General features: G+C 39.2%; 1 protein-coding gene across 1 annotated transcript; it reads right to left on the reverse strand.

Moving 5' to 3' along the window:
* Window positions 1-3,070: 3,070 nt before the first annotated feature.
* Window positions 3,071-38,541, reverse strand: TRHR (thyrotropin releasing hormone receptor). The gene is made up of 2 exons (XM_090282757.1): window positions 37,753-38,541; window positions 3,071-3,481 (listed from the first exon to the last, which is right to left on the reverse strand). The coding sequence occupies exons 1-2, from the start codon at window positions 38,539-38,541 to the stop codon at window positions 3,071-3,073; spliced, it is 1,200 nt and encodes a 399-aa protein (XP_090138883.1).
* Between the last annotated feature and the right edge of the window lie 33,548 nt (window positions 38,542-72,089).

Raw genomic sequence — 72,089 nt, forward strand, 5'->3', positions numbered from 1 at the left:
TTCTTTCCTGCATTTAGAAATAATTGCGTAGAGTGAAGCTCTAGAAATATACTCACAATACTGAAGGTAAAGTCTTAGGAGGAAATTTATATTTGCTTGTTTTATTCATGATCTGTGACCTTTACCTAATTATCTCAAGTGCAAGATCTAACTAAAGACAGTGAGTAACTAATGAAATCGGAATAAAACAACTCAAGGAATTATATTAAGAGAAGCCCTTAATAATGTTACTTCACTCCAGCAGCAATTTTTAATCTAGTTCTTAATTTTTCATTTGATGTTATATTAAGTTTTGATTCTTTATGGAATTTCTTAACCATTTAGTAAAGTGTGAGAAAGAATATCTTAAAAAGTTGTATCTCTTCTGTGTAATCCCAAGTATCTATGGGACATCGCACGAGAACATTTAATTTTGTTATGGCATTTGCTTTGGAGTTGAAACACTGTGAACTGTGTTCTTTTGTATTTCCCATGTGGTCTAAAATGAACAGATTATTATCAAATAATGTTTTAAAAAATTAAAATGGAAATACTGAGCTCAGATATTAAATTTCCAAAAGTGGGGAGGTATACTGCATTCTGTGTATAACATGTAAGACAAATTATAATTTTTTTCAACATATGATAGTACCACTCTGCAAAGTATGTGTGTATATATATGTATATATAAATGTATACATATGTATATATGTGTATATCTGTGTATATATATACAGATACACACACACACACACACACACACACATATATAAAATTATTATTTAGGCCTTCAGGCCACAAGCATTTTGATCAACAGGCTGGCTTAAAAAAAGAGACATATTTTCTCTATCCAATATCTATACAATTTAGGGAAAATGCATTGATCCCTGATCTTTGGTCTTATTATAAGAGACATTACAGCTGTAGTGAGATTATGATGAAGATTATGTTGGCTAAGGACCTATTAGCATGCCTGAGACATTATTAGAAGTTCAATGATATAAGTTCCTTCCCCTAATGAAAAGTATCTAATATACGCCAATCCACCTTTGTTAGGCAATTTATTTACATGTGTGTCTGTGTTTGTATGCACCTGCCCTTGTGCTTATGTGGTTTGGAGTTGGTGATCCCTCTGTGTGCTTCCAAGATTAACACCTAATCCAGGATGCAAGTCAGTTAAAATAGATTTCTTGGTGTCATGCAGACAGACTTTAGGGTATTTATATAAATATTTGCTTGCATTTTTTTTACTGACTCAGGAACAGGATAAGAATGTCTATGAGGCCAATTTTTACAAAAGCATATTTCAAAATGAGGTTCCAGATGGCAAAGCCTCCATGAAACAGCATTGTAAAACTGGAGTTTGCAAGACAGAATGGTGTATGTACTCTTCATTAAAAAAGTGGGGTGGAGTAATTATCATTAGTGATTAGATTCCAGAAAAAATGCCCAAAGAGGGATACAGGCTGGAGAGGAAAATTTCCAGCCTATGGAACACTTACAAGTACCTTGTACTTTTGGACACAGTCATTAAAAATCAGCTGTTACTGAGCCATCACCAAGAACAATTTATATAGTGGGAGATGCTGGTTGGCTAAATCTCAGTAGGTGAGTCATTTGAAAGGAATTAAAGTAAGACCAGATACTGTGTTCTGGGCAAATTCACATGCATACCTTTCTAATGATCACTGGAATAAAATAGCAGGTCTAAGTCATAACTATAAAGCTATATTGATTGAGCTGAAATCAGTTTCATCTCTACTGAAAATAAAGCCAACAACATTTTGCATTGTCTTGATTTAGACTCTGGAAACAAGATATCACTAGCATTTGAAAAATGATAAAGCACCTACAAAGAACAAGCAGGCAGAAAGATAGACAACTGTAGACAAGTTAAAACATGTAGTCTGCATACAATGCTCAGAGGGGAATCTTCATCTTGGAGTGTAATGGTTAGACTTGGACTGGCTTAGAATAACAAGTAAGCTTTTGAGAAGGTTCTGACTTTTAAGCTAGATTCAGTCAGAAGGATTTATTCACTTGACATGGCTCAGTAGTTTCTACACATGAAGGCTTGCACAAAAAGGATTTTCTTTCTTAAAAGTTCCAGAGAAAAATGAAACCTTATTTTAAATATTTGGTCTTGTCTTGACTATACTTTTTAATATTAATTATGTGTTAGTTTTTATCTTCACAGTTATTTAATCTGGATAATTCTTGTGTCTCACCCATCATTCAGGAAGCTTGAAGAGTTGATAAGAACTGGATTTACCTAAAAATTAAATCTATATTTCCCCATAATTTGTAAATTTTTTACATTCAAGTTGAAATGATGACTGTCTACTTCATAAGAAATAAAAATCATCTCAAAATTTTATAAGCATTATGACATTTGTTTTTGCACTTGTTTTAGTATAGTGAACATATTTGTCTAAAATCTCATTTTTACATAATAAGTAAAATAGTTTTTTCTATTTTTTCCTGTAGTCTCAGATTTGCATGACATAGCATTGTACTTTGTTGAAATGCTACATGCAAATGTTTAGACACTTTGCACATTACAAGATTACCAAAGACAGGGTGGGGCAAAAGTAAGTTTACAATTGTGAGTACAGGATACAGAGTTTATTTGTGTATTATTATGTATTCATTATTGTATTATTTTCCATATGAACAACTGCAAGCCTACTTCTGACCCACCCTATATATAAATAATTTGTGGGGCAGTGGAGAAATCACATTTGATAGAGTTATAAGTAATGTAAATTGATCTCTAGATTGTATCTAAGCTTCATAGCCACCCCCCAAAAAAATAAAATAAAATTTTCAAATTAATTCGAAAGAGCAACACCCTCAATTTTCACCCTTTGACTATTTCACACATCTGCTTCATAGTTTGTGATATTAGTTTTGTGATTCTAGAAGGAAAACATAAATCATTTTGTGGGTTTAACTATCTTGGGCCAGGATTTGTTAGAGTACTGGAGAAGACTTTCTCAGCCACCTTCACATATGAGTATTGGCCTTTTCTTCTCTTGGCTTTATAACTGCACAGACTTCCTTTGTGGTCCATTTTCTTCTAACTCATGAATCAGCTTTGACTAAAGGTTGTTTCAGAAGCCAAGCAGGTATCATCAAAAGACATTTTCGTGGCAGACAAGTAGGTGTCAGTGACCATCATACCATCATGCTCCTCTGTGCTGAAGTGATCTGACTCCTTAATGACGCTGTAATTCAGGGCCACACTGTAGTTAGCAGGTTTCTCTGTTGGCTTCTGTTTACAGTTGCAGAGTTTTCTGAAGGCGGCTCGAAATTTCTGGGACATGAGGTTGTAGATCACTGGGTTGATAGCACTGTTGAGATAGATGCAAATTCTGCAAAACAGTAAGAACCAATTTTCTTGGAAAGGACTGGAGAGAAATGAATTAACAACCACAAGAGTCCGGTAGGGCATCCATAAAAGGGCAAACAGAATTACAACCACTGCCAACATCTTGGTGACCTGTGGAGACAGAAAGAAAGAGAAAAGCAGTGCAAACACAAATGAAAACAAAGCAAAGCAAAAGAACAAAAACAATACAACCTCCCGCCCCCCAACCTTCAGTCCCTGAGATGTAGTCTGTGACAAAGACTTAAGTGTAGGCAGGTTATTTGGGAGATAGCCTCAGGCAGCCAGATCAAGGGTATGGAGGAAAGTGTCACAGAGGAAGAAAAGCTAAAATAAGGCATGTATTATTGAGACAATCCCCATTAGGAACACCTGCAGATCAAATAGTGCACTTCAGGGTTATCTGTCCAGAGGAGGAGAGGCAGAGGCATTTATCCACAGGTTGCCCCCCCACTTTGTTGAGGGGTACCCTTAAGGGCTTTAATGACCCTGAACTTCCAGGATTCTCCTGCCTGGACACTGCTGGAGGATTTAAAAAGTACCTTGAGGCAGAGAAGAGGCTAGACAATCAAGGGACAGTGGATACCTGAAGTGGGACATTCTCTCCAAGCAGGAACCGTTGCCTGAAGCTGTGACTGCCATCAGTCCTGCTAAGAAGATGTGACAGGGGGGGCCAAAATGCATGTCTGTGACAAACATTAGGAGACTTAGGGTCTAATCTCATCTTCACATACCTTATTTAATATCCCAAGAAATGGTCTTAACCTTCATTATGGCTCCTCTAGAATCGAGCCAATATTGCTCCCCGATATCAAATGAGGTAACATAACAGCTTGAAAAGGATAAAGTAGCTTAAGCAAAAAAACCAATGGTAATTGAATGTCTATGTGCCAGACACTATACTATACAAGGTGCTTTACATATGTGATCACATTTAAAAATCTTAAAACCCTCCAAAATAGCTCTTACATCATCTGTTGTTCAAATTAGAAAATGGAGGTAGAGATGCTGGTAAGTACTGTGGAGGGAGGTGTAAATTCTTAGAGTCGGATTGGAATCCACGTTGCCAGGAATCCAAAGCTGCACAGCTTCCCTTTGGGGCGATGGGAGCTGGAGGCCAGAGAAAACAAACTCTGGAATTTAATGTGGTCCTAAGTACAAGCAATGCACAGGATCTAGGACAGTAGGTAGGATGAGGTTTAATATCCAAGATTGCCCAGGGACAAGATTACTGACAGGCATAATTTAGCAGATTCTTCTCTCATTCACCTCCGTGCTCAGTGAAAGGCTGGGAATTGGCCTGTATTCAGAGTTAAATCATCTGGCTTTGATTACATAAGTGGTTTTAAGACCTTAATAAAGTCATTCATCTGCACTTCCATTCCTACGTCTAGAAATATGTCTGATCATATTGTTTCATTTACTTCATAGAGATTTGGAGAAAATGAAATAATGGACGTGGAAAGGGCTTTGAAACTTTAAAGCACTATGGAAATTATTATTACCCTTTGGCTAATGACAACATAAAGAGACCATAGTGTTTCAAACATAGGAATGGTATATTAAAACTGTAGCAGCGATTATCTTTAGGTGGAAGAGAATAACTGATTTTCTTCAAGAGCACACTTTACACACTTAAAAATAAGGTTTCAGTTATCTTTAGTTTCCCACAAAGTTTGAGAAATTCCAGCTTCCTCAGCCCATACTTTCTAGATGCTCTGAACTTGAAACATTTCCAACAACATAGAAGGACCTGATCCTTGCTCCCTCATTCCTCTTACCCTCTCAGCTGTTCCATGGAAGCCCCCACCAGCAGCCTCTATTTTGTTCTGACATTGAGGGAGATCCTGTTTTTAGAGAAGGCTTTTTAAAGTTCTTTAATGTAGAAATAAAGATTCCACATCTAGACACCTTTTCTATCATTGGTCGGCGGCGGCGGCGGCGGCGGCGGCAGCCGTCCGTCTCGAGAGACGATGGTGTAGCTTCTTAAGAGTCTATCTGCACCGCCGAGAATGGCTGTGCAGTCCAACTCGGGAGTTGACACGGTATCTGTCTCCTCCCGTGTTGAATCGACATCTTGCGATGTCGCTGGAGTGTCCTCTCCAGTGAAGCTGAAGCTACAGAGCCTGGGCAGGGTGATATGGAGGGTCTGCTGTTGCCCATGCAGCAGACCCCCCCTCTCTTCGCAGCTGAAGGGTCCAAGGGAAAGAAGGAGTCAATACAGCTTGGCTTCAGGTGCGCCGCAGGAGTTGCCGGTGTTGACTACAACGTCAAACCGCCTTAGGGACTCCGGTTCCGGATTTTCTGTCGGGGTTTACTCCCTTAGCCTTTCCCCTGAAGAGGTATGCCGCAAGGCAGCGGAGGTTTTTTGGAATCAGAGTTTTCCTTCTCTGATGTGCCCTGACTGGAAGATCGAACCAGCGACACTTAGCTCGCAGGCCGACGCTCAATCCACTGAGCCAAACCAGCCAGGGTCTATCATTGGTAGTGACTATAAATTTAGCTCCCAACCTTATACTTAATCCTGGTTGTAGAATCCATGTTAGTCTCCAGTGTGAGAATACCTTCCCCCACCCCACCTCCCTGCAGAGAACTCCTGGTCCTCCAGTCATGGGGCTCTATCTTACCCTTAACCATATCTTTTCCACCTGGGCCAGGAGCTCCCAGGAGTCTTGAATTGCAGAGGTAACATTAGTCTCTGGCTGCTATGCCTCCATCCTTGGCTTTCCAAATATCAATTGCTGTAAGGTTTCTCATCTATGGGTACACATCACCTTCATCTCTTTTTGAATGACTTCTACTACTTTCTTGCAATGGCACCTATGAGCTATCCACCTGCTCTCCAGTTACTGTGTTTCCTCTACTTCCAAGGCTGTCTTATTGCTTTCTAGATACCCTGCCCTCCTCTTCTAGCTCACTCACTGTTCCCTGAGGTCTCTTCTGACTCAGTGCATGTAAGATAGTAACACTTCCTACTTTGTTCCCTGGGGGGTTGAGAAGTTGTTCAGTGGGAAGTTAAGCTTTTCACATTGGTAACACCAGGTGAGGCATTCCAGGGAGTCTGACTTCTTTTAGAGATAAGGAGGATCTATTCAGGCAAGAGGTTAATTGAAGCCTGATTTTTCCTAAGTAGGTTTAAGATTATGAGTAATTGATTCGAGGAAATCCAGACTTAATTTAGTGATTAAAAATTCTGAGCTTTGGAAGGAGCTATTGTAATTACTATCTTTATTACCATCAGAGAAGGAAAACTCTGACTCCAAAAAACCTCCGCTGCCTTGCGGCATACCTCTTCAGGGGAAAGGCTAAGGGAGTAAACCCCGACAGAAAATCCGGAGCCGGAGTCCCTAAGGCGGTTTGACGTTGTAGTCAACACCGGCAACTCCTGCGGCGCACCTGAAGCCAAGCTGTATTGACTCCGTCTTTCCCTTGGACCCTTCAGCTGCGAAGAGAGGGGGGGTCTGCTGCATGGGCAACAGCAGACCCTCCATATCACCCTGCCCAGGCTCTGTAGCTTCAGCTTCACTGGAGAGGACACTCCAGCATCATCGCAAGATGTCGATTCAACAAGGGAGGAGACAGATACCGTGTCACTCCCGAGTCGGACTGCACAGCCATTCTCGGCGGTGCAGATAGACTCTTAAGAAGCTACACCATCGTCTCTCGAGACGGACGGCTGCCAAAATCTTTATTACCTCTATTCCTATCATCATCACCTCTAACATCCCTGCCTTTGTTTCCTGCCTAGTACTCCAAGTTGTCTGGCATCAGTTTACTGCTTTGCATTGCCAACATCCTCCCACTCCTTGCCAAGGACTCAGCATCCTACACTGGAATCCCTGGTTTGATTTCCAATTAGACTGTTGCCACCACATTTGAGTCCTTCATGATGGCTCATCACGAAGATATGTAAACAGTATCATATTTAATGCTTATAATAACTCAATGTGTAAGCTAGTATTAGTTCTTCTTTGCATATCAGGAAACTGGAGTTTAGAGAGTATATGTGATTTGTCTAAAGACACCTGGGTAGCAGTAACAGAGCAATAATTCAGCCTAAGTCTACTTAAGCCAAAGCCCTCTTTCCTTTATATTCTGCTCTCTCTGTGAAAGTCTTTTGCATTTCAATGATGAGATTTTTTTATTGTGTTACCCCTATCATAGTTGCTGTCATGGGAACATTTAACTTCTTCTAAGTATAAATCCAACAAACTTATTCCTGCTAAATTTCCGAACTTAAAGGTTGAATTTCGTCTATATTTATATCTGTTTCTACAATGGTCAGGTGAAACACTGAATCTACATTTACTATCTATCTGTCTGTTTTCACTTAATGTCAGCAAGGGAGCAACTTTCATTGTCTCAAAGGAAAACAACCTTTTTCAAGATTAGAATCTCTGCCATGAGCTCGCACAGCCCCCACGCATACTTAGACATCACTCCCCAAATTTCTGATTGTGATGAACAGTATTTGTTCATCTCTCCAATAGACAGTGAGCTTATTTAGGGTGGGGGAAGGTTATTTATTTCTCTATCTTCAGGGACTTAGTACAGTAGGTGATATAGGATGGTCTTCAATAAATGTTGAATAAATTCAAGCATTGAAAGAATTATTTTAAGATGTGTACCCATAATCATTTTCTGGGTTTCAGTTCTCCAACATAATATTAGAAGATTTTTGCAAATACTGTATTTTTAATATTAAAATTCTTTATAAATGAGATGGCTTAATTAGTAAAATGAGTGCTTAATACATTTCAGCTCTTTATTTGAAACATATTTTTAAAAATTTAAGGAGGTATGCAATGAAACAAATACAATGATTTTCTAAGTTTGACCCAGAGGAAATTATGAATTCAATGGGATGATAGACAATATACTTAACCCCACTCATCATTATCTGTGGTTAATTTCAAATATCTTTGATTAAATTTAATCACTTTCTAAGATGTTCACAAGTATATCTAGTGCAGCCATAGCTTGGATTTTAGCACCTCTTACTCAGTATGGGAGCAAACACCCAGAAAGGAAATGTCCCGGAGATTGTCTTTCATATTCAATTAATTTCATGGCAGTTGCTAAAGTTTTATTGCTGTTGTTATTCTTTATCTGAAATAAAGTAAAAAATGTTAATTTGAAAATATCTTGAGCCATTAGTTTTAAGCATTGTGATTTTTGTGGAGACAATGCATGGGATATGCAATTATATAAAAAACTGTCTTCTTTATACAAGTCTCTGCCCCAGGATGGACGTTTCCTTTGGAAACAGCATGCCATAATGATCAAGGAAAAATGATCTTACAATACATTTTTGATTGGGAAAGAATTCATCCATTCAACCTAAGAGATTCATTTGCAGTCGTACTGTGTACCTGTCCAAACCCTGGCTCTTGCAGATTTGATGGTGATGATGCAGAATCATTGCCAGTGGCTTCTTTCTGGAGGGCAGTTATAATGCAATGTAATAAATGCTAAGACAGAGGATATTTTCTTCTATGAGAGTACCTGATCTGGACCTGGGGTTGAGGAGTGGACAGTGAAGACTTTCTGGTTTCAGTGACACCTAAGCCAAAATCGGAAGGTAGAGAGAGGCGGGAGGAATAGTCCTGCAGAGATTGTGTGTGTGATGATAGGGAGACATAAGATAGCAGGGTGTATCATGGGGACCAGAAGTGATGTAGCCTGCAAGTTCCAGTTGCAGACCATGTAAATAAGTGGAGCTTCCTTTTTCTTTAGGAAGCCTGTAGAAACCATTACACCATTACAAAAGCCATTTTTTCCCTTCTTTTTAAAATCCTCACCCAAGGATATGTTCATTGCTTTTAGAGAGAGAAGAGAGGTGGGGGGAGGAGAGAAAGACGGAGAGAGAGGAAAAAGAGACACAAAGAGAGAAATAGGCAGCAAGACAGGGAGATAGATATATAGAGAGAGACTCATCTGACAGAGAAACCTCGATCAGCTGCCTCCTGCAGATGCCCCAACCAAGGGTGAAATCTGCAACCCAGGCATGTGCCCTGACTGGGAACTGAACCTGCAACGTTTAGATGTATGTGGTACAGAAACAGGGAGGTCCGAAAACAAACCCCAGAGTTTGCCGCTGGGAGAGAGGGAAAAGGAAGCAGCTTTCAGGATGCCCTTGCATGCCTGGAGCTAGTGGCTGGAAACATTGTTGCAAAGATCTGCTTTACTTCCAAGGCTCTCGTCTGGGAGGGATCTTGGACTGTGGGCTGGTACGGAAGAAGCAGACAGAGCCTACGTAGGGTTCTGTGAATGGTCAGAACTGTTTGCAACACCCGCTGAGCGAGAGGATGCAGTGAGGGGGAGAGAGGAGGCAGGGAGGAAGAGAGAAGCAGCTGCGGACATTTTGGGCTGGCTCTGGCTCTAGGAGGCTCTGGCCCTCACTCTCTGGCTCTCGCTCTGGTGGGCTCCCTCCACGTGGCTTGGAGGGGCAAGGGTCTCCAGGCTTCTTTAAGAAGAGGCTCTTGCCAGGCTGCTTGGAGAAGGAGAGGAGATCCATGCGGTTTGCAGGAAGAAGGCAGTTTACAAGGAGGCTGAGAATCCAGGTGGTCCTGCATTGAGAGCTGGAGGGCACCACAGCACAGAAAGGACCTCCCCAATCAGAACTGAGTGATTGGCAGCTACTGGTAAAGCTGAACTGTGTCTAGGAAGTAGGGAAACGGTGTTTCTGACTTTCCTAAGACTGGCCAGGTCTGGGAGGGGGAGGCAGGACTATGTATAAATAAACAATTCTTTTTTTTTTCACCAAACTCTGGTATTAAGAGTTATAATTCTGGCGGCGGGCAGTCGGGCCCCTAACTAAACAGCCCATGGGTTCTGTTTCAATCGGAGCAGCCCAGGGGTTCTGCTACATATGGGACGACACTCCAATCAACTGAGCCACTCAGCCAGGGAAAAAGACATCACTTTTTTTATGTTGAGGTGATGTGTTGCTCTATAAGGTGCTTGGCTTTCCACTGCCAGGGGAGAAGGAGGGGTGCTGCTACCAAAGAAGATAGAGCTGCAGGGCAGAGTGTTTTCTGAAAAATGTCAGCTCCTTGGAGTGCCTTGTCCACCAGGAAGTAGCCATTTTTGTAGAGCATATTGAAAGCCAGACAAGAAGGTGTAAAAATCAGTTGATTAAAATGTAGTGTTTAAAGAGAGAGATTGCCAGCAGAGATGGTTAAGGGGAAGAGCACAGTGGGAACGGGAAGGTCCAGGAGCTGAAGCAGCTTCTGCCCTTGGCCACCATGGTGAAGGGTTATCTTTTTCTGTGAGGATCAGGTTGAAATTTTTAAATCAAGCTAGACTATATATTAATATATATATTCAAGAATATTAAACATTTAATCTTTGAACAATTCTGAGAGATAATTGTTACTATAATACCTAGTAAAAAGTATAATTGATTTTACATGTATATTTATATATATAAAAACGGTTTGTTGTATTTAATTATGTGGAATAGTGTCATATAGTTCTCCTAAGACAGTGATTCTCAACCTTCCTAAAGCCACGACCCTTTAATACAATTCCTCATGTTGTGGTGACCTCCGACCATAAAATTATTTTTGTTGCTACTTCATAATTGTAATTTTGCTACTGTTATAAATCGTAATGTAAATATCTGTTATGCAGGATGTATTTTCATTGTCACAAATTGAACGTAATTAAAGCATTGTGATTAATCACAAAAACAATATGTAATTATATATGTGTTTTCCAATGGTCTTAGGAGACCCCTGTGAAAGGGTCGTTCAACCCCCAAACGGGGTCGTGACCCACAGGTTGAGAACCACTGTCCTAAGAGTTTAGATTCTGTCCTTCACAACTCATCCTTTTGTCATCTTTATCACCTTTATCAACTTTAGATAAAGACCCTGGTTAAAGACATTTTTGCTCTCTATTTTAAATGTGAACTGGATAGATTTCTAACTGATTGTCAAAGCTGAGATTATGGTACCTTGAGTGGGCACAGGCTCAGCACTGCATAGGTGGGCTACACGTGAAAAACCAGAGGCTAACTGGTTTCTCCTTTCCGTTCTGCCAGAAACCTCATATTACTACTATGACTTTTACTACAAGTTCTAAACCTATTAACTAATCTTTGCATAGTGCTTTAAAAAAAATAAGTGTTACATTTATAAAAAAGTTGTAAAAGTAGTATAGAGTTTCCATATGCTTTACCCCAAAGGCCCCCTATTATTAACACCTTGCATTGAATAGTGCATTTGTCACGGTTAATGAACAGTACTGATAACAGTACTGATAATTTTATATGGAGTTAGCTCTATACTTTATTAAGATTTCATGAGTTTTTCCCTGATGTCCTTTTCTGTTCCAGGACGCCATCCTGGATACCACATTATATTTAGTCATCGTGTCTCTTTAGTTTCCTTTGGATTATAATAACTTTTTAAGAAGCTTTTCTTATTTTTGATGGCTTTGCTAACATTGATGTATATCGGCTAGGTATTTTGTAGTGAATTTCTCATTTTGAGTATGGCTGGTGTTTTTTGTGGTTAAGAATAAAGTTATGACTTTTTGGGAGGAAAGCCACAGAGGTGAAGTGCCATTCTCAAAACAGCATACGAAGGATACATGCTATCACCTTGATTAATGACTGATGATGTTAACTGTGTATATTGCTTTATTGACATATAGTTTACATATAATTAAATTCACCCACTTAAAAGGTACAATTTAAGAGTTTTTAGTGTATTCAGTTATACAGCCCTCACCACAATCTAATTCTAGGACATTTTCTTTATTTAGAATAGAAACCCCATACCCATTAGCAGTTACTTCTTACCTCTCCCCAGTTTTTCCCAGCCTCAGGCAACCACTAGTATACTTTTTCCTATTCTAAATAACTTATATGAATGGAGCCACACAGTCTTTTGTGTATGACTGGCTTCATTCATTTAGAATAATGTTTTTAAGCTTCATCCATGTTGTGACATGTATCAGTATTTCATTTCTTTTGTGCTGAATAATAGTCCATTGATGTATTCAATATATGCCACATTTTATTTATCCCTTCAGTTGGTTGGTTTCCACTTTTTGCTTATAATGAATAACACTGTGAACATTTGTATACAAATTTTTACATGGATGCTTTTTATTTTTCTTTGGTATATACCCAAAAGTAGAATTGCTGGGCTCTGTATTGCTTTTTAAATTATAATGTATTCAAGAATATTAAACATTTAATCTTCAAAGCAATTCTGAGAGATAATTATTACTATATTACCTAGTAAAAAGTATAACTCATTTTACAGATATATTGGCACTGACGAAAGATACAGAGTAAGGACAAAACTAAAACAGTTGTGATGAATTCTTAGGCTGCTTTTGATATTTGGAGGAAAAGTACAAGACAGAAAAACACGAGTAAAAGGAAATGGCTATTTGGGGAGAAATTTATTATTTACTTATACTAATAAAAACTTTCATTTATCAGACAAGCCTATTTTGGAATGGGTTCAAGAGATGAGAGAGAAGTGGATAGTGATTATAAACATATCTTTTGAGAGTTTTGCTGGAAAAGGAAGTAGAGAAATAGAGGGGTTGCCAGAGGAAATAAAGAGTCAATCTACTTTTTTAATGTAGAAAATATTACAGTATCTTTATTTGATAGAGAGGGGACAAGTTATGATCCAGGAGGGAGAGAAAGGTGGCAATTGGTGGAACTACCTATGTTCTTGAGTAAGGAATAGTGTCCGGTGCACAAGGAGGGGTTGGCGTCTTCTCAAGTAGATGCACAAAATTATTTTTTGACATCTGTCCCCTTTTTCCTGGCCACATTTGACCTAAGAGATAGGGATAACACAGAAGAAAATGGCACCTTTCTTGAAAATGCCCTGAATCTTGAACGAAGTCCTGGGAGCAGTTAATTGTTTAATTTCTTAAAATTAACGAAGTACTTTCATCATCATTGAACCATTGGGTGTTCCTATCCCTGCGAAACCTTTAGGACAGGGGATATGATTCCCGTTTCATTGATGAGGAAATGGAAACTGAACTCAGAAAGGCAGAGCTAAAAGCTAGTTATTGAAATAAGGTCTTTTGACTCTAAGTCTAGGTTTCTTTCTAGATCGTTACAAAAATTAACATATATAGTGAGTTGAAGACTTATAATCATTATAAATATTTGGAAAGGATAATATTGTTGGCAAGAAATATTGGTAGCCTGGAATCATGTTTACCCGCCTTCCCCCAAATTGGAGTGTTACATTTAGAAGTACTAATTAAGGAAAAGAAGGTTGTCATAATCAAGCAGATGGGAATTTTTCACAACAGTCTATTTCCTAGGGAAAACACAACTAAGAAAATGAAACTGTAATAAAATGGAAAAAAAAAGGAAACTTTTATTCTGAGGGTTCAAAGCCCTTTCAATAGCCTTTCATTTAAGAGGATTGGGTTATATATAGTTTGTGGACATTTTGATTATCAGAGATTTGTTTAATAGTCTGACTAGGAGTCATCAGGAGTTGATTCATATTAAGTTTTCTGGGAGATTTAGTTGAAATTCCTGTACTGAGAAAAAAGTTCTGACTTTTTAATTCTATGCAGAAAAAAATTTTGTGCATGATCGTAGGTCTTGTACTTTCTTGGGAGATAAAGGCTGTGGCCCAGTCCTTCTGCGTGTGAATGAGTGACAAAGTGTCATGGAGACAGAGGAAAGAGCTGAAATTGGCATCCAGTTTCTTGGTTTCACAATCCATCTCTGACCCTGAGGAGACTGGGCAGGTCACATGGTCTTATGTCTGGACCTCATTTCCCAGAATCAGTAACTGTACAATCTAGATTCCTCTGAAAAGTGTCTCCAGAGCTAACATTGCTAGAAGATCTAACTTACGTGTTACTAATGGTAACACAATATTCAGACATATTTATAATCACTTTTACATAATTGAGTTTTGTTATTTGGGCATTACAAAGCCAGGCAAAGGGAAATAGTACCCAGAATGTTGTATGTAACCTTCGAGGTGCTGGTAAACCATAGGAATAGATTCATAGCTTAATCACACTGATTGTCAGGAATCATCTTAATTGCTGCATTCACAGTGGAGTGCTAAAGAAATTACTAGAATTCATTTAAATTTCCTGTAGCTAACTAAGAACATGATGCACTCTAGACCCAGGACCGGGGCTTCCTGACCTACTGTTATTTTCTCTTTTAAAGTTTGCTATAACTGAAATATTTCTAAAGAAATGGAGTTATAGAAATGTATAGGGGTATCACTTTTAGAAAGAAAGCAAATAATTAAATCTTTTTAAGGACTACTGTCAATTTAAACACTCTATGTAAGTTTTAAAAGGAATGATCAGACAAAAGTTATGTAATAAAGGGTAATGGGGCTGTGTTCAAACAGTTGGCTATCCTTTAGTAGCAAAATATCTAGATTTAAGGGCAAAATTAGTAAAAAAGCTTTCTTAGTACTAAAAAGGCAAAGCTATATAACAAGAGGTGGCAACCACACCAGTGAACTGGTGTTTGAAGAATATTCACCACTTTTGTAATCAATGATCTTCAAGACCATCATAGGAGGTTTCGTGAACTGTGAATAGGCTCTTCATTAATTTTGGATTGCACATTCTCTAGTACCAAAGCTCTGTTTTCGGCTTCACGCACAAAGTAAAACAACAAACTTTTATTGGATGTCTGCTTCACAGAAGATTGGGAGGAGTCCTTAGTACATATGCCTGCTGCGTAATAAGAGCTCAATGCATAACTGAATTATTGTTGGGTAAATATTTCTTTTCCACAAATATAAAACATAATTGTAGAAGTATGTATGGGTTTAGGACTCTTCAAATTGGCAAAATGTTCTAGTTCTTGTCCTCTGGCTGGAATGGTCCCATTTTTCAGCAGCGTATTTACATCTGGAAACAGTTCCTTGGTTACTGAATATAGAACAGTTAGCTTTAATATTCTGACGCCACTCTTTAAGGGAAACAATACGTTCTGCATTTGGAGTCTGCTGCATGGTAACAAAGTGGCCTGTTACTGGGAGTGCTGTGCTCTCAGATGGCCTTCAGCAATGGGATCAGTGACCCTTTGCATTTTGTTGCATTAAGTGAGCCAATGGAAGGATCAACTTGAATAGACAATCGTAGAAATCTGAATTTACCCAGCTTCTGCAATGACAGAGGCCTCTGGGATTTTCCTCTGGTAGGTTTTTCTGCTTTGCGTTGTCTTAGTGTCTGGACATCAATGTTTAAAAGGCAGTTATAATTAATGTGGGGTGCTTCATATCACAGAGTGACATCATTGGTGGGGCTTAAACATTGAATGATAGGGCTGGAAAAGGGCTTGGAATCAATTCAAAGTCAGATAAAGTATAATAAAAGTGAATAAAGTTGGAGTGATGATTCATGGTGGAGTGATCATGGACTGTCATACCCTGCATAGTGGATTAATTATAGATTTCTTGACAAGAAGCCACCCAGAGACACTAATGCATGGGTTTTTAACTCTATCTGTCAAGTACAATATTTAAATGTCCCTTTCAGAATAGCCATTCTGGCAAGAATTATGGAGAATTTTCTGGGCTCTGCTCTGATTAAAAAAAGTCCATGAAAACATTAGCAGAGATTCACAGGGGAGAAACTTTGGTCGTATTTGGTGATACTTGAAGAAGAAGTGGGTTACTAAGAAAACAATGGTGATACAATCTTTTTAAAGTGTAAATCTGTAAGTGTGGCGTAATCCAGTGAAATTGAGAAAAAACATTTTCTCCACAAATCTGAGGGTGTGGAGGAAGGGAGGCTTGTCAATCAGAGCTGTTTCCTGAGTGAGACATTTATGGGGACAGGACACTGGACTCTCTATCCCAGTGGGCTGCCTGTGCCCATAGGGTCACATGTCAGTACTCCTGTTGGTAAGACACAAGGGCACGAGGAGAGCCAGAGGCACAGGAGGGCATGCTTTGGTGCAGGACATGACGTGACCTTTCCTCTATGACACCTCCAGTTCTCCAGTAAAATTACTAACATCCATCACCAAACACCAAGCAGGAAGGCATTTCTCGAGGAAAGTGGATGGAGCTCTGTACCCAAGTCTGATGTGGGATGAGCTTTCAAAGACTGTACTTCTTTAAAGAGCAAAGTTAGAAGCACAAACACACGAGGAGTGGAAAAAATAATGGAATATTGAGCTGTTCTGCTTAGTGGTTCAGGACTCACTTGAGAGAGACACTTCAAGGGGTTGCGAGCCTCGCTTTCTGAGAATCTCCAAGAGTCTGTGTTACATGGGGGCGGTGCAGTATTTCTTAACATGTTTCAATCCAGAATGAGGAAAATGAGATGAACATAGAAGGCATTTCAACCTAAACACAGAACTAGCAGATGAGAGAGGAGAAGGGCATTAAGGCCTATGAAATGCTTACCATGTGCCAGGCTCTGTATTTGGTACATTCTTCGTAAGTATCCTGCTTTACCTCCCTTTTACAGGGAATAATACCAATGCTGGGAAAAGCCATGTGCTAATAAATAAAAGCCACACTTTGAGAACGTGTATATTTGACTCCAGAGTCTCCTATTTACTATAATACCTGGAGTTTGGGGAAAAAAATATTTTTCTGAAGTTAATGGTTGGAACTGGCGAAGGCTCTGTGTGAGACTGAAGTAGGGAGAAGGAACAATTAATTTGTATTTCTATCCGAGGGTTGTTGCCTCAGCACCTAACAAAGATATTTCTATTCACGCTGTGATATGAAGTCCTGACGAAACATATGTTTTTAATGTGTCTGATTTCAAGGTTCTTCTGCTCAGAATGGAAAACAGCTGTGTGCTAGGTAACATTTGCAACTAGACTCGAAGATTAGATGCAAAACTTCCCCCCACACGAGCAACTATTACAGTGTAGAGGTGTCAGTATTGATTACTGTCTGATAATTGTGCATGATGAAAGGCTGGCTCCCCTCCCGTCGCTTGGATGTTTTCTTGTTCACGGGAGGTGGATATTTGGAAACACACAGGGAAGGGAAAAACTCAGCTGGCAGAATTGGGATTCAAAGTTATAATAACAGCTCAGTTTAGAAAATAAAATGTCATTCTGAATGCTTTCATGGGTCACGCTGGAACAATGCTACAGTTCACCTGCTGTGGGTTGCATGTGCTATTTAGCCTTTTCTAAAAGTTCTGTTTTTCAGGTAAACTATTGGTGAATGGCTGTGCATGTGGAGAAGCCTGCCTGGATATGTCTGCTTTGGTTTTCTTGCCTTTGTTCTCCAGGATAGGCTCACTTCTGCTGGTTATTTTTCTCATTGGAAGCAGGCCTTAGAAATCTGGAATGAAGCATTGTGGCTGGCTCTGAGCTGGGAACCTAGTTGCTACCTGTAATACTTCTATGAAGAGACAGATCCTTTCTGAGGGACATATTTCCCAATCCCATCTCCCTGCCGGTGTCTTTGTCCAGATAGCCCAGTGGGGGTGACATTTTAGACTGTGACACAGAGAAGCAATCCCTCAGCTGCTCACTCAGCAGGGCATAGAAAATCAATAAGAATATTTTAAAGTGTAAAGTGTGAATGATGGATGGAGAGGGAGGTGATCTCCAAGTAGACGTAAAGTTCTCAGGGCTGCCAAATTTTTAGTGGACATTTAGTTGTTTTACTTCCAATAGTTTTGGACAAAGTTCCACGGGACTGAGCGTACCTGGGAGGCAGCCAGCTCCTTCTTCACCTGAGTTTCTCCCAGGGGAAACTATCTGTACCATGCTTGTGCCCAGTTGGCATTAAAGAGCTCATTTTCTAGCTGTCCTGAAAGAACTCACAGAAAAAACCAAAATGGTGGAGGTTTATGTCTCTCCATCAGAACACCATACAGTCAACATTTTCATTGATTTTAGCGTTCCAATGGGCTAGACATGGGACTCAAAATCAGAAGACTTGGTTTGAAACCTCAGCTTTCCCACTCATTACCACTCAAAGCTTTCATCCTCGGGTCTACCGTTAATATATGAAAACATACATTTGAGGGCTAATTGCAAAGAGGATGTGAAGACACTATAATTTTTCTAATATAAAGAACTATCGTATTTCTTAGCTGGCCTTAAAATCTGCACCCCTGGTAAGGGGTGATAGCTTTATTATTCTGTGTTAACCCAACAAATTGAATGAAGCTTCTTTGCATTTATCTGCTTTTTACAGGTTTGACTAGAAACCTGTTGGATTCTACAAGGTTGGATTCTACATGCTGGTCCTATGCTATGAGGCCCAAGCTTCCCACAGATTACTAAGTCATCAGGGTCTCTTTTTGATACTGTTGACCCGGACTCTTTGTAGTATTAGTGTAGTGGTAAAAGGATCAGGCTCTGGAGCTGGGTACAGCCGGATTCTAATTATAGTTCTGCCTCTTACTAGCTGTATGCCTTTGAACAAGACATCTCACCCTTCTAAGCCTCAGTATATTCATCTGTAAAATAGAAGTATAAGGAATAAATGAGGTGATTTATGTAAGGCACCAACATAGAGTACGATCCTCAATGAACAATATCTAACTTTACATTTAGAGTGGGGAGATATCTCATCTCTGGGAAAATGTGGAGGATTTAACCAAATGACAGAGAAGTCTTTGGTGATGGTGATAGTAAAAATAATAGCAATACTCTATTGAGCACTTAACAGATCTGAAGCATAGCCCCAGAGATGTTATTGAATTACTTAATCTTTTCAATATTTATAGAGTAGGTAGAGAGAAAGAGATCCAGAGAAGTAACTATCATAGAAGGAGTGGTGGGAACTAACCCCTCTCTCAGATCTCCCTGTTAATTTCATCTGTACTGATTGTCACACACTAAAAGGATTGTTGCTTCATTTTTTACCTGTTTATGGCCTCTCTTTCCTCTCTAGAATAATGGCTCCCTGGGGATCCCTGCCCCACCCTTCCTGCAAGGAGCAACATGCAAGTCTAGCACCTGGCAGGTGCAATAAAGATTCAGAAAAGGAAGGAAAGAAGGAAGAGAGGGAGACTGGGAGGGAGAGAGAAAGAGAAAGGGAGGAAGGATGGAATAATTAATTCACTATGCTGTTGTTTGGTACTTTCAGCCCTAATACAAATATCATTATTATTTTGGGTCTTGTTTCTTTTCTAATATGTGAGATATCGATGGCAGAAATAATGTGTATAGCCCCCCCCTTTTTTTTTGTTAGCCACTAAAACCAAGTTAGGCATTAAAAATGCTCGAAGATAAAAATTAAAATCAATGTGTAAAGATTCAGTCTCAAAAAGAGGTGTGATAGATCAGAATAGAATTCTGGTGAAGAAAATTTTCTGGCGAACTTTATTTTGCTATTCTTCCGTTATTATTTAGTCTGTCACTCTAGAAATAAAGAACTGCTGAATTTATTGTTATGAAGAACCTAGCAAATGTAAAGAGCTAAGGCGATATTAATTCAATATAATTTATGCTAAGTTCATGTTCATTTACTGGATATTGATTAACACTATGTTAATATATACCAAAGTAAGGTAGGATTTACCACCAAATGACACAAATCTCACTTTGACAGACATTCTTGTTCTGTCTTATCTGTCTCCCTTCATATTAATCATCTGTGGCTTCTCTGTCACTTATGAAGCTGTAGAAAAACTTTTTAGATGATCCTCAGCATCTTAAATTTGTATTTTAGAGCCTGTTAAAATCAAGGATTCTTTCATATTATGGGCAAAGCATTTTCTCTAGGGGATACAGAATCAAGATAAAATCAGCGGGTTCACTAGCTGCTCATTTAGGCTGCCAGTGATGAACTAGAACTTTCCTGTTTTTGGTCATTTTGTGAAATCCAAACATATTTATTTAATATGTATTTATCATTTATTTCTTGAGCACCTGTCATGTACTAGTGTCTGAATTAAGTATATATTATTTTCACAAATAAAGTTATAAATAGAAATTGTTCAGGGGTCAGCAAACCTAGCACGAAGGACTGGCTAGTAATTATATTAGCTTTTGTGAGCTAGCCCCGTTCACTTATCTGCTATCTATAGAGGCTTTCATGTTACAACGGCAGAGGAGCAGCTGGGACAGAAACTGTATGACCCACACAGTAGCACTGTGAGGAAGGCGCTATCATCATTTCCATTTTACAAATGAGAAGACCCATATACCATTTACAGGCAAAACTGGAACTTGGTCCAGTTTGCCTCAATCTGTGCTTTAACCACTCTGGCTGCCACCAAAGAGATGGAAGTCTCTTATTTATCTGCCCCTAAAAGTGCAACTGTTTCTTATTCCCCAAGTGGGTAAGACTATATAGAAATGCCATACTTTCTTTTGCAAAAAGGAAGAAAACTTAAGCTGTATTTGGGTAATGGAACATTCATCACGAATGTCTCTCAATCTCTGACCTACCTAGAGGCCCCATTGCCACCACTGGAAAATGTTTTGGTTCTGAATTAGAACATAGAATGCATTTTCTTTTACAGCAGGTGTTATAAAAGCTTATGAAATATCATTGAATAATATCAATAATGCTATATATACTTCCTATGCATAAAAGCCAATGGCTTATGTAGGCCAGCCTGCTGTTTTAACATTGCATTAATAGAAAAAACTCTGTTGTTCCAAGCATTGATTTATGAATGACATTTGCTTGTGCCCTGTATACAGAATCAAAATAATATTTCACTCTGAAATGGCTACTTTTTTGATATCTCGGACTATCCTATTTAAAATTGTACTCCTTCAATGTCAGCATTTCATATCCTCCTTATCTACTTAATCTTTCTCCACAATATGATATGTCACCATTTGATAAATTATGCATATTTATTCATATACTATGTGTATTTATTCCCTGATTCTACCCTCCTTCCCCCAGAATGTAAGCTCTGTGGGGCAGCGAGTTTTGTCTTATTTGTTCCCAGAGTCTAAAACAGTGCTCAGAACATTCAAGCAGGTGTTCAACACATTTTATGGAATGAATGGATCCAGTGCATTGTCATATATCAAACAAAGTTCCCCTGTTCTTAGGTATAGTTCACCCCTTACCTCACCTCTGAGATACTAGTAAGTACCGTGGTCAAGTGTATGAGGAGGTAGAGTGTAGTCTTGTTATCAGAGGCTTGGGATTAGATGCTAGAATTAGACTCTGTTCTTCCATTTTTTGATTGGGTGACCTTGAACTTATGTGACTAGATCTTACACTCCTCACCTTTAAAATGGAGATGATGAATTATACCTACATCATCAGTGCAAAGGAGATGATGTGTGAAAATCCCTGAGCACCATGCCTGGTGCACAGTAAGAGCTCCAAAATATTAACTGTCAGAAAGGTGAATAAACCACAGACACCTATGCAAGTGAGACAGACTATTTTCCAGGTTCCCTTGCAGGTGAGAGGAGACCCAGACAAGGAGCCTGGTGCATGATATTAACTGAAGAATCTAAGATGGAATATATTTAAACAGTGACTCTTTAAATGGGATGGAAGGCTTTGAAGAGGATTGTAAGAATCTCTTGGAATTTTTCCCTCCCCTTCAGAATTTGTGTTGGAATGCACTTTTGCTACTGAAAGCAAAGGGTCCTGCTCCCCAAGGGTTGGGAGTGAAATAAATGTTGATAAATTTACAATTCATTACTAAGATGTAATACATTCAAATCACTATGGTGATGGTAAACATGGCATATATCTGAAATATTGGCCAGTCAGTATAGAAAGAAATCACAATGCATCACAAAGGCTCTTGTGCAGAGCATTTCCCGTGGTGGTGTTCTAACAGTTTACTAAGATGTTTTACTTCTGAATGTAGACATTTCTATGTGTCTTTGGGGGGAAATGACTTTGCGAATTTTACTTTTGCTCATTGTTAGACTCCAAGTTGTTTTTATGAGAAATTATTGCTGTTTTGGAAAGGATTCTTTATATTCTAAATAACTTGACTCTATTTTTAATATTGGGATCCCATTGGGTTGGTTTAGCTGAGGCAGAAAGGTGACCTTACCAAATAAATAGAATTCTACTTTTAATGGTTTTACTCTATAAGTCTTTAAAAGACAGCAGCATTGTCTGAAAGTAGGCTTACATTAAGGTATCAGTTTGTAAAAATTAATGTACCTTCCTTCAGAGCTACCAAGAGCTTCTTAATGAACATTAAAGATTATTTGAGAAGATAATTCATACTGTCACAGCTCAGAAATTTCTGTCTTTTGACTCACTGGGTGTAATAGGAATGCGAGTTTTCTTTCAGTGCTGCAGTCTTTGTGATTTAAAAAAAAACTCAAGACTGCCTTTTCCACTTGTGGTATATGCACGAGTAATTATCAATTTTCAAACATATTTAGAAAGAGGACAATAAGCCTGTTGTGATTTAATAACCTCTTTTGACTAATCATTCTGAAGAAATGGGTAGAGTTGGGGAGGAGCCAGAAACAGAAGCTCTTGTTTATTATCTTAAAAGCCATGTTCAATAACAGCAGTTCTCTGCCCTTCTGATTTTGGAGTCTGCATTGGACTTCAAGTGGCAGGGCACAGACTCCTTGAGTTGGGAGAGCTCCCCTGAGTGATAAACAAACATCCTTCATGACTCTGAAGAGTGGTGCCCTGATAAAGGAAGTGTCCTGAGGAGCGGCTCTGGCTTTTACCTTTGGTACCTTGAGGGTCTTGTGAGGCAGAAAACCTGACAAAGGTCAAGCACTCTTGATCACGTCAATCCTTGTTTATGAGTTGCATCTTCTGAAACCATCTGTCTTTGAGCTGAGGTCAGTAACAAAGTCAAGTCAAGAACCATGTGCAAAATAGAGTGGGTTGCTTTTGTCACAAGACTAATTGCTTTTGAGTATGTTTCCATAATCTTTCAAAGATAAATCAGAATGAGCCAAAATGTCAGAGGGAAGACAAAACGGGCTGTGCACACGAGCTATGCCTGCTGGAGATGCTGATGGAGAGACCTGACTCAAGATGGGGAGGGCAGAGCCATTGTCCATGAGCTGTTTCTGCTCACCATGTTTTTCAGTAAGGGGTTTATTGAGGCACATGGCTTCCATCCATTTGGAGGCGGAGCTTTGGATGGAAATTTTTTTGTGGATGTAGAAATCCCTGCCCTGTGGTAATGCATCAACTCTGATGCAGCCCAGCCCTTATCACAAGATCCTAGCCTCAGTGAAGGGAATGAAGTGCTAAATGTGAAACTGTACGGGTTGTGGGTATGTCATTTGCCACAACAGTAAAGGAAACAAACTGAGGACAAAGAAGTGATTCACCCTTGTAATCTTCCAGTGACTTTTTATGGCCTTTAGAATGTTGCCCAAATCCTTCAATATCTTATCTAAAGCCTCTATTTCCTGATTCCTGCTTGCCTCATTATTCTCATCTTCTGTTGTCCAGTCCCAATGAGCTACTTGAGGTTCTCTGTAATTTGTTACTGCACCAGGTCAGTTTTTCTAAACACGAATGGGAGTTAATCTTGCTATCGTCCTACCTGTCATCTGTCTCACTTCCCACCATGAATGGGCATGACTCTCTTCCTGTCCCCTCCTCTGCCATTGCCTCTCCATTCTCTGAGAAAGCAGAGACCAGCTTGTGAGAAATCACCACTTCCTACCCCATCAATAAAAGTGATCAGCAACCATATCATCTTTATCTCTTTTCCTTGCATCTTACTCATTCCTTCTTTATTCACTTGTTTAGCCATTTCTTTATTTGGCATTAATTGGATACTTCTAGGTGCCAGACACTATGCTGGGTGCTGGAATTGGATCAGTGAATTAGACACAGTCCCTGCTGACAGGAAGGAAAGATGCCCCTTTTCTCTTCCAGGAAATTCTCTTTGCCTGCAGTCTTTATGGCATTCCTTCTGGCCTCCTCAGGAACCGAGCTCTATCAAAATGGGATCTTGCTTGTGCATCTACAAATAATTCCTCCCACTTGATTTAGCTCATCTCCACCAGGGTTGAAACTGGCTCAGGTTTCTTCTGTCTTAAGAAGTAAAAAAAAAAAAAAAAAATGAAAATATTCTGACTTATTTCTCCCTGTTATTACTGCGCTCTCTCTCTCTCATAATCAAATTTGTTAAAATGGCTGGCTACTTTTACTCTCTGCACAGTTCTCCAATCCCCCAACCTCACCTCACCAATTCATTCGCCAGCTCCATGAAATCTAACTTATTCCTCCCAACACTGTACGGAAACTGCACTCACCAGGGTTACCAATGTCTGTTTCAGGCACCTTCCCAGTTCTCGTCTTTACTCTCTCTATGGACCACTCTTCAAGTCTCCTTCTTTGCCTTTTGTGACTCTACTTTCTCCTGGTTTTTCTCCTCCCTCTCTGATGATCCCTTCTGTTTATTTCACAGGCCCTTCGTCCTATCTCCCCAGAATTTTAGCTACTCCAAGTTTTCTTTTCAATTCCACAAAATGTTCCCCAGGAATCATATCTACTCCAGTGTCTTCAACAAACCATCTGTGTACATCTCCAAGCCAGATGATTCTTCTGAGCTCTAATTCTAATTTCTAACCATATCGTTGTAGTCAGTCCAGAGACACTTCAAATACAACATGGGGAAAACTGAATTAAATATGCTCATTGCTCTGAAATATGTTCCTTCATTAATTGTCCTCATTTAGGCAATATATCCTACACAATTAATAATAATGGTAGTTACCACTTATTATTTTCATGTACCAGGCACCCTGCACCGTCCTTTATATGAATTTTTGCACTAAATCCTAATAGTAATTACCTTTAGAGATAGGCACAGTTACTGGCATCCTTTTTACAGGTGTGCAAACTGAGTCAAATTAACTTGCTCACATCACTTAGTCAGTGGCCAACCCTGGCTCTGACCCCAGAGCATGAGATTCTGGAATGTAAGTTCTCAGCTGTCACTCTGCTTTCTTTCTCAGTGGTTCAAATGAGTACTTTTGACTTCTTTCTCTTCCCCTTTCCTCACATCTGCTCACTTGAAGTCTATTGATTCTATTCCCAATGTACCTATTTCTTTCTATTCTTACTGCTGTTTACATTATCATATTAGGCCTTCGCAGAATCATTATCTTGCCTATATGGTTGTAGCCCTCTCCCAATTAATGTCCTTGACTCTGGTCTAATTCTTGCTTCCATTGAAGACAGTGACCTTCTTCAAATGTTAATGTGACTATAATATGCTTTGCCTTGTAATCTTCCAGTGACTTTTTACAGCCTTTAGAATGTTGTCCCAACCCCTCAATATCTTATATAAAGCCTCTCTTTCCTGATCCCTGCTTGCCTCATTATTCTCATCCTCTGGTTTCCAGCCCCAATGAGCTACTTGAAGTTCTCTGGATTTATTGTGTTCTTTGGGGACCCCAGGCCTTCACCTCTATCTTACTTCCCATCTTCACCTACAAAACTACTGTTAACTGGCAAGGCCCAGCTGAGGAGTTTGCTTTTCCAAAAAGCCTTTCTTATGTTCACCTCTTCACAAGTCATCTGGGTCAGGTAACACTAATCTATGCCTTTTTCTACAGTAACACATTCTTCTATGGCTTTAATTATCAATTTACTTTTCTTTTTTCCTACTACTGTGAACTTTTTGGGAGCAGGTCTCTGTTTTGTATTCAAGTGCCTAATACAGGGCCTCATACATTGTAGGTGTCCAATAAAATCATGAATGAGTAGGTGCAAATCTGTCCTTGCTTCCATTATTTCCTGTTTAATATAATAACAAGACCATCTTTAGTTGCAGGATAACAGTGCCTCTGTACACGGCAATTAGTTTGGCCAAAAGTTTTGACTTGATTGATGTTAACCTATTCACAGGGTAGTCTAATTGATTCATAAAGAAATATCTGTAGATCCACCCTAGCATTTGATAACTTCGGTTGAATATTTATCTTATAAATTCACCTTGAATCTGAACCTATTTCCCTCTTTCCTGGTAGAGTAGAAAATATCTCAGTGGACACTTTTCTCCTACTCTCCCCCACCCAAATTTTCCATATGCAAAATCGTTCTAATGCGTGCCAAGCAGAATCAGTCAGAAAGCCGAGTACCCATCAGAGGAGACATGGCAGGGTGTCACTCTGCATATTGGTGGAGGTTTGAGTCACTTGACTTTACAAATGATCTTTAAGATTTCATGGGGTGCTCTGCGTTTACCTGCTCCTGCCCTTTCTAACTCTCACAAAGGGGCCATGTCTCTCTGAGTCACTTCGTTATTTTCTAAGCTAAGAACTGCTGCCTGCAGGAAATATGCTGAGTTCTCCCATAATCATAAATCCCCATAAAACTCAAACAACAGAGACACGGAATGGAGAGGCATAGGATGTCTCACTTCCTTGCAGCAACTATATAATTAGGTGCAGGCAATCTATGCAAGGGATACAGCCAAAATTCACCACGGTTGTTTATGAAATGTTCCAGCGTTTTCTTTTTCTGAGTGATGTTATCTATTTTATTTCAGCTAAATAGAACTGTCAGGTGTTTTACATTATTCATCCTATTTCTTATGCACATGTATTTAGCCCTATTTAATTTTCTGAGTTAATTTAATTTTTTTAGTGTATTCCAGTTCTTCCCATGTGCCTCTCATGAATTTCTGAAGAGCTGGGTTTGACTCTAGTGACAAGGCTATGACTTCTCAGTGTTAGAGAAATCCACTTATTCATTTCTTTCACTTTGAAAAGACAACAATTTTAATGACTTGCGTGTAAACGTTTTTGCCTTTTGGACACAAGGAATATGTTCGATCCACTTACTCTTTTAACTGAACCTTCTCTCTCTCCTTGGATTCTTCTTCCTTTGCTTTCTTCCCAACTTGGAAGATCCTATAAAACTCTTTCTTTGGCCCTTTTGGCCATGTTCCAAGAGGCAAAATAGGTCTTTTTATCTCTAGCCAAGACTTAATTTCTCTTCTAGTCTCTAAATGCATTGTTTCCTCCAGAACTCAGTTTTCATCAGTCCGTCCTTCTCTCTTTTAAAAGTCAGCCTTAGTCATACATTTTTCCCTATTATTCTATTAATTTCCAAGTTCATATATCTGATCTAGACCATTAACCTATATTCTAAAATTTCCACATCCTCATCTTGACATGATGATTTAAAAAATTTTTTTATTCTCACCACAGAACATTTTTTCATTGCATTTTTAGAGAAGGGGAAGGCGAGAGAAAGAGAGAGAGAGAAACATCAACGTGAAAGAGAAAAGCATTGAGTGGTTGCCTTCTGTATGCACCTGAACTGGGAATTGAACCCACAACCTAGGTGTGTGCCTTGACCGTGACTCAAACCAACAACTTGTCGGTATGGCATGAAGCTCCAACCAACTGAGTCATACCAGGCAGGGCTTAATCTGAAGATTTTAACATGTTTCCCTCAACATTTCTTTTAACAATTCTATTTCCAGTCTCCTGAACAAGTCTTTTGAGTCATATTTGATTCTGTCATCTCTCTCACTCTTTATATCCAGTCTTGACTAGTTTTGTCATTTATCAGTATATCCTGGGCACCATGACACTGTGGACACAAATATAATGGGATGATGTTTCAGCCATCATGGGAGCACAATCCGGTGGGAGAGATATTTGGACAAATTACTACAGCAACATGGTGTGTCATACAGATGCAAGAACAAAATGCTATAAAGGAAAGAGAGAAACACCAAACACTGCAAGCAGAGGTCAGGAATGCTTGCTCTTGGGGGTGACCTAGAAAGGGTGCGTTCGAAGAGGTGACATGAGGCCTGCAGAATGCTTGTGGCTGGGGAAGTGTGCATACTGACTTGGAGGCAGAGCAGAGTGTGGCCGATTTAGGAAACTGCTTGTTGAATGGCATGTTGGGGACAGGGAGAAGATGAGTCTGGGAAAGTAAGCAGAGAGCTGAACATAAATGCTCCAGTGCTTCATGATAATGACATTGGGTTTAAATCTATAAGAAATAGAGGTATTGGAAGATTCCAGGGAGCGTGGTGATGCTGTCAAGATTGCATTGAGTGATTCTAGCAGCGCTCTGGAGGATGATTTAGAAGAGCACAATTAAGAGGCAGGGAGATTGGTTAGGACACTCTTGCAACGGTTGGGCAAGGCAGAGACCAGACCCCTTGTCTGCAGTGCCGAGAGGAAATGATGAGACTGGAGCTGAGGAAATAGCAATAGAAAGAAGAGGTTGGATGAGGGATGATTTCAGAGGAAAACTATTCCAGGTATAATGAGTTAAGGAGAGTAATAAGTTTCAAAAATAGTCATTTAAGGCATGAAAAGAGGGAGCTCATTATGGTCCTGTAAATGGATAGACAGAGGTCACTGAAGGCCCATTGGAATGGAAACTCCAAGGCTAAAGGGCATGCTGTCTTTAAAGTGTGAGTTTCCCTGGTGTTGCTCAATAGGAGGCTGAGGGACCTGAGAAGGCAGGGGCTGGTGATCTTGTGCTTGGTTTTTTGGCTTCATTGATGTAGCCCCAGCCTGCACGTCCTCCAAGGTTGTTTCTCCTGTCTCCCTAACATGAGCCTTTGGTCCACAGCTGGCTAATCTCATCACTATTCTTCCGACAGCACATGCTTTTTTAAATTCTGGGATATTTTTTTTTCCTCCTGTTGATAACACTGGAATATCCTTTCTCTCTCCCTCCTTTATCTGGTACAACCTTTTTTTTTTATCATTTTCTTCAACATTCCCCAAACCTCGAGACCCCTTTCATCCTACCAGCTTCAAGAAACTTACTCTGACCTCCAGCAATCTCACATTTATTTGATTTTCTCTTGCCCTATGATTGATATTAATAGATGCTCAGGAGCAGGAGTGCTGGGTTCAAATCCTGGCTTTGCCACAACTAGCTGTGTAACTGAGAGCACAACTAGCTGTGTAACTTACCATCCCTATGCACCCAAATCCTCTTCTATAATTAGTGCTTACTTCTCATGGGTTTTCTTTTCTTTTTTTTTTTTTTTTTTTGTGTGTGTGTGTGTGTGTGAAAATTTATTTAGTTCATGTAAAACACTTAGAACAGTATAGAATAAATAATAAAAAGTAAAAGATACCTAGCTTTTGTTATGTATGTGATTGTACTTATTGTATTTCACCCTGGGCACATAGTAGATACTCAAGAAGTATTTACTAATTTGACCTTATGAACATGTTATTAGGTGAACCTGGGAGATCTACCTCTACTATAATCTCTAAACTTTGTCTTCTTCAGGAAAAAATTACCAGTCTATATTTTTGCTATTTCATAAATAAGGAGAAAGCAAATACTATTTTAAATATAATATGTAATTTAGATATAGTAAATAAGAAGTATTGAGTGCTTTTATGTACTAGGCATTTACTTCCTTAGAGTAACCTTATCAGTGGGTTTCATTACTTTACATATGAACAGACTGAAGTACCAAGAAGCAAAATAAGTGATCCAAAGTTAAAGAGTTAAATAGAAGAGCTTGGACTTGAACTTAGGTTTTTCTGCCCACCTGCCTTCCAATATATGGGACCTCTTGGTCTAAATGCAGCCTGAATTGGGATCTTGAGCTTTGCTTACAGATGTGGAAGTGCCAAGAGTGGAGAGGTCTTTACAAGTGGGAAACAATTACATGAGCAAGGTTACAAAGATAAGTGAGCTTGGCATTTGGGAGCATCTGGTACAATGTGCCTGAATGTATGAGGAAAGTAATAACTACAGATAAGACCTCTCTTTCTCTTGTCTCCCACGCCATGCTTAATAACACAACTGCCTGTCCAGTCATCCCAGCTAAAAATCTGGGACCCCTCCTTAGGAATTCTTCTCATTCATCTGCTGAATTAATAGTTCAATTCCACCGATTTGACTGTATATACATTGTTCCTAGCCTTCCCTACTGTTATCTCCTTACTCAAGCCTTCTTCGCTTCTTGCTTGGATTTCTATTTCCCTAGTTCTGGGTTGACAATTTTATGAGAAAAGTTACCAACAGTCAAATCCCATTGGCCACTGTCCTTGTTAGAGGTCTTTTATGATTCCCCAGTGCTTTAGAACCAAATTCAGATGTCTTTGGATGAGCCTTCCAGGTCCTGCCCTGGACTCAGGTTTCTTACATAAATGACTACTTCTGTTGGTTTGAAGGTCTTATTTTTCATGTTGGCCTGAGAATGCCTACTCATTACAAAAGGGCAGAAGTGACTCTGACTTTGTTGGAGACTTGCTCTCGGCCTTAAGTATAGTGTTCGCCCCTTCCTTTTTGCCTCTTTTGCACACTGTACAACCTGAACTTGCATTTTCCAACTGTTTTTGAATAATGACCTTTCACATTTTACTGTGGTTCCATAAGATAGTGGCTATCATTGGTTTCTAGAGCAATACCTGGTATGAAATTGGTACTCAATAATTGTGTATTGAGTTAAAGAAATAATGGATGAACAAAGCCAGAAAAATGATGAAAAGGTCAGATTTTAATAGGCTTTGAAAGCCAGTCAGAGGAGATTGGGGATACATCTTTTTGAAAAGGTGATGTGTGCAAATTGTTTTAGGAAAATTAGTCACATAGAAGCTCTCAGGTAAATTTATTCTCATCTTTATGCCTCTACTCACACTGTTTTCCTTCCTGCAGTGGCTAACCCTTCTCACCTCTGCCCCTTCTGTCCAGTGGAACTCACTCATTGTGAAGGGTATTTTAAAGGCTCATTGGAAAACCAACATGAATGGATACAAAACATAAATTACTATTTGAGTCTGCCATGTTTCTGAGTCAGCCTGACCTATCTAGAAGAGGGAAATCTTCCTAAAAAGCCTTATCTACTAACAAACTCACCACCATACTAGCAGGCAACTAGTTTGCCTATTTTGGAATTCAAAAAGGATTCAATAAAAGACAGGGACACTTTAATTAAAATTGGAGAAGGACAAAATAAACAATTTTTAGGGAGTAAAATAGTGTTAGAATTGATTGAGCCCCAAAGTAGGCATGCAGGTAATATTTCACATTTACTTATTATATATAACATTATATATGACATACACACACACAAACACAAGTGTACTGATAAATATTTAACAATTGCTTCACCACAAAAGAAGGGAGGGGCCCTGAGTTGACATATTTGCTGATTTCTGCAATGTGAGTACTCTAACCATGACCAGTTCTAAGCAGTCAGTTTGATGTCACTGAACACAGAGTTGGGAAGAGATGCTAACAAGCTGTACTTGTAAAGCCTGTATTCTTTGGCTGTAACACATGATATAAACTGCAAGTGCCAGGACTTGGCTATTACTGAGATTTATAGGTGGGTGGAACAAAATGGCACATAAAGGGCCTTCTAGTCTTCTGGCTTGGGGATCTAAAAACAGGAAAGAAACAAGAAGGTAGTGGTTTATCAGGGGAAATAATGGTTTAGTTTTAGACATATTAGACTTGATGTACTTGCATGAGGTCCAAAAGAACGATCAAGTACGAGTCAGGTGACGTCTTTGCTAGAGCTGTCTATGGAGACTGATAGGTGGTAGTGGTAATGATGTGGATGGATAAAAGCAGGTAGAATGACAAAGGGCAGAGCTGGAAGGAAAGGTGAGAGTTAGGTGGAGCAGGCTACAACCTGGTTCAGACTTTCCTCTCTAGATAATTCCCTTTTGTGTTGAACTGTCTTCCTTCCTTTTCTCCCTTTCTTCTTATTCTGCCCATCTTTACAGGCCCTGTTGAACATCATGAAGTCCAGAAAACCTCCCCCCTTTCCCCCCATTTTTCTTCTCCCCTCACTGATGTGGATGCTCTATTGTAGAACATAATGGTCCATTCAGAATTACTTATGTACGTGGCCAACAGTGAGCTCCTTGAAGGTGAAGAGCTTGTCTTACATGTCCTCAGAGCCTCTATACCTCTGCCAGTGCTAAGTGCTTTGGGGGCTGTTTAATTAAATTGAGGATGACAGTGAATATAAAATAACCTAATGCAAAATTTTACTTAGTGTTGACCAAGATCTAACTTTCTATCTTTCACCCTTCCTCCAACCCATTAAAAAAAAAAAAAGTAAAGGGGACCAAGAACATATATACAGCCCTGCCTTCATCTGTTTAGAACTTGGGGTATCTGTTTGCAATTTGGGATATCTGTTTGCAATAGGAAGAACTCACGAGAAGCTACATAAAGGAGTATAAAATAGTTTGTTATTTTCAAGGTTAGGTGATTTTATGGTGTTTCTTTTTTTGTATGTGTGGCCAAATTGAGAATTCTGAAGGAGTGGAGGCTTTCCCTTTTTGCAGGCATTTAGAAAAATTAATTTTTCTTTGCTGATGAAATTATGGCTGAAAGCTACAAGTATGAAATTGGGAACAAACAACGTGTGTTCATCTAACCGTAGGATACAAAGCATCTAACGTCAGGGGGTGTTCACTTAGTCAGCTTATGCGATATGCACAGTGTGAATCAGAAAATATAAAGCTATTTTTAATAATAAGAATAGATGGCACATTTAGATATCTGTGTACTAAGTGACAAAATTTGTACTTTTTTTCCAGCATAGAAATCTTTATACTATTAAGGATATGGTTGAACCCAGACAAGTGGAACAAATAAAACAATTACAAATAAAAGATGGGCCTGTGAAAACACTATAAAAATACTGCCAGTGAATTTAAGAAACCTCTAATTTTGGCCTAATGTTGAAGAGTTTTGTTTCATTAATTTGCCTTGTAAGGTAATTAAGCTACTCACATAACTTAAGGGACTTTATGCTCCCAAATATCGGCCCTACTGCCTGACATTTCACCATTATGCCTCCTTCCCTGTGTCATAAAGGATTTTTCTCTTGTTTAAGACGTCTTCTTTAAAAAGTAAATAGCAAGAGAGGTGGGAGTTAGAGCGAGGCAGAGGGAGAAGGGAGAAGACAAACTAAAGCCCTTTCTTCATTTTCCATGAGCACATCGTTCTATAGGAAAGTGTTTAAGAGAGAGCTGGGATGCTGCCTGGGAGAGGGAGATTCCCGAGGACAGGTGTAAAGGAAGGCAGCTGATGGGACCGGCAGGGGGAGACCAAACATGCATTTTGGCTGATGCATCTCATTTAATTTGAGCAGCAACGCTATGAGCAATGGTTATTCCCATTTTATTGATAAGAAAACTGAGATTGAGAGAAACTCTCAGTCTTACCCTTTCTTTTTTCTGTGCTTTTCTCCCTGAGAATATTAATTTTAACATTTTTGTGTTAAAGTACAATATAAAATTATATATAGGTATATATTATAATTATATAAAAAGATCAAGTGAAAGCATTAGAAAAAGAATGTAACTAAACGCTAACAAATTGTGATTATAAAAGGGAGGATAAAGGTTGCTTTTTTCTTATTCCTAGTTTTCTGTGTATTTCATAAAATCCATGATTGCTTTTATATTGTCATTGCAGTAACAATGGCAACAACAACAAAAGGCAAGTATTGCTTGAAAAAAAAAAAAACAAAAACAGCTTTTATTTCTTGGGTTATCATCATTCTTATAGTATGGTAGAAGGCTTTTAAGATATTTACAGAACCAAAGACTCTTTGGTAGTTTAAAGGTTTGTGTAGATACATAAACCCCATAATGAAAATCTGGCCGTAAAGTCTTGAAGCTTCTCTCTGGCTGATGTTAGCATTGCCCTCCCAGTTACGCTGATGGAAAAGAAAACTACATGACAGTGAGTCAACTGAAAATAAAACTGGAAGTGTGATCGATAAAACATTCTGCAGACCCTGCATCCTGTAGAAAGCAAATATTCAAAGGGAATGTGTTTATCTAAATGATAGTCCTTCAGGGGCACATGTTTTTTGTTGCCTTCAAAATGCCAAAGATCCGATCAATTCCCTTGAAATATACAGTCAATAATAAAGGTATTTTTTTTCTACACAATGCTGAACACCTGAACTGACTGAACTGAGAGAATAGTCCCACCTTGAGCAGAAACAGCTGAAATGTGACAAACTGATTATTTAAACTGGGTCACCTCAAAACAGCTTAGGCAATCAAATACTTCTTCTGCCTATGCATTAGTTTGAGTAATGTACTTCATCAGATTTACCAAATAGTTACTTAGTTTCCTAAAATATAATTAAAGCTCTGAGTAATAGGGAAAAAAAGATTCTGGCTTGGGTGTTCTGCATAGAGGATATAAATTAAATACAAACAAATAAAACTCATGTTTGTCCCTTACATATAAATGCTCTTTTATTACCTTTTTAAATGTAGTTCTTTTAGGCTGTGCACATTTGACTTTAAAAAACTTGATGAGAAAGACCTGGCCTAGATGCAATATTTATTAAGGCATGAAATAAACTTGCCTGAAAGAAAAAAATGTAGAGAAAAATATTAAAATAAAAGTTCTTAGGTTATAGGAGGTGGATGTTTAAACTTTTAAAGGTATAAGAAAAGAACTATTCAGAAGAGGAAAAAGCCAGATCAGCAGGGGTCACTGATTTTGCACAAAGCTACATGGCTCCTGTTCCCATTTGTCAGGGGCACCGCTGTCTTTCCAGACTCAGTGCCCCGGTGCCACGCGGAGTCGTCCCCTCTGCGTCTTTTGTATCTAATATGTTCACTTTCCACCCTTTCTTTCTTTGAAATATCTCTCCAGTTCATATCTTCATTTAAATTTTCCTGATAGAGAATCTTGTCACCTCATTCCTGAATCACCACAACCAACTTCCAGCGTGATCTTTTTGTCACCAGTGCCTGGTCCTCCAAATCAGCCTTGCCTACAGCTGTCAGTCATCACTGCTGAATGTCACTCTCCTCATTGCTGCGTTCTGTTCACCAGTTTGTTCCTTGTTGCCTCTGCACACAGTCAGTCTCCTTTCTCTGCCTGATACTTGAGATCCTCCAAAACCTCTGTCTCTCTCACCTATCATGCAATCTTACGCTCTACTACTTGCTGAAATACATCATTCACTTTGGTCAACCAAGGCACTCCATCCCATAACAAATCTCTCCCTAGACACCCGTTGACCCCTCTTAAAACCCACATACTTCTCATCCCAGCCACGTCCTTTCCATATGGAGTGCTGTCCCTCCTGACTTTTATTGTCCAAATTATCCCCAAATGCCACCTCTTCCATGATGTCTTCTCTGATCACTCTAGCTTCATAATTTCCTTTCTTTTCTCTGAACTTCCATCCTGTCCATGATCGGGACTAAATTATGTGACACAGTACTTAAGTACAATACTATTGATTCCTGTGCCATCCCGTATTTCTCACTGAGGGTGTTCTAGGCATTGGTAACAGGGCACTTCATTGTGCCGGACTGTCTGGGATGTTTCAGGATATCCGGCACCCCTGGCTCTTGATGCTAACTGGCGGTGCTGTTATTGTGACAACCCAAGATGCTCTGAATACATTTCCAAATGCCCTCTTTATTAAAATTTTCCTTAGAGAAATTACCATATGATATATACACTTGTTTAACAAATAATTTTAACAAATAATCTTTGTTTAAATGGAAAATGAATATTTTTAAGAATAAATCTGTATTTTCTTAATAGTTACCAACATATTACAGATTTAGAAAGGAGGCTAATTTACACCTCATGTTAATCATTACTGCATTTTAGGTGTCTTTTATAAGACAGTTCATTGAACTCTTATAGCCCTGGATGTTGTCATCTATCCTCATTTTATAAACAAGGAAACTGAGGCACAGAGAGTCCTGCTTATCCAAGATTACACAACTTGATTAGAACCTTGGCATTTAAGCTCAGGATTATTTGGAGCCAAATCTTTGGCTTTGGCTTTTGCCACACAGCTTCTATAAAGACAGCCTATAGTAACATGAAATAAGAGTGGGAACATGTAACACAATTAACAATTGAAAGCACATTGTTAATAGTGTTAGGTACTAATGACTATAATTGAAAGGCAGGATATTAGGCGAGACAAACAAAGTTTCAGAATTTATAAAAAGAATATCAGTTGGAGTCTAATGAATAAATTTACTCACTGACCTTTGCTGCAGGCATTAACCCACGATTGGTCTCTAATGGAGATGTACATATTCTTTACTGTCTTCTTGTATTTGTTAATATTTGTCTTGGCACGTGGTCAGCAGTTCTCCCTAAATTTCCCTTAATCAGGCTTTGGGTAATAGATTGCCAAATATGTCTTGTATTCAGTAGCACTGTTAGACCCAAAGCGATAGAAATCTAAGAGCTGGCAATAGTTGCTCAGGTCTTCCATTTCTATCATCTAAGTGTATTCAATAATAAAGGTTTTACAAATCAAACACTACAGTATCATTTAAAATGCTGTAAATATTTCTTTCAGTTACAGTTCATTATTCATTTCATGTTTATCTAAAACACATACATTTATTAGTAGCTTATTTCACTTGTACCAAAATGTCCTATTATAATTCTTCATATATCAGCTAATCTAGAGTTCAGGAAGTGATGGCATAAGTGGTCCATATGCATACTTTGAAAGGATACTCAGTTTCTATGCACACAGGGAGAATCGTATTCTCTAGATACAAACACACACTCACACATACACACACACACACAAAACCAACCCATTTGAAAGAGCTGGTATTGTTGATTTCAAGTTTTCTTTTTTTGCTATGAGAATGAATGTTTACCATGTGTTTATTCTATTTAGCAAAGAAAGAAAAGGAACTAAAAGCTAAGTTCATAAACTTAGAACAATTGTATAAATATAGATAAATATGTATATGCTCTAAAAGTATTTTCCCCCTGTATTGTCTTTTAAACCATGTCTACTGCAATGTTGTACTTCATTTGCTAGCAAAACCACTATTCAGCTGTAACCACATGGGGGTCCAGGTGATCTGAAAACATAAAGGGATTTTTAGTTATGCTTAGCAGAAAGAACAGACATTTAAAAAAATCCAATCATTTTTGTAACAAGTTGAGTTTGGTGCCAGGCTTTTTATTAGAACCTTTCCTGAGCAAAGTGCATTTTCAGCCTCTGCAGGCTGAGACACTGTGTAGGGAACTGGGGAAGAGGGGGAGCCAATCTTTCCCACTAAGATTTTAAACAGTAAGTTCAGGAGCCCCTCTCAGTTATGCATCTCAGTCATGAGCAACGATAGAATGTTGAGGAAAGTTTCGTTATTGCTTTCCTCGCCTTTTCTCAAACTATCTTGTCAAAGCTTTGCTGTGCAATAGAAATTTTAAAGATAACCAGCTGCTCCCTCCAGAAGCCAGAAAAGGTATAAATATTTCGGTAATATTTCTTCCCAGAGAGGCACAAACATTTAAAGGTGGATTTCTAGAGCTTCTGCTTATATTTTCTTACATACTAATAACACCTTAACTGGTACCTGCTGATGTTCTATCAACATCTCCCCATCTATTTTTAGATCTTCAGTTGCTTTAGAGATGGATTTAATATGTAAAGCAGAAGGTTACATTGTGAAACATTTTCATGATTGCATTTGGTTGAGGCATCAGCTAAGAAGGGTAAACTTGATTTTATCTCATGAGGAACTCTAGCCCACCTGGGTGTTCAGATCTGCTTACCTGCTTCCTTGAAGATACTGTGCTGTTGAAACACCTATTAGAGGTCTTTGAATTCAAGTTCTTGTTCTGATGAGTTGAGTCATTTTTCCACGTCTTAGAGTTTTCTTTAGGATCCGAGGGCATGGGATTTAAGAAGAGGATCCTCGCTATGAATCCGTAGAGGACAGTGGCCAGGATCATTGGCACAACATAAAAGACAGCAAAGTCCATTAGGTAAATAGGTGAGTAGTAATTTCTGGAGATCTTGTAGCCACAGGATACCACGATAGCATTTTTGTAGGTGCTAATATTGAGATCCAGCAGGAAGAACCAGAGCATACAGTAAATGGAAGTGAAAGCCCAGACAAAGATGATGATCTTTTTGGCTCTGGAAAATGTGCAGAGGAACTGGGCTTTGATGGGGTGACAGATTGCTATGTACCTCTCAATGGTAAAGGCTGTGATGGAGCAAGAGGATGCATTAATGCCCAAGTACTGGAGGTACGTAATGCACAGGCAGCCAACATAGCCATACACCCAGAAACCGTAGACGCTGTCCGTGATGTTGGGCAGGCCCGCAGCCACCAGGACCATGAGATCGGCGACTGCAAGGCTAACCAGGTAGCAGTTCGTGGGGGTCCTCATGTGCTTGGTTCTCATGACCACCAGGACTACCATGATGTTGCCCACAATGCCTAGGCCACAGATAATGAGCACAAGTGAGATGGTGACCACTTGGTACTCCAGTGCCATCACCACTCGTGGCTGAAGCTGGGTTTGGTTCAGGTCGCTTACTGTCTCGTTTTCCATCATCAGTGGTTTGAAGTTTTCCTGAAACAACACCTCTCAAAACATCCTCTTCCCAGTGTCCTGCCTTGAGCACAGTGCTTCTCTGCCCTGAGAAGAGTAATAATCCACATTCATTCACAGCCTTGGCATTTCAGATCAAGACACGGTTTCTGTCTGGTAACCCCCACTTCCTCTCCTTTCCCCTCCCCTTTCTCTGCAAGAATAGGGCTCATGCGTACTTCTGAAAACTCCTTTCATTGCAACTGTAGTGTAGGACGAACTGTCTTGACCAGCTTACAGTAAGAGGGACCAGTTCCCTCTCCATGGAGAAAAATGCTTTAGAAACAGGAGAAGCTCCTCGTTTTGAAAAAAGTGCTAAGAGGGAAAAGACTAAACAATACCTGCTGATTAAAAAATAAATACCAATAAATCTCTCAGATGCTTGGAAAAAGTATAAATGAGAAAAAGGTATGAGAAGGGGAGGGCTGGTGGTCAGGGAGCCCAGAGGCTCACTGATCAAGCCTGGGAGGAAATCAGCATCTCATCTACCTCCTTAGTTCTCAGAGGGCGAGATCCCTTTGCTACAGAAAAGCAAGCCTTGGAGCCTGCATCCCCAGTGCCCCCTGCCCCGTAAAGAACAGTCTCTTCTCTTACCTTTTCTTCTGCCACGCTGCTTGCTTCTCCGGAGGGATGAAGCAATAAGAAGTCCAAGTTTCCAAACCTGCAGCAATTCTCGTCTACTTTGTTTGACAGGGAGACCACTGAGCAGGGTTCAGTCTCCAGAACTGCAGTTCCTGTGAGCCCTCACAGCCCTGTTCAAGTGATGACAGACCATTCAGCCGCAGCAGAGGCAGCAGCAGGAGCGGGAGCAGCGAGGCTGTCAAATCATAGATCGTCTCCTAATGAGAGCACACTCTCCTCTCTCTCTCTCTCTCTCTCTCTCTCTCTCTCTCTCTCTCTCACACACACACACACACACACATTCACATACACACTCACAAATGCCACTCAGTCCTCACTGATTCTTCACCTTCTCCCCTTGGAGGATTTACTTTTAACTCTGCTGCCGTTCCTCTCAGCCTGGAAGGCTGAAATCACAAGCAAGGGGTCCAGTAGCAGGTGGTCTTTACAGTTGCTTATGGCCTGAGTTCTGGGGGAACTTCACTTCCTGAGCAGCGCAGAAATATATTGACACTCCCTGTTTGGTTAGCACTTTGGGAATAAGCACATCCTTCTCAGCCCCGACACAGCCCTTGGAGCTTGAAATATCTGTCTGAGCCGAAATCAACTTCTTTACTACGGAAACCCTTAGACCGTTTCTCCAGTAAACTAGGAAAATTGCCTGCCTCCTCTCATGTTATGTGAATTGAGAGTGAGTTGAAATTGATTTAAAACCATTTCAGCTTCAATTTTCTGAGGCTTATAAATATTACTGAATTAAAAAAAAAAAAAAAAAACTGTTGGAGCTGAGAACATTAATTTAAACCTGCACCTGATCTGGTAAGCTTGTTTTTTAAATCCTGCCTCTGCATCACTTGATAGAATTTCTCTAATTGCTTCAGGTGTTCCTCCTGTCTTTACCTACTCTCTGGGCTATCGGCCGCATGTACCACCCAGCAATGCCTCCTGTCAATTTATTTCCAGGTGAAAACTTGTCCTAGGCCAGCGCCTCATGCCTCCCTGGTGCCATACGTCTGAAAGAAAACTTTATAGGTCCTTTTTTTTTTAAAAAGAAATGTAAACTTGACTTTGATTTTTATTTGTCTAAAGTAGTCCATGGGCAAATCTTTATACCTTTTTCTGGAGGCTCAGAAAAGGTGTCTCACCTCTCCAGACACCAAATGAATACACAAAATGTTAATGCTTTCCCACTTCTATTTTGTTAACTAAGAAAACAAGCCCTTAATTGAATTTCTTATATGGTGACATCTTCCTTCTAGAACTTGTCAATGGAAGAATAGATTTTGAGTAGACAAGGCTATGAGGGTATCAAAACCGTGTTCAAGGCTAGGTAGCAATGACTTAACAGTGAGGCTCTGAATCTTACTGAGTAAATTCCACCCTCTGAGTAACCAAGAGCTCCTTGAGTACCTACTTCTTTCAAATCATCTGTAGATACCAATTAATGACTCATAACCTAGATTCAGCTTCTAAATGTGTATTGTTTGGCCCACACAATGTAAGCTCAAGTGTAATTTAAAGTAAGTTGATCATTGTCTACCTTTCAAAATTGAGCCATTGTATACTAAACCTGAATTTCTGTCTCTCCTAGAAATAGGAAAAATCTAGCAATTATGGGCCCATGTTCCTGCATAGAAATTATCACCTGAAGCTGAGTAGTAGTTGTGGGTAGCAGTTTGAGAGGTCTTTGATATAGGAAGTGCCTTCTTCTATTTTCCTCACTTAACACTACCTCCTTCTCACCTGTCACACATGCCAGCATCACTCAGTTATCACACATACCTGGCCTCTGTATCCATTGGAGCCTCCACCTCTGTATCATATGTAAGTTCCTTGGAGAGACGATGGAGAGTACCAGCCAAATGAATATGAGCCCACATTCTACTGAAGTAGTTTGTTCTCCCAACTGGTTTAGCAGACTGGACAATGGGTGTCTCCCTGGTCTAGAGGACAGATTGCTCTAAACACCCCATTTCTTAACTAGACCTCTGCATTTCAGGATAAAAAAGTTCTAAGATGAAGGCATAGTCTCCCTATCCCACCCCAACCCCAGCGCCTTCAACCTGAAATGCCTCTTGAAGTCATATTTCATAAAGCACATCCTCTCCTGTCATTCTCCCAGGGTTTTACTCAGTTTCCAGCCACCCCCAAAAGATCTTACTTCAAGTCTTTTACTTGAGCAATAAAGATGAGGGGAGAGATCATTCATAATGCCATCTGTTCTGGCAATTCCATCTCTGCTCCAAATCTTCTCTTATCAATTCTTCAGCATTTCTATACGAGTCCATCATTTAGAGTCTCTATTTATTTTTTTTAGTACATAATTGTTAGGCTCTTACTATATACCAACAGAGAAGGAAAACTCTGATTCCAAAAAACCTCCGCTGCCTTGCGGCATACCTCTTCAGGGGAAAGGCTAAGGGAGTAAACCCCGACAGAAAATCCGGAGCCGGAGTCCCTAAGGCGGTTTGACGTTGTAGTCAACACCGGCAACTCCTGCGGCGCACCTGAAGCCAAGCTGTATTGACTCTGTCTTTCCCTTGGACCCTTCAGCTGCAAAGAGAGGGGGGGTCTGCTGCATGGGCAACAGCAGACCCTCCATATCACCCTGCCCAGGCTCTGTAGCTTCAGCTTCACTGGAGAGGACACTCCAGCATCATCGCAAGATGTCGATTCAACACGGGAGGAGACAGATACCGTGTCACTCCCGAGTCGGACTGCACAGCCATTCTCGGCGGTGCAGATAGACTCTTAAGAAGCTACACCATCGTCTCTCGAGACGGACGGCTGCCGACGACGACTATATACCAAGGACTTAGTATATAAAATTTTGGTTTTACTTTCAAAAAGATTGTAATCTATTGGGAGAAGCAAATTTATAAACAGTTACAGATAAATATGCATAAAAATGTGTACTGAGAAGGTTTCGGTTGTGAAAGAGAAGTCATCTGTCAGTGCTGGGGACAACGAATTGAGGGACCAGAGAGGGTTTCAGTCTCAACATAAAGTACAGCTTCCTTTTGTTAGGTGGGAGAGTGACAGTCTTCTGACTGAAGGCCATAGGATGTGTAATGCTCAGCTGTGTAAAATGGCAAGGATTTTGGAGGGCGGGGGGCAGCAATTATATGATTCTGCTTTGGCCACGAAGAGTCTGAGCTGGTGATGAGACAGCCATTAATGATGACCAGGCCCTCCCTTCTGCTATGACTTAGACCACTCCCCCTCCCCCTTAACTTGTTCTTTCAACTCCGGAGAGTCCAAACTTCTGACTCCACCATCCCAGGTATGTCTGTTCATGATTGTCCTTCCTATTTTCAGTCAACTAAATATTCTTTGCAAAATTATATTTTCAAAGTATGTGTGATTTTATCCAGTGGGTTTATTTGTAACCCCTAATCAGATAATATGTAATAAACCTTCCCTATGCGTAAAGGACTGCGCAAAAATAGGATACAGTTAGACTAAATCTTACATTTGGGTGGAGATTTTTTGTTTCTCACAATATCTTAACATTCTAAGCTATTAGAATTGTGGCTTTTATATCTTTTATATTATCTTTTTATATCTCTTGAGTGCTTTTGACTAGAGAGATGCATCCTGTGAGAATAGTCCAGTAGCATCTGTTTTTGAGAAAAGGATGGTAAGTCATGGCTACGGCAGTATAGACAGCAAACCCAGAAGACTGCACACGCTTTCACGGCCACGTCAGTCCCTCTTCGCTTTCCCTGATCCTCCACCTTTAACCTGGCTGTTGCACTTGGGCACCACTTGGGCAGCATCAGACTTCACAGGCTCCTCTAAGAATGTTCTTGGAACCCTGGTCAGGGCTATTTTGGAGCGGGAGGTCTGGCCTCAGACCTTGCCCTTGAACTTGTGAAAGCATTTAGTGTTGTGCTTCAGCTTCCCATCCTTGGCATTCTTAATCAGATAGCTTGCTCTCAGTATCATACTTTCTCTTTCCTTACTACTCCGAGAAACCATCCTTTGTCCTTCAAACACAGAGGCTGAGGTGGTGTCACACTTGCTTGGCCCACCTACCATTATACAAAGGAAATTCAGGAGATGATCTTAGCTATCTAGGTAGTAGGTGGTCCTCCAGTGGTTTTCACAAACACTTTAGTGGAGAGATGATGATTATTATTTTTTAAGTATATTTTATTAATTATATTGTTACAGTAGTCCCAATTTTTTCTTCCCTTTGCTCTCCTCTGCCCAGTACCTCCCTTCTCTAGACCAATTCCACCCCCCTTAGTTCATGTCCATGGTTGTGCATATAAGTTCTTTGACTTCGCCCTTTCCTATATTATTCTTAACTTCCCCCTGTCTATTTTGTACCAACCGATTATGCATCTTAGTCCCTGCACCATTTCCCCATTTCTCTCCCTTCCCCCTCCCAGCTGATAATCCTCCAAATGATCCCCATACCTATGACTCTGTTCCTATTCTGGTGTGCTTTATTGGATTTTGTTTTTACTTTTTAGATTCAGTTGTTGATAGTTTTGAGTTTGTTGTCATTTTAATGTTCATAATTTTGATCTTCTTTTTCTTAAGTAAGTCCCTTTGATATTTTATATAATAGTGGCTTGGTGATGATGAACTCTTTTAGCTTTACCTTGTCTGGGAAGCACTTCATTTGTCCTTCCATTCCAAATGATAGCTTTGCTGGATGGAGTAATTTTTGTTTTAAGTCCTTGCTTTTCATCATTTTGAATACTTCTTTCTAGTTCCTTCTTACCTGCAAAGTTTCTTTTGAGAAATCGGCTGAGAGTCTCATAGGCACCCTTTTGTAGGTAACTCTCTGCTTTTCTCTTGCTGCTTTTAAGATTCTCTCTTTATCTTTAACCTTGGTGTTTTAATTATGTGTCTTGACGTGGTCCTTTTTGGGTCTAGCTTGTTTGGGACTCTCTGTACTTCCTGGACTTGTATTTCTATTTCCTTCACCAAATTTGGGAAGTTTTTCTTCATTATTTTTTCATATAAACTTTCAATTTTTTGCTCTTCCTCTTCTCCTTCTGGCACCCCTGTGGTTTGGATGTTGGCGTGTTTAAAGTTGTCCCAGAGGTTCCTAAGGCTCTCCTCATTATTTTCAATTCTTGCTTCCTCATTCTGTACTGGTTGACTGTTTTATTTTTTCTTCCTTATGTTCCAAATCATTGATTTGAACCCCTGTTTCCTTCCCTTCACCATTGGTTTTGTGTAGTTTTTCCTTCATTTCATTTAGCATAGCCTTCACTTCTTCCCTTATGTGTTTACCATACTTAAGCATACCTGTCAAGCCTGTGAACATCTTTATCATCAGTGTTTTGAACTCTATGCCTATTAGGTTGGCTATCTCCTTGCTGTTTAGTTCTCCCACTGGAACCTTGATTTGCTCCCCCTTCTGGGCTATCTCTGTGTCTCTCATCTTGACAGGCTCCTGTGCTTGTTTGCCTCTGTGTCTTAGGTAAACCTATTGCTCTTGTTACATTGTAAGGGGTGGAGCCTTAGGTATTTATCAGTACAGGGCGACCCGTTTCACCATGTTGTGGCACTGTATGTGGGGAAGGGGTTAGAGAGGGAACAATGCCACTTGCTCAGCACTCGTCCCTTTTCCAGGCATTTCTCCCACTTCCATATGGGACTGGCACCTCTCTCGCTGTTGCCCTGGCGGTCGTTCCCAGAATGGGTGGGTCTGCAAATGTTCTAGGACCGTGGAGGCCTTTAAACAAGTGGACTCTGCTGAGAGACCAGCAGTTTCTTTCTCCACCCCATCCCCCACTGGTTTGCACAGTCAGAAGCAATGAGGTTTGATTTTCCCTGGTGCTGGAACGGTGGGCTGCAGGGTCTGGTCTGGTGCTGGGAGTGCTCCCCAGGTGTCCCTCCCTACTTTTTAAAACGTGTAACTGCGCTTTCTGCCAGCCTGCCACTGCCTCAGCTGCTGCCACCACCATACCATGTCCTCTTCACCCCGGTTCCACCCCTCCTACCTGTCTGGATGAGTATTTCTTCTTTATCTTTGTTTATTGGACTTCCATGCAGCTCAGTTTTCAAGAACTTCTGGTTGTCTCTAGTTTTGAGGTAATTATATTCCTTCTTAGTTGTGGAGGGAGACACAGCGTGTCTGTCTAGGCCTCCATCTTGGCCAGATGTCCCCAGATGATTATTTATGTCATCAGCATTTCTCAAACTTTACAATGCATCTGGATTTCCTGGAGACCTTATTCAAACCTAGATGCCAGGCTTCATTGCCAGGTGGCTGTTTTAGTTGCTCTAGGATGGGACCTGAGTGTATGTATTTCTTATAAACTTCCAGGTCATTTGATGCTATTGGCCTATGGGCCACAGTTTGAGTAACACTGTGAGTGTTACATTCTAGATCAATGGTTCTGGTGTGAGAGGTGGGGAGCAATGATGAATCAGAAGCACCCAGAGAGAGTTTTAAAATGTTCATAAGTGTTCATACCAGTCCAGTCCTCCGACATATTTGAAATATAGGTGTATTTCCTAGGATTGGACTGGGGCCTGGAAAAGAGATCAGTACTCTGGACAAATGTGTTCTTCTCACTCTGGGTCTTAAACTGGCATAACTGGGGCTCAGCTGGGCAGGTGGGGGCTGCTGGGAAAGAGAACAGCTGTGTTCACCACAGTCAAGTGCCACTGGTGTCACAGATGGTGTAGACGTCCAGCTAGGTCAGTGGCTTGTAGGACCCAGAGCAGAGTAAGGAGGGGGAAAAATTTAAAGCAGTGACAGAAGCCTCAGTGATTGATATAATTAATATTTTAATGCAATATTTTTTAAAGGATTAAAGTGAATACAAAAGGCCTTTCATGACAAAACCAATATCATGAATTTTTCCTTTCGCATTAAGTCTTCAAGTACTGAGCCTTTATGTGAAATTTTGACTGCTTATTATGGACTATTTGATTTTTAAAACAATTGCATTAAAGTTGTATCTTGATTGCTTTTTTTTTTGAGGTCCTTTAAATTTTGCACCCTCCCTTGTCTCACCCTGTTCCCAGCGTTCTCATCCCTGGTTGAATTTTAGAACCATCTGGAACATTTTTAAAAATATATGTAGGCCCCGCTTCCAGATATTCTTATTTAATTAATCATGAAATAAAGCCCACAATTTGGTACGTACAGCAATGGTCAGGAGCCACTGATCTACACCAGCACATGCTGGCCTCTGGAGATGAGGGATTGGGGCACAGGGCAGTCTGGGCTGCAGGACAGCCAGCGCAGTAAGATGAACGGGGTGCAAGTCACCTGCCAAGATTCCGAAAGGGGCCATTGGAAAGCTTTGGCAGCAGAGCGCTGGCACAAGTCTCTGGGTCCTGGGAGAATTTGTGTTACCATGCAGGTGTCTAGGTTTAGAAGTGCCGAATGTGGTGCAGTCTATCAAGTTAATATTCAGGCGCAGAAACCACGTCAAAGACTTAGTCACTGGAGTTGGGACATAAGGTCGGGGTTCTGGAAGTACAAAACAATGGGTTTTATGCTGAGTCACCCAGATACTGAAGTAAGGATCCTTCAATTTCCTCAGTTCGGGTGTAACTTCCTACAGAGTCTAGGGTAGAAGAAGTCATTTGGAAAACTTTATAGAAAAAAAATGCCAAAATATATTTTTTGCTGAAATTTAAATATTAGTTAGAGAAAACGGCTGGCTATTGATCAACAAAGGAAAATGCTTTATATAATGGGATTAGGAAGTGGTGTTTATGCTTGTGGAGAAGACATGAAATCCTGTTTACACTGAAAGATAAAATACGCTGAGTTGGGAATTCTGGGCACAATCTATTCTTTTTTATTTCTCTATCATGTGCTCATGTACTTTTATATATCCTAGTGCCCACAATTGTGGAGAAAATAGGAACTTAAATTTAAAAATAAAGGGCAGTAGAACTCTACTTAAAAATGTTTAAAAGTGAAAAGGTATGAACACATACACAGAGCCCCTTTGCCCCTGCAGTCTGTGCCTTTTGTTATCTGATCAGGGGAGGTACACTCAGGAAGAATTAACACTGTTTACAAAAGTTTCACCAAAGTGTCACTTATGGGCATGACCTACACAAAAGATTAAAGAATAAGAATTGGATCAAAACATCTAACTTCTGAGCTTGTGTTTATTTTGATTTATTGCATGTTTTATGGAACACTGAACTTACTTTTTAAAATGCATATAACTCAAAAAGTTAATGTTATTATACACTTCCATTTTGTAGCTAATTATGTTTTATACTTTCCTCTCACTACTAAAAATCTCAAGTCCAAATCTGTATCTTCACATGAATAGTTGCATAAGACTTTAACGATAAAATCTTTTTTTTTCCCTACTAAATCTATCAACTTAATATTTGACCTTCGGTTCCTCCTCTGATTCATGTTTCTTTATTGCATCATATACACAAATGTAACACTGCTTCCAAAATATGCATATATAATTTTCTCTAAATATCAATTTTACTGAGGTACAATTTACATAAAATACAAATAATTCATTTTAAGTGTAGAGTCTTATGAGTTTTAACAAGTATATAAAGCTTTGTAGCCACCATCACAAACAGGATACAGAAAACCTCCATCATCCTAAAATGTTCCCTGCATTCCTTCTGTGTCAATTCTCCATCCCCAGAACAATTCTGTGTTCTGGTAAATGCTGTTCAGCTTTCTCTCTTTAGATTATACTTATCTTTTTAACTGTTTCATATAAGTGAAATGATAAAGTATGTAGTTTTTCCTTTGTATTGAATTTATTGGGGTGATACTGGTTAACAAAATTATACAGGTTTAGGTGCACAGTTCCACAGCACATTGTCTGTACACTGTATTGTGTGTTCACCACCCCAGGTCAGGTCTCTGCCCATCAACCTCCTCCACCTCCCTCCACCCCTCTTCCCTGGCAACCACTACACTCTTGTCCCTGCCCATGAGTTTTTTCTCTTTTAATTTTTTTTTTGCTCAACCCCATTATTGTTTTATATTTTTAATGTTTTCCCAAACATTTATGGTCATCTTGCAATCAATAGGGATTTTTTAAAAAATCTTTTAAATTAAGTTTTACAGCATGTTTTCTTATATGTCTCAGTTTTTAAAATCAGAGTATGGAAGGGAGAGAGAGAGAGAGAGAGAGAGTGATTTGTTGTCATTCCACTTATTTACTTATGTTTGCATTCAGTGGTTGATTCTTGTATGTTCCCTGACCAGGCATCAAACCTGCAACCTTGGTGAATCAGGGCAGTGCTCCAACCAACTGAGTTACCAGACCAGGGCCAGAATCTTGTTACATGAATCAGTGGTTTGTCCCCTTTTATGGATGCATAATATTCCATTGTATGGATATATAGATATGTCATATTTTGTTTATTCATTCACCTGTTGGTGGACATTTTGATTGTTTTCAGGGTTGGGTTATTATGAATAAAACTCCTGTTAATATGCACACAAATATCATGTCTGTGGAAATATTTTGTCACATTTCTTGGATAAAGATTATCAAGTTACCTAAGAGTGAAATTTAAGACATACATTTAGAATTTGCTTATATTTTTATAAAACCACCAAAATGTTTTCCAAAATAATTGTACCATATTCATACAAACCTACATAATGTTTTTTCTAAATCAAATCTAAATAATGGCTACATATAAAAAATTCAAAACAAGAAAGTAACCCTCTATGTTTAGGTTGAGCTCTGAACCCTTCTCGATACATTTGTGTGGCCCCAGCATGCATCAGACAAAACACACAGAGAACAGAGAAGGCAGTTTGTGTACAGTACAAATCTGGTGTGCAAATGAGTAGATTCATTTCCCAAATGACTGACTTAAAATATAAGTTATGGAATAGATATGATTAATAAATGACATAATTTCTATAAAGCACTCAATCCAGCATTTGGCACATAATTAAAGTTTCATATATTTGCTATTCTATGAACACAAGGTATTTGTGAAAAATAAAACAGATGTTATTAAACTTACTACAATACCACGTTGCACCATTAAAACATCTAAGGTCTAAGATATGTCTTGCTGTATCTAATAGAGGTTTTTAGTGGTCCGGCGGAGATTTATCTCTAAGGAGATCCTAGTGCCATATCACTCTTATTCTTCTAAAACTGAGTTAATATAGAGTGTAACATTGAATATTTTTGTGTCAGTAATTTTACTAATTAATTAGCAAAAATACAAGTATTTGTTCATTCACCATAATTATGTCTATAAGAAATGGGAATTTGTGGAATTGAAATTCTTATAATTCTTACTGATGCCTTTGAAGTTGTAATGACTGTGATAGAAAACCTTGAAAAAAAATGATTTGTTTTCATTGTTAGGCATTGTGGGGTGAGCAATATCCTAAGACAGAAAGGAGAGCGTACAGAATACAGAAGCTGTATGTAATAAAAAGGCAAAGAAGACAGGCATTACAAATAAAATCTAAGCAATTATCAGGTTGTTAGTTGCAGCTGGATAATTAGTGTTGCAGATGAGGTCATCCTAACACTGACATGCAGAAGGCGTCCCATCTCCATGAGAATTGTTTTCTGATACTCCCACAGGTGGTCCAACTGCATGAAGAAGGTGTGACGGCAATAAAACCAGTGGTTTGTCTGGAGTTAAGTAAGATCTGCTAAAATCAGAAGTGTAATGTCTTAGAGACTCAAAGGCTATCTTAATATTGAAATGATTGAAAACATAATAAATACATGAATAAATAAAGTAAAAAGAGGCATTAGTGTGGAACAAATTTTCAGTGTGTGAAACTGTCACAGTAATTCCCTCTCAGGTGAGATGTTTACGAAGTGTGCTGGGAAATCCTCCTGGAGGAAGAATGGCAGAAAAGAAGTGTGGTGAATGAATTGCAAGACATTAGGAAGTGATTTCTCACCTTCAGTGCGAAGGTTCTGTTGTTTGCCCACCTGTTCATCCATTCAAGCTTAGTAAATGCTTTCTTATTGAGTGACAATTATTTAACAGGCTCTAAGCCAGACACTACAGTTAGAAATGTGAATGCGAAAAGCACAGAGGAGCTTCTGCCTGGCGGGAGGCACCCACATGAACTGCCAATTATAAGGCAGTGTTTTAGCTGCTATAATGGAGGGGTGTACACATTTTTAAAGGTGTATAGTGTAAGGAGCGACTAATTCTGTGTGAGATGGTATGGAAGAATTTCACCAGACCAGGGAGAAAGTCAATAAGGCTCAGGCCCTGGAGAAAAAAAAAAAACAGTAAAGAATTGGACAAATAGCCCCTAGCCAACGAGCTGGGAAATAGAGATGAAACCATGCATAGGAGATTCTCAGTGGGGAGCAGGAGATGCTTGGTTTCTCCCTGAGGATGTTACAGGTGAGCACCACTCCACAGTACATGCAGTGCCTGACTTTTCATCTCTGGGCAGGAAACCCTTTTGCAAAGGCATTCACTAAGCCCACAGTCTTGACTCAGACCGACTGGTCTTCAGTCCCAGCTTCCTGTCTGTGTGACTTCGGCAAGTCATTTTAATCATATTATCTCATAGAGCTGTGTGTCCTTTTTTAAGGATTAAATAAGTTATATGAATTAAAATTGTTAGAACTATGCCCACACAAATAGTGTACTGAGTTAACTGTTATTATATTTAGAATCGAAAAACAAAACAAAACACTGTTTTCTAATTCTGCTGAGTTTTGAGGCATGGACCTTGAAAGTTGTATGCAGCTAATTGCTTATTGGCTTCAAGAAGTAGAAGGGCCATCTGAAAAAAGCTGGATGCTCATGAGTATTGAAGAGAACTAATAGAGAAAAGACAGGATTGCAATCTATTTAATGATAAAAGGAATGGATAGAGATGCTCCTTTTTTGTTGAACAGATTCTTAAAATAAGTCAAGGAGACTAGGGTGTGCATTCTTGTGACTTCTTCTGATCGAAGCTTTATAGTCTCTCTGCCTGTTCTAAAGGAATTTCCAGAAGCAACAGGTGTTTAGCAAAATCTCGCAAATGAATATTTAAAAAGAGAATAAAATTGTCAAGCATTGTTATTTTTCAAACTGCAGGTTAAAACTCAATTTTGTGTTGTGAAATCAATTTAAAATTTTATGACAAATGCTATTTTAGATTGCAGATAATATGGGTATTATTTCATAAACTTCTAGTTTTACTGAATTCCTGTAGGTAATAATATGACTGACACTGTTCTAAGAACTTTATGATACTCCATCAATTCTCATAACAGCCTTAGGAGATTGATTACCAACTCCATTTTACAGATAATGAAACCTCTTGGTTAAACAACTTTACAAGGACAGAGCATTGATATATTCCAGAGCCAGGATACAGACTTGGAAGTCTGGCTCCAGAAGCTATGAGGTACGTGGCTATAATATATAAATGTACACCTCTCTGTGGGTCTAGGTCAAAAGAGTTTGAAAGCCTCTATGACATAAATGAGCACGTCCTATTTCTCCGACATCACTCGGCAAGTGTATTGCCTTTGCAAACCTCCTCCCATCTTGGCAATCACAGCTTATGTTAATATTCACATTAGTTCTGAGTTTTAGCCAAATGATTGAGTAAATTTAAGAATGACAGAGGAATGTAGGTGCAAACGAGTAAGATGTCGAAGTCTTCAAGGGCATCCTTTTAGGGAGAAAAAACGGTGAGCAGCTGGCATGTGCAGATCATATAAAATTCTGTTAGTATCATTCACAAAAATATATTTCAGAAAATAAATATTTGCTGTGAACTTACATACTCCAATTACTGTGGGGAGCAAAGATAAATAACCAAGGTCCCTTGTTCTACAGTAGGTTATAGACCAATGGGAGAGAGGAGCAAACAAAAAATATGAGTTATGACCTTGCAAATTCAATGATAGAAGTATGGAGAAACGCAGCGAGCTCTTTAGTTGTACATAAGAGTGGCCACTGTGTGACCCAGGGGGTCAAAACATTTCATGGGGGAGGAGTTTATTCTTGACCTGAATCTTGAGAGTGGAACAAGGAAGGGATATTTCAGGCTGAGTGATAAATGTATATAAGAAAGTGAAATAGTGTGAGAGTGGAATATATTTATGCAACATAAGCCGTTCTAACTTACTACCATGTTTCCTTGTAATGTCTTTGGAACTAAACATTCTGTATTTTTCTACAACATCCAAATAACCTAAGAAATGCTGAACCTTGCCAAAATAGCAGCATTCTCCTAGGTTCTGTAGAATATGTGTAATTGAATACTAATCCAGCTGGAGAAGAAAAATGCAACAACATTATTCCTGTCTCTAATAAATTCTGGCTGAATTGCCTTACCTAAGGGGTTGGTGTGCTTCAAAGATTGAAATACTTTCTATTGATTGATTGACTGCCTTTCAAGGGAGATGCTGCAGGCAGCAATTTTAAACTTTCCTTGCTTGTCTCCATTAGTATGTCAAGTGTCCACCAACTCCCCAGAGCAGAGCAAACCATGAGAATATCTTCTCCTCCTTCTAGACATATGTTTTTAACAACATGTTTCAACAAGCAACATTAGCTTTCAGCTACCCAGAGTATAATGTGTAGTGATCCAATGTCATCCTTAAAAATAATTGGTCCATGCTTGGAAGAACAAGGAGGCAAGGTGATATGTGTAACAGAAATTGAATCTTTCAGTGTCCCATAAAAGACGTGAGTATTCCATAAATCATCTGATGACCCTTGGCCATTTACTTCAATTCTCTGAGCCTCAGTTTCTTGGTCTATAAAATGAGGGTGTTGGAATCATTGACATGTTCTGGTTTTATTTTATTTTATTTTATTTTATTTTTTATTTATTTTTATTTTTTTAAATTAGGATTTATTTAGTTTTTTAAGTGTGTAATTTTGTTTTCCAAAGATTTTATTTATTTATTTTTAGAGAGAGGGAGAGAAACATCAATGTGTGGTTGCCTCTCATGCGCCCCCAACTGGGGACCTGGCCCGCAACCCAGGCATGTGCCCTGACTGTGAATCAAACCCGTGACACTTCAGTTCGCAGGCAGGCGCTCAATACACTGAGCCACACCAGCCAGGACGACATGTTCTGGTTTTAAATGTTTGATTTTGAGAGTGCTTTAGGTGCTTCTTGAGACCCAGAAGAGAAGATGGTTAAGGTTCAGGTAGCCCAGTCATATTCCAGCATCTCTCATATCCTATCAACTCCTGGAAATTCAAGTTGAAGAAGTTGGTTTCTTCTGGGAAGCTGGACTAAGCTATCTTTTGAGCCCAGTGTGGGAAGTTGGACCCTCTGGTTGTGCCCCTGAAATTTCATCCTATATCTGTAAATCTGCACTGCCTGTGTCTGCTGGCAGCCTACATAGCTGCTGCATTTGGCTCTCCTGCAGGTTTACCTCCCGCGGGGAGAAAGGCGCAGGCTCTCACGCATCAGAGAAGTAACATCCTTATCTTGCCGAGCTTGTGGGGGCTAAGAGCTGCATAAGGGAACAGAGCAGAAAAACCCATGTGACTACGTCAAAGAATCAAGCTTCTGGGGACCTTTAAACCCACTGTACTTATGCAGATGAGTTCCCTTGGGAGTACAGGTTAATAGCTCCTCTTTGGAGATAATCATTAGGTCTACCGCCTTCCTCTCTGTTCTTCTGGAATGCATATTAACACAAGAGAAAACCAGAGCTCCACGGAGCTAATGATGCATATGTTACAGTCTTTTGTTGTAAGTTCACCTCTTTGATGGGTTACCCCCTTAACTGTGGTTAAGGAAATGCCAAATCCTGCTCCTGTCCTGTTGCTATAGTGATGCCAGAGAGATAAAAGCCAGGCATGAAGTATTCAGGTGAAATTTTTATTAAACTAATGTTTAAATTAAACATGGACTTTAATTTATTTATTAAAATATTCCAAATGTGGTGCTCAGGAAAGCTGAAGCACTGTTCTCCCAATTACCTTTGCCTTTTCCTCTTTGATTGCTGTTTTATGCACACCTGCATTTTCTTATTCTCAGGTGAGAATCACTGAACAACCTTTCTGGGCAACAATGTAACTTTCTATTCTTTGATGGGAACAATCTAAGTACAAAGAGATTTTAAATGCTTCTTTCCCCTCCCACTTGAACACTGGCCCAAATATTTTTTTAAAGTCACAATAACTATACTTTGGAAATTTGGTGTTGCTATTAGTTCCATTTTGTAGAATGCCCCCTCTTGCTGGGGGGTATTTCTATCCATACACCTCAAGACAAAATAAGCTAAGCCATGGGTGGTAGGTCAGAAATCTGCTACGGCATCACATTCATTTACAGAAGCAAAGATATAAAATGAAATCGGTGGGAGTAGGTGGGATAGAAGGTGTGCCTGGATTATCGCTTGAATACATCAAACTTGGAGAATTCTTCTCAGTCCTTGCTCAGTATTGTGTAGACCAGGCACCAAAAAACTTTATGTGATCGGCCAGAGAAGAAATATTTTTGGCTCTTCAGGCCTTGCGACCTCCGTTGTAACGGCTGCGTTTTTCATGGCAGCACAAAAGCAGTCATGGGCGATACAGAGACGAATAAGTGTGGTCATGTTCCAATCAGACTTTGTCTATGACCAATGAACTTTGAATGTAATGTGATTTTCATGTGCTACGAAATATTCTTCTTTTGATTTTTTCCTACCCAGCCATTTAAAAATGTAAAAACTATCCTCGGTTCACAGGCCACTAAAATAACAGGCTGTGGGCCGCTTGGCCAGCAGGCTGCTGTTTCCGACATCAGCATAGAACGCTGAGGGGGCGAAATAGGGTCACATAGTCGCTCTCTGAATTCTGGACTCTTCCATCCTCCGTGTTTTACCTGGGGCAGTGAATTTCTCCATGTCTTGGTTTCTCCGTGTGTAGAGTGAAATTGACAATAATAGCTATTGCTGGCATTTTTACAGATTAAATAAGGGGATAGATATACAATGGTCAGGATTGCTTTTGACATAGTAGGTGCTCACTAATCAGAGTAATTCTCATCCACAAAAGACTTCAAGGCACAGTAGGAGATGCTACGCCATCGTGGGGCAGGACTGACTCAGCAAGGTCTGAGTCACACAAAGAGCCAATGTCACCTAGCTTCAGTATATAGCCGCCCTTCCTCCTGCAGTCACCACAGCCAAGTAGCCTGCTTGTCACCCACCTGCCTTGGCTGCCTGCTCCTGGCCACCCACTATCCATGTCCCACTTAGGACAAACATTTCCCTGTGGAAATGGCTGCTTGCGCTCTATAGGCCGGCACCTTCTGTCACACAAAAAGTAATCATTTTTATTTGCCTTCCACTGCACTTTCTAAGGGTTGACATGGTGATTTCACAACCAGGCTCATCATTTGCAGACCTTATGATGGCCATTTTTTATACCCCATAAATCCAGAGAGGCAAAATTTGCTGAACGTTACACAGCTGTTGGGCGGCCGAGAACTGCCCTCCCAGAGTTGTCTGTGAAAATAAAAGTTTTTTTATGATGCTTGTTGTTTTGTCTCCTCTTTCCAGTGCCCCCATTTAGTTCTGGCTCCTGGTCATTTAAGGGAGTTTCAGGCTGAGGAATATGTTTTTTTCAGGGGGAGTATAGAGCATATAGAATAGTCATTTTTATTTGGAGGAATTTTGAAAATATCTAAAGGTTATTCTCTGATGATTTACTTTCTGTTTAGCTTTCTTTTTGATAATTAGTTTAAAATCTTTCAAATCAGTTTTCCCAAGAAAAGCCATATCAAAATCTTATTATTTATTTTTTTAAAGATATAAGCAACAAGAAGGTAATGCTGTACCAAAGTATTCTAACTTCAGGGAAGCCAGGTGTTCATTTGGAGAATTTCACAAAGGAAGCCACTGGCAACACTTTTAATTGCTTCTTAAAAATGTACGAACCATGGGTATGGACTTGGGGGGGGGGATTGCTGGGGGAGGGAGATGCTGGGTGGAGGGGAGTAAAGGGGAGAAAATTGGAACTATTGTAAGAATATAATCAATAAAATACATTTAAAAAAATAAATAAAAGACTGCTCTGACCAAAAGGTGCCTGGCTTAGAGAGTGTAGGCGGAGAGGAGTCAAGTGCAAAATAATTCTTTTGTGGTGGATGAAAATATTCTTTCTCTTGATGGTGGTTGTGGTCATTTCATGTATGTATACATCTGTAAAAACTGAATTATACAGAGAAAATGAAGCAGTGAATTGTACATAAACTATATTTAATAAAGTTGATTCTATAACTCCCCCCCCCAAAAAATGGTGTCAAACTTTTTCTAAGATAAATGATTTTTGTAACTATGTGATTCCTATTTTGTAAGTATGTGTGTGTGACTCTCCACTGAGTTGTCTTGTGATTAGTGCAGTTTTTAAAAACTTAACTATATTATTCATTTATTCAAAGCACAAACCGTAGGTTCCGGAGCCAGTTCTAATCCTAGCCCCATCACTTACTAACATTGTGACATAGAATAAGTTATTTAATCTCTTTTCTGCTCTATTTCCATCTGTGTGCAAAATAGGGGTGGAGGTAATAATCACACCCATCTCATAGAATTGTTGTAGGAATAAAAGTCATAATTCGTGTAAAGCTCTTAGATGGTGTTTAGTATAGACTAACACTTTAACCAATGTTAGCTCTTTGCATTCATTATTCATTTACCCCCACTCTGCTCAGAGCTTGGCCTCTCTTATTCACTAGCTGTGTGACCTTGGGAAAGTTGCTTAACCTCTCTGAGCCTCAGGCTTCTCATCTGTAACAGACAGATAGTCATAGTAATTACCTCATGGTCTTTGAGTATAAAATATGCTAAAAGCATTTAAAGCATTCACATTAAGTCCTGACACAAAGTATCTGCTTAATGTGTGTTAGCTATTAGTATATTTGTAATTGACCCAGGCTTTATGGTAAGTTTTAGGAATTCTGAGACAAAAGGCATAGCCACATACAAACTTGTAAAGGAAACCACGAGTAAGCCAATAATTGTAACAGAGTGTGATAATTGCAATGACAGATGTATGTACAGATGATACTTAGTTTAAGATAACAGCCTACAGCCAATTTTTATCCTTTGAAACTGGTGGGATCAGAGTGCTTTTATTTTGAATATAGACACATAATATTCCACCAAAAAGCAGAAGGCAGGTAAGCTCACAGTAGAGGGAAGCTCTGTGGTCCAAAGAAAAGCAGGTGGAATCAGAGACCTGAGTTCAGTCTCTCACCTTGCTATTTATTTGTGAAGTTTCTCAGCATCTCAGTAGCTCCATTTTCTTCTTAATAAAACAGCACTGATCTTACCTAACTGCATTATTGTTAGAAAATAATATTCACTCCCTATCTGGCATATGGGAAGCATATGGAAGGTACAGTGATTATCAGCTAGGAGTGAAAAAAGGAGAGGCCACTGCCAAATTCGTCACCAGGTCAGAAAAGTAATTATCTATTGATTTAAATAAAGCCCTATCTCCTGGCTTCTATAGACAATACTTCCACATTCCAGTGCTTCAAACTTACAGATGTTCAAAATACAAATGTCTATTGTAGAGATACACTAATTTAGTTTACAGGAAAAATATGATGAAAATTAAAAGAATAATTATTTTAAAAAATAATAATTAGCGCCCTGACTGGTGTTGCTCAGTGGATTGAGTGCCGCCCTGCAAACCGAAGGGTCACAGTCAGGGCACATGCCTGGGTTGCTGGCCAGGTCCCCAGTTGGGGATGTGCAAGAGGCAACGACACATTGATATTTCTCTTCCTCTCTTTCTTCCTCCCTTCCCCTCTCTCTAAAAATAAATAAATAAAATAAAATTTTTTCTCTTAAAAATATAATATATTAGCTAATCTTTGATACAAGCCTTAACTGGTGATCATTAAGCAATGTTTTCCAGTGTTTTACTGAAAACACAAATCCTACAATTCCCAAGTGGTAAGATATTCTGTGGCTCAAACACTTGGAGAAATTCTGGTTTAAACTAGTTTCTTCTACAGAAAATGTCATACCTTTTAAGATAATTATGTGTATTGTGTGTCTCTATGAAAAGATACAGTGTGTAATGTTTCCCTAATGAACTTGACCATGGAATTCTCTCTTCTTTATGTTCCTCCTGTGTGTGTGTGTGTGTGTGCATGTGTGTGTATTTCATGCCCTTGTCTAGTAGAAATCATTTTGAAAAGTAATGCTTTCTCTTTTTATACTCTCAGATAACACCCGCGTACATCTGTTGCATTACCTCTTACTGGCATTCCTGCTGGTGTTCTGAAGGTCAAATAGAATATCATGCCAGACACAAAGGTGTTCTTCACAGCTCCTGGAACTTACAGGAGTCCTAGAGATTTTCCTTTGAACTGCCCACAGTAAGTTCCTAATGAGTATCTTACATTTTTTAAAAAAGAAACTCTCAAAGCATCAGGTTAACACTTTGAAACTTGTAGAAAAAAGCAAATAATAAGAAAAAAGTAAGAGTGATAGCTGAAATCCATTGCAAATGGGTACTCCAAAAACAGTCTTTCATGTTGGATCTGACAGAATTCTATTTTGTGCATTAATAGAGGTTTTTCCTCTGTCTGATTCAAGCTCATGGTATAAATTACGTTCTGGTACTGCTTATACACAGCTCACAACCAGAAAGAGGAATTCTCTACATACTGCAGAGACAGGGATAGAATGCCTGAAAGCAAAGGTATCCTTCTGAGGGAGAATCAGGAAAACAGTCATGGCCGACACCAGCCAGCCAGAACATTCTACCACTCACCTCCTTCCCTGCGGCATGAGTTGCAATGTGCTTAAACAGACAATCAAGGACCCATAAGAATTCTCCAAATCAGGGTCTATCTGGGAATAAAGATTATCTGGTCAAACTACTGTTTTCATAGCCATTCACAAGTCTGAATTTACATATTCACATAAAACCCACAGTGCTAATGAACCTTGCTAGAGCAGTGAACAGTTTCATGGTAAGGCTTAGTCCATCCTGGCAGGCAGGCTTCATTGCTCAGCCATCCTGGGCTCCAAGTGAGTCATTGAGCCCAAGGGATCCATTCACACCAGGGCTTTGGAGCTCTAGCAGATAGCAGTCCTGTTTTCACATGGTGTTTTGGGGAAAACCACTCAGTTCTGAGTGGGGAATATGAATTAAATTCAGTAAAGGCTGTAATTAAACAACTTGAAGATCCCTAAAACTATTCAGTAACTGTTTCTACATTTCCAGTTTGTCCCCTCAAACTAAATTTGACCTGTCACATTGACACAAGTCCATGTACACTAAATTATTGAAGGGAGGCAGTAAAATCATTCCACAGCACAGAGCTTGTTTAGACTGCATAGTCTTCAAGGCAAGCTAACTGAGCAACTAGGGACTGCCCTTTAATTTCTTAGTCACCTTTCATTTGTCTTCAAAACAGGAGTGTTTAGAAACACCTTGTCCTGCCCTTTCTTTACATTTTGAGAATCTGTTATTTTAAAGAGATTTTAGACATTCATTAAAGGTACTCCATTTTTATTTTTTAAACATTAGGTACTTGGTTGTTCAGATTTAACTTAAGTGCTTAAGAATATTTTGTGAGAAAAAAAAAGTTTAATATTCATACTTATTTGTTCCCCAATACCATATTTTTCTTCTCTTTGCTCCCAGGGAACTTCTTCTCACAGCTTAAATAATTGAAAGCCTACCTAAAGTCTCAGCCTTGCCCCAGACCCTATGATGTAGAACTACTTCTAGTATTTCCACTTTGCAGGTGAGAACACGGATACGGAGGTGATAAGATGTTCACTCAAGGTTGCTCAGCTTGCATGGAACAGAGCTGAGACTTTATTGTGGGTGCTCTGTTCCTGGAGTCTGTGTTCTTAACCACATATTCTGGGCCTACCATGTAGAACAGAGCCAAGCAGGATGGAAAAAATGCACACATAAAAGCTGCAAAAAAAAAAAAAAAAAAAGAAAAGAAAAGAAAATGCCATCGTCCCTTTTGAATTCTAAAATACTAGTTCCTGAAATGTTTGGAACTATAGTCATTGTCTCCTTCCCTATGACACTTTGAAGGAGGTGGCATTCACTGGGAGGCATAAATGCCACCACGTCCTGTAAGGTGTTCGTCTCATTTCACTGCAGGCATTCTTCATATATTGTAATCCACATGACTAAATGACAAGTGCATTTTAACACACTGCTTTTTATTATTGCCAGAGAGGCAAGGCAATGAAAGTGAGGATAGGATACTGTAATGGTTTCACTGAAGTTATGTTTAAGGGGCATAGTGTTCTTAATAATGAAGACGGAAAAGTGTTTAGATGGCAATATAATCAGGTTGATGAATAACCGCCTTTAAAATGAAACCTACAAAGGAATTGTGGGAAGTTCAGGTTCATGTACTGTGCTATTCAACAAACTTTGGTTCTGTGGCCAAAGTCAGTTTTGTCTTGCTTCCTCCACTGCTGCAGGTCCTTAGGATTCTTACCAAGTTTATTTTTTCCCCTCAGGGCCTTTTCCTTCTCTCAACTGGAAAAATGCCCTGTGGTAAATGAGGGAAACCCACCCTGCTACACTTTTTACAACCTGGTTCATGTCTTGATCATTTCACATGAATCTCAACATGCCAGCCCCTGCCCCACCCGCAGTTCTGTCTGTATCAGTCTCCAGTTCCCAGGGCTATCACTCCCAGCTGACAGGCACCCAGGGTCCCACTGAGCTCTCATAACATTGCACAACTTCCCAGTAATCGACATATTTTGCATGTAAGATTTGGCTTTCTGTATTATCCTCACTGCTTCAGCTAGGAGTTTGAGGATGGTGTTTGTAACACCCACATTGTAAGAGCAGGGGCAGAAGTGCTTGTTGGCGATATCGAATGAAGTCATCTACCACAATATTAACTGTGTTAAAGCCCACCATTATGTTTGATAATATTCTCCTCCCTTGGGAAGAAAGTAGTATTTTCCGTTAGTAAGTATGAGTTGTGTAGGGAGTATTTCTTAGAAATTGTGGCAGGTATTGCTATTTGCTTCTCAATACCACTTCCCCTGAGCAATGTGCATGGCTCTGGGCTATAATTCTCAGCTTCTCTTGAAGCTCTGAGATACAAGTGGAAGTTGCTCTTCAAAATTTCCAGGAAGGGTTCAAGAAAGCTGTAAGTGAGCTGAGAGGTAAGGTCTTTAATTTTACCTCTTCCTGGAAGGCAGACATAATGATTGGTGATCTAACAGTCATATTGAATCATTAAGTAACTTTGAAGATGCTAGGCCTTTCTTACTGATACAAAAAGGCTAGAGATCTGATTTTCATGAAAAGGCCAGCTTTAGACTCCCTACTTCTATATTTCTCTTATGTTAGAAAGAAAAATAATTCTATTTTATTTAAGGAAATATTCTATTTGTTTGCCTGCATTTGGTTTAATGTTCTTTGTAGATAAACCCAATTCTAACCAATAGAGAAGTTCATTGAAGTTACTATCCAATCAAATGTTAAGAGGCATGGTACAGGTAAGATGTTATTAGGAATTCGGTAATACTTTATAAAAGACTATTGTGAAAAAAGATTTTTCCTCAAAGTTTTAATCTTAATTAGGGTGAATTGTTAATAATTTATACATAGGATAAATTAAGTCAAAATTGTCATGAACAATTAATTGGAAGGTAACGAGAAGTTCTGCAATGTGTCAACGTGACTAGGCTGAACTACATGTCTCAGAATTCTCTTTACATATAAGGTGGCCCACGAGAGAGATCCTTGTAGAATGTGTGGACACAGAAGGGAAGCTGTAGCCATTCTGTAAAAGGTACAGCATGCTGTATACCTGTGGTTCACCTCATTAGTTTGGGGCAACAGCCAGGTGTGCAACTACTCCACCTTCCTCTGGATCCTCCTTCAGCTTGTCTGAATCCTGGCCCTGGTGTGTGTGTTTAATTCTATGATACATCAGGTGCAAAGACAATAACCTTACAGATCCCACAGTTGCAGAAGATCAAATTCCTGTGACAAATCCATTCATATTATGGGTTCTCCTAGTTGCTCTGCTTTTCTGATTGAACACTGGATGATACAATGTACTCTTTCAAAATAGTTTGATATTGAAGAGATATAAATAAATCAAGGGTAGGCCAATTAGGAATAAAATGCCCAAAATAGCATATAACTAGACAGAAGTAGAAAAGGAGGAGTTTTGTGTACCGTTCTTGATCTCATTAATTACTTAAATATTTGTTGGGTGATACTTAAATGCAAAGTACTATGCTACATTCTAAATTAAAATGATGGGCAACAGATTTGGTCCTGGCTAATCTAGTACCAGTTCTAGTTATTGGTGATATAGCTTACATTCTAATTGGTTGAGGCAACCAATGGACATATTAATAAATTAATTAAATATGTATATATCAGACCATAGTAAGTGAGACAGAGAAAAAACAAACAGAGGTAACCCGTTCATTATATCACAGTGGCAGGGATTTAGATATTATGTATGCAAAACGTCTGACCCAGAGTAGACCTCCCATAAACTCCCGTCACTATTGTTTTTATCAGTATTCTGGCATGGGGAGAAAAAGAAAAGGAACACAGAATAAAAAAAAATTCATGAAAAAGGAATAATTAGAACTCAGCAACTAATTACTCTTGTTATTTAAAGGAGGATGAAGTAATAATATTTGAATTCTGGTCTCTAGAATATGAGAAAATTAAAAAAAATAAAGACATAGTTCTCCACATTGGTGAGACAGTAAAACAAAAACTCCACTAATCAGGACAACTGAAGAAGACAATGCAGTCTGAAATTTGGCAGGCATGAACATAAGGAAGAACATGAGCCCATTCACAAGATACAACCCTGGACTACTGCTGAGACTGAATCTCTGAAGAACCTTAATGAGGAACTTAAACAAGGTGAAAATTAGTTAAACAGTCACTTTTCCTTGGAGAGACCCAACTCCAAGCCTGTATGACTCCACGATCTTTTGAATCTGGGATGATGCTTCTGCTGGTTCCTGGACTAGACCACGGAGGGCATCAGGAAGGCAGCCTGGGTCGTGGTGGGGCTCACTTGACTCATGGGCCACTGTGGTTAATGGGACCTCTGCGTGGGGCTGGAGGTGGGAACTGAGCTCTGCATCTGCCTTGCAAGCTTCCTTGAAGCCGCTGCTCACTTTTTAGATGCCATCCCCACTTGCCCTTAATGAATAAATACACAGAGTTGGAGAAAGTGAAAAGATCTAATTGTCATCTTTAAGACACACTTATGTTTCCAGTGAAGAAAAGTGAGTAGTAGGGGAATGTTGTTCAGAGAGTTAAAGAAAAAGGTTGCCAATTAATAAAACCAAATGAGTTACAATGGCTTCATTTCGGCAGCAGATATCGTAAATAATAATTGCACTTTCAATAACTGTACAGAGCAACAAGTCACTGATTGTCTTTGTGCCATGAAAGGTGGTTGGTCCTGCAGAATCGGTGAGGGACTGAGGGGTGGGCGGGGGGTGGTGCTGTGCCAAATGGTCACCATGACCACAGATGCTGGCAGAGGATGTCCTCAGCTTAGCTGGCTAAGTGAAAGAGCCTCAATTGTATCCACCTTTTTAGTGAATTATGTGGAAACCAATTCTTCATTTTTCTAATGGAGAAAATATCAAGGTAATGGCAACTTGTATAAGACAAGCTATGAAACGGTTAAGATGAACACAGAGAATCTTTTGGTTTGGAGCCCCGAGGAAGCAAATTACTAACACAGACATTCAGAATAGGAGGCACTGAGATACAGATAGGAGCTATGTTTTTTGATCCTGGTATCTACTGAAATGTTGGAAGTCCTGACACTATTTGCAAAGAGAAGTTATTGAAGACTAAACACACCTGAAAGCTTTATAGCTTATAAGATGCATAGAAAGGTTAGACCCCTTTTCTGAGTTGAAAGGAGAGACTACATACAGTGTTCTTTAGCATAGCTTGCTTGACATCATGACCCAGAGTCACCTCCCCAAAACATTTATAATACTCATATCCTGCTCCTTGAAGGCAGTAATGAAGCTTATTCAAAAAGCGATTGGCCCAAACTAATAAAAATGATTGAATACTTTGGGTTGTGTCAGGTATTTAGACTTTCCTCCTGTATCCACCATATAGTCCTCATGACAATCCCACATGGTAGGTGTTATCATTCTTTCCTTTTTACAGGTGCATAGAGAAGCCACACAACTGCCTCCAGGTTGCACAGTCTGTTTTTCAGACGCTGTGTGTACAAGCATATTGTATGGTTATGATGAAATGTGTAACTATATGTGAAAATGCTCTCTGATGAGAACAGTAGTTACAGTAATCTCTTCTTACTGATGCTTTTGAACTGAGAAGATATTTGTATTACAGATACAGGAAGCTTTTGGGACTCACTTATGACATAATTTTGGAATACCAGAAGACATGTGACCTCTTTTTAAAAATTACTTGTTAAAGTTTCTTATGAATATGGTCAGAAATAAAATATCTGTGCAAAAGAACAAAACATCTTGTGTAATACTTCATTTTAACTTCTAAATTTTGGTAACCATCATGAACTGGTAGGAGAAGCATTCAGCAACCTTTGTACTAAATTTTAAGATCAGATGAGATAACATGAAACTTTTTCTTCATTAAGATTCTGTTTTCATGACTGTAATTACACTCGACCTTTACAACAACCCTAGTGTAACAAAGACCAATATCATTTTATAAACAAGAACCTTGAATGTCTTATTGACTTGCTGAAAAAAGCAAAACTAGGACATTATTTGAAACCAGCACTTGTGAGTTCAAAGTCTAATGCCATTTTATATGCTTCATTTAATAATTCGAGATACTTTGAAGACAATTGCAGTATTTGTCCAATATGAATGATGTAGAAAGACCAAATGTCCCAGTTTGTCTGGGATCAGAGGAGTTCTCTGAATATGGGAATTTCATTGCTTAAATCTAAGAAGTCCCAAGGAAACTGAGACTAGACTTTTTAAAATTTAGTTGTTTATGTGATTTAGAAGAAACCCAAACAATAGTTATTGGCTTCAATGACCGTGTGTACATATATGAAAAAAAGGGAGAGAAGATTAGCATGCTATCAGGTGGATTGCAACTGAGAGTGAATTGACAAAACAATATTTATTATTCATTGTAAAAGTGGTGATAAATAAATGTGCCAAAATGTGAATACTTCTCTTTCGACTCACTAAAAACAATCTCAAAGTGTAGGAGCATGGAAAAGCTTGGAGGAGAGGGACGTAAGTGATCAGTGGGGTTTGAAATATTGTTCGGAGACAGATGGGAAATATTTTTCCTGAGTATTTAACGAGAGTGCGATGAAGCTTGGGACAAAAATGCTGTTTTTCACCATTAAATTGAAAATATAAATGGAATTTTTATAATTATATCAGTATGGAGTTGGAGCATTAAACTTACAATTTCTTTAAGATGTTAACACTTGCTAAAAAAAGAAACAACAACAAAAAGAAAATATTAACAGCTGGTAACATTGACTGAAAACCTACTCTGGTGAAGACATTGTGGTAGATATTTCACATTCGATCCTTACCACATTCTGTGAAGGAGACACTGTTATCATCTTCACTTTATGCCTGAAGACCTGAGGCATATGCCACATGCCACCTCCACAGCAAAGCTGGACTACAAACCCAAGTCAAATAGTTCCAGAGTCCAGGTGCTTAATCTCCATGCTGCATCTAGTTAGGGGCATGACAGGAAGTGGGCTACTTCTGTTTATTTATAGCTCTCACTTTGAAATCATTACCAAATGTGTGAGAAGAAGCTGGGAAGGGCCATTAGGAGAAAGAGTGTCAGGAGCGTGGGTTTGTGATACAGTCTTTCCTATAAGGCAGCCGGGCAATTGCTCAGCTCGCTGCCTGCTGAGCAGCCCAGCACCAAGGAATAGACAAGAGTCATGCACAGTAACTATGCTGTTCACTCAGCTTTTATTGATTGCAGGTTCACTCAAAGTAGAACATCAACATGTATTAATAACCTACTCACATTCTAACAATCTAAGAGAATTATAACACACACACACACACACACACACACACAGAGCAATCAATGGGGGATAACGAACCTAGTCCAGAGTCTCAGTCTGCAGGTCTAGGTGATAGCATGGTGGGTAAGGGAGTTGTCAGCGTATTGCAAGGAAGGATCTCTAGAGCCAGGTGAGCAGAAGGGCTGCCTCCAGTAGCTGATGTCAAGGGAGATCAGCGCGGTGCGATGCAGCATCTTGGTGTGTGGAGTCCAGCTGTCTCAGCAGTGGGCTGGAATCTGCCTCAGTTATACCTTATAAATTGTGTACCCCATCCTACTGGGTCTTTTTGATAAATGTCTTGGCACCCCTGATGCCAAATGTGGAATTTGCCCAGGAGCCTATGGGTGGTACAGGCTGTTCTGCTTGACACCCCTGTTGCAAGTGTGGAATTTTCCCAGTAGCCTCTCTATGGGTGGTCCTGTGCTGGAGACATGGGTATTTTGATCACATGTGCAGATATCTCGGGTGTGTCTCCTTGCCAGATGTGTCTAGTGTGATTTAGGTAGTCTCCCTGTTGAACCCAAGTGTCATGGCAGACTGATGGCCATCTTGGTTGACACGAGTGACTCTACTTTGTTTTATATACTTTATTCTATCTCGACTGGACCGATGCCATTTTATTGGTCCTGCTCTCCAAAAAAGAGCTATTGGAGGATTAGGAGTAAGGTTGGAAAGAAATACTGACTGACGCATCATTAATGGGACTCTGAGAGGCATTATTCTCTCTTCCTCCTTGTGTTCTCATCAAGCAGTCTTTCTTTAAGTGACAGGCTCTGGGCTTCCTCAGCTCCTGTGTTGTTAGCATACTTAACTGAGATGAGAAGAAAATGAAATGTCAATTTCATGTAGTAATTCCATTGGCCCCTACCCCACGCCTCAGTTTCCTTGAGGAAATCTGTGGTTCATTCTGTATCTTACCTTATTTCTTTTTAAATGAAATTTTGTTGAGGTATATTTTCCATAATTAGAATATGGGAGTGGGTAAATAGTTAATTTATTACAGCAAGAGCAGTATTCCTGTAGAAAGGTCTTTGTATTTTTTGATATTCAAGATGAAGGTGAGAGAATGTTCTCTGCCTTTGTGATTATATTAAAAGCCACAGGGGTCTATTATTTCTATAGAATAGTATTGAAATGTGAGTCATCGTCGTCGGCAGCCGTCCGTCTCGAGAGACGATGGTGTAGCTTCTTAAGAGTCAATCTGCACCGCCGAGAATGGCTGTGCAGTCCGACTCGGGAGTGACACGGTATCTGTCTCCTCCCGTGTTGAATCGACATCTTGCGATGACGCTGGAGTGTCCTCTCCAGTGGAGCTGAAGCTACAGAGCCTGGGCGGGGTGATATGGAGGGTCTGCTGTTGCCCATGCAGCAGACCCCCCCTTTCTTCGCAGCTGAAGGATCCAAGGGAAAGACGGAGTCAATACAGCTTGGCTTCATAGTAAACAGAATATTCTGGATCTCTTCTGTTCAGAGTATTTTACATGCACTTTTGTATAGGACTGGGCTATTTCAGACTTTTCTCCATGACAGTGAAGGAAAGAAAAGTACTGATGTATGGGTACAGGGAGTAAAATTGCTACATACTCCAAGTCACCAATTTTCTGTTTTAAAAAGCAACCGTAACTGAGAAATTAAAAGAAAAATTCTTAAAGAAAATAAGTGGTGCACTTAATTGAAATTATAAAGATATGAAAATGACCAGACGATATATCTGGCTGGAAGAAAAATATGTGATTATCAATCATTAGGGGGTGTCAGTATACCATTGATTCACAGTCCTACCTCAAATTGTGGTGCCGGAATACAGAGATGTATTTGGATTCTAGAATACTACAGTTTCTCAAAAACTATTCTCTTAGTTATTTTGTTAAGGAGAATATGTATTTAATCATTTTGCTGAAATCAACCAGGTCTCAAAGGATATAACTTTGCAGCAAATTACACATTTTTAAAAGTTTATGTGGGATTGGTATTTTGTGGGTATGAAAGAAAAAGTAGAGCCTTTGGAGTTAGAAAGACTTGGATTCAAATCTTGATTGCTCCTCTTTTTAGCTGTGTCATTGGTCAAGTTTGTCATCTTTATTTTCCTTATCAGAAAAATAGATGACAAAACCAAAGTGTCTAACTCATAGAAATGTTGGAATTAAACTAAATCATGGAACTACAAAACCTAGTAGATAGTAGACCTATCATAGTCATAAATTTATTTCATGAACTTCCTGTGGAGTTTCCTAAACGTCTTAGACTTCCTGATGGGGAAAAATAGAGCGAAACCTGATTTTTATTGCAGGGACAAGTTTGCCAACGTTTCTCCTGCCTCTGGACTTAGGTCTGTCTGGTTACACACACCATCAATTTCAACCTGCTGTTCCATCCTTGGATAGATCCTAATTTTTTGAAAGAAAATGCTGTACTTGCAGGATTTATTCAGTTAATGCAACTCTAGCCTGAACCCTTACATTTTCATTTCTTCTTAAGAGCTGGTCAGAAATCACTCCCACATGTGTGCCACATGAACCCAGAGATAACAGTTAATGTCCTAGTAATTAAGAATTAACGCTGAAAATTTTGGACAAAATTTACAGTTAAAATGTGAGCATATTATACAATTAACAGATTAAATGATGGCATTTGACAATTTATTTATTGCAGCTTTTTCCAAAAATATACTGAACAAGGCAACCTGGAAGCAAGAAAATAGGGAAAAATTAACCGTATTTTTTTAGTTTACTTTAAAATTGATATTATCCTTAAGTTCTCAGAAGAATATGCATGACTTCATGTACACTTGCTTTCCGATTTATCTGACCCACCTGGAAAACTCCCAAAGTACAATTGTTATAAACACATTCTATATAATTCATATTTCGTTCTCTTAAGGGAGATGGTGAATTTTGAGGACAATTACAAGAAACTGAATAATGGCTGTCCTTTAGAACCCTTCTCTTCAGTATCTCTTTTCCTTTGCTTTTATTTCTGTCCTTTAACATCTTCATTAGAGGCATTTATTGTAATTGGATGTTTCTAATTGAAATGAGGCTCTCAGAAGCTATTGCCACAACCGCAAGAAAAAAATGTTAATTTGCAGAGTGATTAACAGTGCTTTAAAATTATAGAATGATTTTATGAGCTTCCCGGCCAAGACACCTCAGATAAAATAACTGAGATTAGGGGAAATGTAAAATATATTATATGTTTTAAAACATTAGGTTTGCTTATATTTAACATAATAGATATGTGTATTTTGATACACCCATAAATCCAAAGTGACCTATAGGAAGTGGTAGATATTATGACACCAAAAAATTGTGTTGAGTCAGAATTACATCTGTTGTTTTCATGCCTTATTAATCCCTTTATTCTTCACTATTGTTCGATTGATCTATTTTCTGTTTCTGAGGTGTCATAATTCCCTTAATATTTTTTTTTTTGGTTCAAGCTTTTCTCTCTGCTTGGAACATTCTTTCCCATCAACTGAAAAGCCCACATTCCCTGGCTAATACATTCATGCATCCATCATTTATTCATTAATTCATTTATTTGATATCTAAGTACAACTAACACTAGTACACATGCAGGTCATGGTGGGGAAGGGGAATAGTCATGAACAAGACACTCAAGGCTCCTCTGCTCAGGGGGTTTACAGTTCTGGCAGAAGGCGCTCTCTGCCTCCTCTTGCCCTCCTGTTTCTTTTCAGCTTCACCCCTTATGGGAGGCGTCTGTCTGTTAGATGAGTGAGTAACTCTGGCGTTAAAAAGAAAAGAAATCAATAGTCACAGACACAGGTTTATTGTTTTTATAGATTTATTTACCTAAGAGATCTGTAATTAGCCAACAATTCTGAGTCCCTCATCAGAGGACTGGAAATACAGCCATTCTTGCCTTGACCTTCAGGGCACTCTTCCCTCTGTGGAGTAAGAGCACTGAATTGGTGGCAGAGGAGTAAGAAGCCAAAATGGGAGAGAGAAAGGGTAGAGCAATCCCAGATAGTCAGCTGGTCTCTGAGTTAAAAGTCTCCTAAGAGTTAGCATGTCATTCTGCTCTAATCGTAGTGTATTGTTATTACCAGTCCCTTTGCCCGTTTTCTCACTAAACTCTAAGGTACCTATTAATTTTTGTGTCCTCAGAGTCTATCTCAGAGCTTAGCACATGGCAAATGTGCAGTAAGTATTTGTGTAATTAGTGAATGAACCAGAAAAGCCACCAGTGAAGGTGACCTGCTGCACAGCTCCAGGGAAAGCATTCACATAGACCATAGTGTGAATAGTGGTCCATTCATAGTGTGAAGTTCTCCATTGTACAACATGTGCCGTAGTGCTGGAAATGAGTTAATAATGTTACTGTCAGATAAATAATTATCTATGGCAGTGTGTCTACCTTCAGATACTAAAGATATTCCACTTCAATTTTTAATGCTTGGTCATACTTTTAAGAGTGAAGGAAAATATAAGGGAAAACCTGTCTGTACCTACCCACAATGCACAATCTGCATATTTACTGCTGGTGTATTGAAAATAAAATGGAATTTAGACTCAGACAGACTTGGATTTGAGTTAGGATCTTGTCAATAGGTGGATGGCCACAAAAACATTAATTCTCTACTCTTAGTCTCAGTTTCTGCATTTGTGATATGAGGATAAAAATATCTAGCTCCCATTTTTGTGGTCTAGAGATATATCCATTTATTGTTCTCTACAAATAACAAGCATTGGTTATATCTGTAGTTTGTCCTTATTTTTCTGTTTTCTATTTCATTGATTTCTATTCTTATCTTTATACTTCCTCCCCTTGTATTTGATTTGGCTTTAATTTGCTCTTCTTTTTCTATTTATTAACATGGAAATAGAACTTAGATATTGAGTTTAGACCATTTTTTGATAAAAACAAGCACTCAATACTTCAAATTTCCTTCTAGGCACAGTTTTGGCAACACCCCACAAATTTTATGTTGTGTTCCCAGTTCAATTCAATTCAAAATATATTCTAATTTCACTTGTGATTTCTTCATTGACCTGTTTCCTATCTGGAATGTGTTGCTTAATTTCCTAATAGTTAGGAATTTTCCAGATATCTTCTTGTTCTAGTTAAATTCTTTTGTGTTCAGAGAATATGCTTTGTAAGAATTCAGTTTTATCTTAACAATTATTGAGACTTCGTTTGTAATCCACAATATTTTATATTTTGGTTAATGTCTTCTGTAAACTTGAACACAATGTGGAATCTGCAGTTGTTCAGCGAAGTGACATAAATGTGAAGTAGGTATTGTTGGGTGATAGTGTTGTTCAAGTCTTCTATAAATAATTGTACTGTTTTCTTTCTTGTTCTATCAATTATTGAGAAAAGACTGGCCATGTATTTATTTTTTCAGTTTTATCAGTGTTTTACTCTCTTCTGAAGCTGAGAATATAAGTTATTTATTTAAGGCTGTTATAAGTGAGTCTTTGTCATTATGAAATGTGCCTCAGTATATCTAGTAATATTCTTTATTTTTAAATCTATTTTGTATAACATAGTATATTCATTCCAGCCTTTTTGCTTTTATTGTTTGCATGATATAAGTTTTTCCATTATTTTACTTTTAATTTCCATGTGTCTTTAAAGTCAGGTTGTTGTAGGTAGCACATATTTGGCTCTTGCTTTTTAAATTCAATCTGACAGTCTATGCTTTTTTTTTAAAAAATAATTTATTTATTTATTTGTTTGTTTTATTTTAAAATTTTTTTTAGAGAGAGGGGAAAGGAGAAAGAGAGAGAGAGAGAGAGAAACATCACTGTGTTGTTGCCTCTCACTCGCGCCCCCAACTGGGGACCTGATGTGCAACCTAGTCATGTCCCCTGACTGGGAATCGAACCAGCGACACTTGGCTCGCAGGCCAACACTCAATCCACTGAGCCACAGCAGCCAGGACTTGACAGTCTATGCTTTTAATTTCAGA

The sequence above is a fragment of the Furipterus horrens genome, unplaced genomic scaffold (genome assembly GCF_987537825.1).
Source record: "Furipterus horrens unplaced genomic scaffold, mFurHor1.1.pri manual_scaffold_7, whole genome shotgun sequence".
Taxonomy (NCBI): Eukaryota; Metazoa; Chordata; class Mammalia; order Chiroptera; family Furipteridae; genus Furipterus; species Furipterus horrens.

What these genes read in the sequence shown, in the direction of transcription:
- TRHR (XM_090282757.1), bottom strand. Translation starts at nt 38,541, where the DNA reads ATGGAAAACGAGACAGTAAGCGACCTGAACCAAACCCAGCTTCAGCCA. An exon ending in CAGTATCTTCAAGGAAGCAG is followed by an intron (nt 3,482 to 37,752) that starts GTAAGCAGATCT and finishes CTGTCTCCACAG; the next exon opens with GTCACCAAGATGTTGGCAGT.